At 32.4% G+C, this 72,089-nt stretch overlaps 2 protein-coding genes across 4 annotated transcripts in view; one reads left to right on the forward strand and one right to left on the reverse strand.

The window, feature by feature from the left end:
- Window positions 1–7,896: 7,896 nt before the first annotated feature.
- On the forward strand, window positions 7,897–29,922 carry LOC128181021 (homeobox protein Dlx6a-like). 3 transcript variants are annotated; one of them, XM_052849274.1, is made up of 6 exons: window positions 7,897–8,101; window positions 10,722–10,881; window positions 17,750–17,924; window positions 18,157–18,515; window positions 19,682–19,860; window positions 28,750–29,922. In XM_052849274.1, the coding sequence occupies exons 4-6, from the start codon at window positions 18,212–18,214 to the stop codon at window positions 29,224–29,226; spliced, it is 960 nt and encodes a 319-aa protein (XP_052705234.1). In that variant the 5' UTR covers window positions 7,897–8,101; window positions 10,722–10,881; window positions 17,750–17,924; window positions 18,157–18,211; the 3' UTR covers window positions 29,227–29,922. The 3 variants fall into 3 exon arrangements, with proteins under 3 accessions (XP_052705234.1, XP_052705243.1, XP_052705251.1); XM_052849283.1 differs by having other exon boundaries at window positions 17,750–17,912; XM_052849291.1 differs by lacking the exons at window positions 7,897–8,101; window positions 10,722–10,881; window positions 17,750–17,924 and adding an exon at window positions 27,619–27,729 and having other exon boundaries at window positions 17,931–18,515.
- Window positions 29,923–71,406: 41,484 nt separating this feature from the next.
- LOC128161139 (uncharacterized) overlaps window positions 71,407–72,089 on the reverse strand; it is a 6,292-nt gene continuing 5,609 nt past the window's right edge. Inside the window, exon 5 of the mRNA XM_052824376.1 lies at window positions 71,407–72,089. This exon is cut by the window's right edge and continues 1,505 nt beyond it. The gene's annotated coding sequence lies outside the window, so the exon portion shown is untranslated.

A 72,089-nucleotide genomic window follows, 5' to 3' on the forward strand; every position in this document is an offset into this window, starting at 1 on the left:
AATTATGTTCTACGGGTATTGTAGTACACGTTTACATTGAATTAGTTTTGGTTTAACGCGGTCTTCGTACTGAAAATTGGACAAATATTTCAGATAGTGTCTTTTCTATTACAATCATGTATATAGCCATATATATTGAAAATGCATCTGCTGAAAATGTTAGATGCGTGGCCTAGTGGTAACGCGGAGGTCTTTTTGATTTTGTGGTCGCTGAATCGAATCCCCTGAGTGGTAATTTTTTTTCACTTAAATTGAAACATGAACAGAATAGAGAGGTTAAGTTACATGTATCTATTCTTCTGGGGTTTTTTTTTTTTAATTATCTTGTTTAATTCAGACTGAGTATGAGCACACCCAATATACTGTATATAGATCTCTTCATTAACACTATACATGTATTCTATTTACACTTAGACCATTGCATTTTGCTTGAACTTATCACGGTTCAGAATATCAACTACTGTTATACACAGAGTTTCCCGAATTTATAACAAATCAGTTGTTACAGACACAATTATAAAATCAGTACAGTCAGTGTATCCACTGTCCAGGTTTCGAAAATCATATTGCAACAGCTAGGTACCTGAAGATATTTTTAGTAACAGGTACTTTTCGTTCAAACACAGGTGTATGCGAAATAATGGGAAAAGGCGCTATACCTCTTTTAAATAGTGGTGACTCAAAGGTGAATAAAATGCTACATAGTGGTGACTTAATTGTGACTGAAATATATCATAGTGGTGACTTAAAAGTGATTGAAATGTTACATAGTGATGAATTAATGGTGACTGAAATGTGACTAAAATATTGCATTGTGGGGACTGAGTGACAGCTCTGCTTTTCAGTCACCTAATTCAAGGACCTTTTAGTTATCATTAAACTATATTTGAATGGCAAATCTTAATCTTTTCTACGGGTAACCACGTTTATAAAAGAACTTCTTTTTTTCAAATCACTCATATAATTTACAATAAGTCTTCTTCACATGAATTGACACCCCAGATTAAAGATTGTTTTATATAATGCATTACTCTGGTTTGTATAAAGTTCTGGTTATTATTATCTCGTTGTCACCGTTATGGCCTAATTTTCATTTGTAAGTTTGTTACCATCGTAATTATATGTACTTTATAACAGAACCAGGTCAGCCCTTTTCATGAACTTCTTATCATTATGCCCGAGCAGGCGAGAATTTCTTTAAGAGGCTTGGTTTTATAATAACTACTGTAATATACATAGTCCAATACATTAAAAGATAAAGTGTCGAAACCAACGTTGTTAATTCTTAAATAATACACCACATATAGTTTTAAATTATTATATAAAAATGAATGTCGGTGAATTATTTTTTTACATTAATCACACAAAGAAAAATTAACATATTAGAGAAGTTGCAATTATACTGAAATAATCTATGAAATTGAAAAGATATATTCCAACACTGATTGTGATAAACGTTCTTTTTAAAGTAATTTTTTAAATATTTTTGTTATACTTTCATGTTAAATACTGAAATCTGATTGGTTAAGACGCAGTTAATAATATTTTCTATTACCCTCAGCATTAGCAACGCACTTAGCAACGGGTAACATTAAAAAATGTTACATGCGCGAAAAATATGCGCATACGGTTCGCTGTAGAATTCACGTTATTCCTATATAAAACGGTAAAATTTTCTTAAAAATTAAGACATTCAGTATAACAAAATAAATAGTGCCTGTTTGGGAGGATAACAGTTGAAATTAACACCCCTCGAAAACCATTGTCAACCTCCGCTTTGCGTCGGTTGACAATGGTTTTCTCGGGGTGTCAATTTCAACTGTTACCCTCCCAAACAGGCACTATTTATATAATAACACATTCAGGAAAAAAAATATCATTATTTAAGATTTTTAAAAAATATATTGGAAGGACAACCCCAAAATAAATGTAAATTATCATATGAAAAATAAAAAGTTAACATATCTTTGTAATAAAGGATGCAGTGGTGTAAAAGAACAAAAAAATTCTACTATGTTCAATAAAAGAGATTTATTGCACACCAGTACATAATCTAAGTAAATATTCCAGAATCATACTACACCAAGTGCATTACGAAATGTAATGTAACAACATTCTTTATTCAACCCATTTGGGGCGTGATTTCATACACTACATGAATTCATTTATAAATCGTTTAGTCAAGTCATAAAACCAGATTGCAGAAGGTACAATTAGAAAATAACAGCTTTTGAAACCCATTACCTCTTTCAAAAGGTGTGTGAAAGTGAACGGGTAAATTGTTAACGATCAAATTATAGCGGTATAGTCAGTAAAGATCTGCTAAACTATTGTACATAATTATCATCCATAATGATATAAAATGACCGATATTATGCCATAATTCCCAAACGCAAATCACCAGTTTAACCTTTGCAAATTATCACCACATTATGTGCTCGGCTAAACTAGCGGGAGATACTTTGATATGATTACTGTTTTCGTGTGTGTTATTATTTTTTTAAGCAAGGAAAATCGCTAGAGTTAATCTTTTCACTTTCCGTTGGCACATTGTCAAGAATTGGGGAGTCTATTTTGAAATATACGAAGGAGAAAGAAAACGAAAAGAGAGAGAGCGAGGGGAGAGAAAAAAAAACACCGAGGAGAAAGCTTTAAATGGTGTTCTTGTGGACAATGCACTGGCAGCTCTAACACGCGATCAGTCTGTTTGGTACCCTCTCTGTTTGGCTGTCCCTGGAGCCGATATTGACAAAGAAATGGAGACACAACTAAAGAACCACATTGTACCCCTGTCCAGGCGATGGGAGCTTGATAATCAGAAAACCAAGATAAGACGCGTGTATCAGCCTAATTATATCCTCAACAAGTTTTTAATAAAACAAATATTGCAGGAGATAAGATGGCTTCTTGGTAACTTGATCGGGTATTATTACTTAAGTGTAAGGGTAGACGTCAAGGTTTTCTGAACAATAAAGCTATTTTGCCACTCCGCAATTTTCCGATCAAGGAAGATCCATTGAAAGTCAGATGAGTGTTGGACACGTTAGGGTGATGGGGTCGAACTTCGAGCCAAGATCGCAAGAATTTCAAACTTGCATTTGATCTGCGTGCAACGCGTGTGTGATATACTATACTAAAAGTTTCACATGACAAATGGATTTGGCAAGCTTCTTTTCCAAAACCACAATGGTTCAATGAGAATTACGGGCAGCCCTTTCATTAGATCTTTCATCCGAGTTTTCATCACTGGAAAACTTGCTCCTACATGTACACAACAACATCTGCATTGCATAATTTAAAGGTATCAAGAGCTCAAATCTCTACTGTGTTTTATTATGAAGCTATACATTTCGGTATTCTTATCGAACAATCTGTTTGTCAAAGGAACCTATATGAGATATGCTCAACTTTCTTTGAATGTTCTCTTGTATTTTCTTCTTTCTATTCTACGTGCATGATGTGTTCTCCCTTTTTTTGTAAACAACATCTATTTTCAAGTGGAAGAAAGTGATATATTTTCTTATCGGGGTTTTTGGTCCCTAATGTGATGAAAAATGAAGTAGAAAGATAAGGCAAACCTGTAATTAACAACTTCTTTAAAAAAAGGTGTGGTTATTAACTTCGAGTTATCTACGGAATCGAAAACGGAAAGCTAGACCCCTAATGCCAAGGAACTGCAGGAACGAAAATATGAAAACTTTGACGCCGTTTGTACGAGGGTTTTTATCCCTTTACTGTAATTATGTCGCGGCGAAATTTTACAAATGGTGGTTCTGACAGATTAGTCAATGAAAACGCTGATTTTATCACCTTACAAAAAATGATCCATGAGACTGCGAAAATCATTTTAAAATTATAACGCTTTAACAATAGGTCATGTGAAAACTACACTGGTACTCAAAATGTCAATTCTTCGTTGGTTAAATGAGCTGCTATTCTTTGTCAAACAAGTAAATTAAATACAAAATTCTCTCTCTCTCTTAGCAGAATCTACTAAAATATATCTACCAATCAACGAATTTAAAGACACGGGTGACTAGGTATTAGTTTGTTAACCTAGTAATTACACCATTTAGAAGCATAAGTTCATCATTGATAAACTATTGTTACGTTTATCCAACATACTAATACATGTATATAAGCTGGAACTTTCAGACAAAATATTAAATGTAGTCTGCTCATTGGCTGTCTAAAACATTTGCGAGTCGCCTACTATCTTTGAAGTGCGTCAAAAGACGAATATTATTCACACGTTACGCAGCTACCGGAAGCAATCGTGAAAGGTGAGAAACCGTTGACGCATCAGCTGTATGCCAGTGGTATTAAAGCTCAATAAGTTTTGTCCATCTTGGTCATGCGCATAAATAATTTAAGCCATTTTGTTTGATTCTTCTCTCCCGTATTTTATATTATCATGACTAATTTTGACAATTCGAAAGTGCCTTTGGAATTTAAGGTGTCAGACATTTTACATTCATCAAATTAAGTATTTGATATCTAACAAAGACATCAACAAAAATATCTCCCTTTTGCACAATTGAAAAATATTATTATCATAAATTTTCACTCTGAATGTCTCTGACTGTACCTAGTATTTGTTGCAAATATTATCATCGAAAAAGAAAAAAAATTAATGGACTAGAAAAGCTTTGAATACATCTAAAGAAGGCCATATGAAAAGGTTATCCAGAAAAAAAAATGTTGCAGGGGGGATGACAATGTAATGATGCGTCGATAGCATTGAGAAGTAACATTACTGTACACAGACCGAAACACATTATGCACAACTGAACTTTCTTCTAAATAGCATTTTCGTCTCCTTCATCAAAACGTTTCATCGTCCAAATCGCAGATTACATTTATGATTATCGGTAAGAGAAGAATGCTCAATATTGTGTAGCAAACGGCATTGCCGTGGGCTATCCAGAGTTATGTCTCATTTCGCTACAGTCAATTGCTCAAAGAAACCTAAAAAGCTTGTAAACTGAAAAGCCAAAAAGTTTTTTCCCTATTAAATCTATATATCACAAACATCTTATTAAATTTGGTAAATTTCATTACTGAAGCCTTCTTGTGATAAAATCTCAAGTTTTAAATGTTCGTCGCCATTTTTTATAATTGCAAAGGCACTATTAAGCGATCTGTCTCGCTTATTCAAGTGTTACTACATATAGTGCAAACACGGTTCACTTATATTAACAGTCTTTGAAATAAGTTTCAGATTTATTATCTTTTTTAAAAAACTTTTTTCTTCATTCTGATATAACTCCATGCGATGTGGCGTCTCAGATTTTGCATGCAAAATGTCTGTAGTCTGTGCCCTAGTCTCCTCCATACGCCCACCCTTGTAACTTGACAATTTCGAGTGCCCCTTAGAAAAAACACCACAAGGTCGCACGACATTGTATGCAGATTTCCTAAGTGTGAACATTTCTCCCAGCGGTTTTGGGTAATCAGACCTAATTTTTGCCAAAGCCGTCGTTAAATCTATCGTTTGATGGGCACCGTATGGAAGCTGTGCAACAGGTGCCCTTTTAGCGCCGAGCTAGTACAAAATGCCCGCTTCCTTTACAAACGTTTATTGGAGAAGCCTTGAACGAACATTATTTTTCCAGATAGAGTCAATTTTAAAAAGCTACAAAACATCGCCAAGAAATGTGAAAATCCGTCTCGGATTTTTCAAAAACTTGTTTTCTATTTGTTTCTTAAATTTATGAAAGCTATTTTATAAGCTGTTTTATACTTTCATAAAATGAAATTTATTAAATAAAGTTGCAGGTTTTCCTTTAATATATGAGTGGGTTTTTGTGTGTAAAATACAGTTTACCCTAAGATTTTGTTTGAAGGTATCTCACTCCTCACGTTTTGACTTCATTGCGCAGATGATAATTATACCGGTATTTAAAATAAATATGATTTTATTTATTTAATCATCTCAGAAAGATTGATATTTCATAATTACACAACATTCATTTAAAAAATCCATTTGAATTCAAAAAACAAACAAGTTTTTTGGGGAACTATTTTTTCTTGCAGAAGATTTTTTAGACGAAACTGGCAGAAACAATCAATTCTTTGAATTTTCAATATACTTTTCTTTCATTATACTTTATTCATTATTCACATTTTTAAGATTTGATAGGTTTTTAACATACTATATAGGTTCTGTGTGAATGTACAAAATTAAATCTTGAGAAAGTGATAGACGCTTAGCAGAAAATCACGCAAATATACATGTATGTAAAATGTCTGAATTTTTTAAGCCTAATTTTTCGAGAATTTTTCCTTTGAAGCCCTACAGTATATCTAAACTTTGATATCACTAACCTCCATGTTTTATTATGTCAAAATGATACTGAATAACTCAGAGGGATGAATATTGACCTCATATAATCAAAACCACATTTCGTTTTATTAAAAGGATTTTATCGACGAAAACATGTTACTTACTCCAAAGCCGAGTGGATAAAGTGTCGGGCTTGTTATCCGTACATCCTGAGTTCGAATCCTGCAGGGGCTTTTGTTTTTAATCTCTGAATTGACTTTTTTGTATATTTATTTTTTATCCCCAAACTGCAAATTTTTTGATTATTTGATATATTTACAGTTAATTTATCATTATATCTTTTATCATCAAATAATTTACTGTTAATTTGAGTGACTTTTTCAGGTATGTTATTCCGTCTTAAGTATGTTTTTTATACATATTTCAATTACATACTTCTTAAGAAATTCTTGATACAACATTGAGGAGTGGAATAACCTTAAACTCAAATAGATGCGGATATTATGCATTCGCAGTTTTGCTTTGTCATTTTCATAACTGTAACTAACAACCCAAACATATGTGTTTTTGTTATTTCTTGGTCTTTGTTTATAAGTTTAAAGACTGTGTGTTACCAATTGATAAGAGCATTGAAACAAACACAAGTTTCACATAAACATATTTATCTCTGAAGAGCGACCTTTACAATCGAAATTTGCAAATCAGCTTCGAATAACATTTTCTGATAGACCATCAAAGTCATAATGATTCAATGAAAACGTTTGGCAGAAACATATTAACTCATATATGTTATTCTTTAAATAATGCACAACAACAGCTGTAGAGTCGAGTCCTATAAACATACAATTCTTGTTATAAAAACATCATTACAATCCTCCTACTTATCATGATGTATCATCATCCTCATCATCATCATGTATCATGATAGGATGGTTCACTACACCAGCAATGCCCCTACATGCTTAAACTGTATTTGATGTCGTAAGACCTGATTTCATTGTGCATTACATGAAACTGCTCCATCCCTTTGTATGGAAATCTACAAGTTGCCTTTCTAAGATTGTCATTTATTAAACTGAAGCTTCAATTAACGTCATTTATGTAACTTTCAAGCCTGTAGTTATTACTTCAAGGACCATGTAACGGTCTCTATTTCAAATTATAGACTATTCATGAATCTTACCACAAGAAATAAAAAAAGGGAAACCAACAAGATTATAATATATTAATTTAATTCGAGTTATAAGAGGCAGCGGGGTGTGTAAAAAGACTCGGTAATCAAATCATCAAATTAGCTGAGACTTGTACAATTGCTTTTGACAGTTTAAAAGTGAGAAGCACGGGCAGGGCAATAGCTTAACAATGATTTGCGACAAGGATAATTTGATTAGCCTTATACATTAGATAATAACGCCAAATTCTCAAATAGCTGTGTAAATACTGTAATTTTAAAGTTATCTCCTCTATTTATCTTAAGCACTCTTTCAGAGATCAAATTGGATGAAAATTACAAATTTCCCCGCGGAATAATCCTGTATAATGTATCGCTCAACAAAACCTGGGTGGGTATACTCATTATCAAACAGGAATTGCTCCGTACAGAGGAAAAGAAAATTTTTTTTCCAGAGCCTAGATAGAATCAAAGACGATTACTTGATGCTGTTGAAAAGACGGGGAAGTGTTTAAACCATGTTTTATGTTGGCTAAGGCGTACAACAAGATGACCGAGACTGTTCAGCTATGTTTGGTCTTGCAAGCTATTGAATGGGAATCGGTAGTTTTGGTGGGGTTTTTTCATGGAAAGGACGGAGAAGAGTAAGTGAGATGAAACTTTTTATGTATATAGAAATAATGTGTGTTTCCTGGTGTTTTTTTACGCTGATTGATAATTATATTTACGTATCTGGGCGTTATGCACATTGTATTTCAAGAACTGGTTGTTTTTTCTGTTCTGGATTGTTTTTCAACGGCATTAGAAATGGTTGCTGTCCTGATGTTAATTGTATACGTGCTTGAGGCTTGGAAGAAAATATGTATCATAAACAAACACGTTGAATCCGTGGGGGAAATGGAGGAGCACGGCACGTTACGTATAGGGGAGAGGAACCCCGGGCGACTTCCACTGTTATGGCGACACTTCCTGCTGTTCATATTCATTATTCGGAGTACATCGGCCTTTCATTTACACTGCATACGACATCGCGATTGTTCATTCGGCATGTTCTTGTAAAAGGGAAAAACAGTAACACTGCACGAGAGGACGATATATAACTTAGTTATCCTCGCTAGTTCCCACGACCCGACCCGGTCGAGTAAGTTTATTTACCCTTGTAACCGCTTACCCATCTCTTTTACCACACACCTTACAATTCATTTTAACATTACACTTTTTTGGAAAGTTTCAAATTCGTTTTATTTTTCTGTTTCTTTGTTATTTTCCCCCTTTTCTCTTGATACCGAGACCCCCCTTTCTTGAGTCGTAAATCACATCCTTTACTCAGCGGCTGAAGCAACACCCCCCCCCCCTTCTTTTAACCTGGGGATAAATAGCTAAAAGCTGGATAGACGGCATATAACCGTATTATATAACAACAAATTGTCATCGGATATTTCACAACTAGCAGTGAATAATGTTCGTGGAATTCACGTCCATCTGTGTGTTAAATCCGCTAGGTGGGATCGCTGGCAAGTTTAATGCACATTAAGAGACGATGAAAGGCTGAGAAGTAGTCAATAAAAATGATAATACACTTCAAATTGAGACATAAACGTATCGTTGATATATGCCCAAGTATGATAATGCGCATTTAATGATACGATATTCAAAATTCATTGTGCGTTTTTTATTACTGTCATCATTACACTGGAAACTTAGATCTTGTTGTGAATATTTCACTCCAACAAATACCGAGGGCTTCTTTTTTTTAAATGATAACTTCAAAAACTTCCCAAAGAAATAGCATACGGGGCTTGAAGCATTTTCTTTTTCTTTTCTTTTTTTTAAATTGTCGATGCAAGGAATTATATGAAAATGTTTGCTTGTTTTTATACGTAAATGAAATAGTTCTATTTTATATTCTACATTTATAAGTAAATTAGTGAGGAAAATATAGGCTTGATTATCAAGTGAGTGCGATTATCCTTATGTATACTAGTATATTAATCAAAAAAAGAAATAATTGCAATATTTGTATTAGTACATTAATATTCATGTCAAAAATGTACTAATGACATATATATTACAAGACATAAAGATTTTAAATTCTTTTAACAATTCATTTTAAGGAGGAGACCTCGTTTATAATCCAGAAATCGCATGTCAAGTCAAAGTTATTATATCAAACCAAATAACGACTTTTGACTTTAGAAGTGTCCGATATCCAATTGACCTTCTTGTGACATCTGATATCCCCTACAGGGGGCGCGCCGACCAATCAGCGCATAGCAAAATGGTTTCTGCGTGACAGACAGTTGTAAAAAACGTCTACTCCAAACTCCTCTTCATTGCCAGATTTGTAAGACTTTCCTCATAGGTCACACGTCCCATTATAGTATCTGCGTTCACAATTTCTATAACTTATCATAATCAATACTCAAAATCAGCTGAAGCGAAAAACTTCACTAATCTCCCCCACCGATTGATTTTTTTTATTTCCTTTTTCAAACAATAAGACATTTGGCAAAGAACCGTTCCTGATAGACCGTTGTGTGCTATTTCAATGTATGCTGTTCCCTCAAATAAACTTTGCCGGCTTTGCAGCAATTTTCTGATCCCAATGTCAGATAAAAAGTCATTTTGAAACAAAACTTTTCTGCAAAGTCACGCTTTGGTTTTAATTCCTTTTCAATCTTTGCGAATTTTGAAGAGTTTTAACTATAATGGTCTGACCTGGATCTGTTGTATTGTTCTGGTGCAGAAATAAAGATATATGGATATTTGGTTTTTTAATTTTATAAGAATGGTTTTGAATATCTCTGCCTTGATTTCATTTGGTGTTCATTCTCATATAAACAGATTTTTAAAGATCACTAATTTAACTTTTGTAGCTTTTTGTAGCTTTAAAATGTTTTTCTTATTATTTTCTGTCAGTGATAATCCTTGTATACATGTATATCTTTAAAAGAGACAAAAAATAATTTTTATTTTCTACCTTGAATATTACTATGGTGATTTTCAATCTTATATATTATCAGGAGTTTGGGCAGTTTTTCTAAAAAAGTATAAAACTCATTGCATTTTGCATTTTAGTTAAATGAAAAAATGTTGAAAATAATGTAGTCTGTTCGTCTAAACTATTTTCTATTATCATATTATTTTTTTTTGGAGGGGGGGGGGGCATTTTGTCTTCCATCAGTTTCTCATGGAAGCACAGTAACATACCGTTATTCTTTCATCTAAATCTCAAAAACTCTTTTTTACTTTGCCCTTTTGTAGTTCGGCAGGTTTTGTCCTTTCGGCGCCAAGGTTGTGCGAAGATCGTCTGCTTTGTTGGGAATTTCATATCGAGACGAGGTTCAACAATGGCTCCACTCCCTTGCATGTTGTTTTGACACCCAAGTGTGAAGGAGTTGGTTGTCGGACCCCGGGGCACAAGGTAGATCGGGGTCTCTGTCACTTTGATCCTTGACCTATCGATGTTTATCGCAACCAGTTAATTGTGTGAATTAATTAATGTTAATCATCATCTTATTTTGTTTACAAGCAAACTCGGGATGTTTGTATCATAGTTTGTCATACGTTGTCGCATGCCAAAACGAGGCGAAAGCTTGTATAGTGACAGCAATACGATTTTTTAATACATTGTATCAAAGGAGTTGTTTTTGTTATAACTTTTTAATGTACAAAATTTTATTTTCTAACGCATTTTTTTTTAATGTGTTGTACTTATTGATATCAAATTTCACAACTGCACGTTGATTTTATTAAGCTTTTTGTTATCGTATACATGTTTATAATAAATATCGTGCCTGTATTTAAAAAAAAGGTAACTGCGTAAAGCATAACCTTTGCTACAACCTTTCCAGAAAATTGAAACAGTCATTAATTAACACGTTTTTTGGCTTCTTGTTGAAAAACATCCTCATTTATGCCCACATTTTACCATTTTGTAGGCACATTCTTAATTCTCAAATGAGACATTCTTCAGAATGCCATCAACAACTATAATTACATTTAAATGTACCTTTTAAATGAAAAAGGTTATGAAAACTTTAAGTTTTGATTAAATGTTTTCCCCTTAACTTATTGTTATTATAATAAGAAAACGAACAGCGACAGCACGGGAAAAAAAAAGAAAAAGAAAATCTGTTTGATAACTTTTACATATTTAAAATTAATATTCACATATCATGTACATTCATTTTTCGTATCGATGAAAATTATATGTTGATAGTTTAGGGACGTTAGAATAAGCGATTTTTTTTTTCCAATAACGTAGCGCAATAGGTTAAATCGTTGGCTGCTCCACCGGATAAGGGTTCGAAACTCGCTGGGGCTTTTACAATATTTTTTATTTTTTAAAGAAATTAAACTTTGAAATATGCGTTTGGTCAATTATTGTACACTATTTGATAATTTTAAAAATGATGATTATATTTTAAGCATCATGTATTTTTTACCATGTATATACACACTCACAATATCTCATGGTGTAACATACTACGTTAAGCTGTAAATATCATAGATAGGATCGGAGTTTTTTTTTAACACGTGAAACTGTCATTACAACTATATTCATTTCTTTCTATGAATTATGATTCATAATTTGCTATCGTTTTTAAAGAAATGTTTCACAAATTTAAGGTGATTTCACAATCCTTGCATACAACTACCATTTCTATCATTGATTTGTATGAAAAGAATTAGATTACTATGAAGTTCATTGAATAATGCATGTATAAGCTAAATAAAATGCCCAAACTGTGATATGTCCAATAATTCCTAGACATACTTTTTTGTTATTAAACGGAATTTTAGTGTACAGACTATGTACTAGTGTAAACGTACACTGAGAGCATCTGTATCCGTCAAAGTTAGTTTCTTCTTTACTTCATTGTTTTTCTCACTTAGATATCAAAATTGAAAACAGTTACTGCCAATCATCGTAATGCCATGCATGATTCTCCAATAGCTTGGGCACATATTCATAACTTTTACAGAGACCCGAAAGAAAGACTATAAAATGATAATTTATGAATAATAGTTACAATGTCTTAAGTGCTCCAATATATGATTTCAAGTATTTCATTGATCTCTCTCCCACTTTCTTTCTTTCTTTCTTTAATTTCTTTTTTTCTTTCTTTCTTTCTTTCTTTCTTTCTTTCTTTCTTTCTTTCTTTCTTTCTTTCTTTCTTTGGAGGTAGTGGGTGGGTTGGGTGGTTATGTTCGGGAATGGGTATGATAAACACATGCCACAATATCAAATTTTATACTAAATTAGTTTTTTTGTTTTCCTGTGTCCTTGGCATGAAAAACAGCTGCCTACAAAACAGCACCTGTAATAAACAAAACAATAGCTTACAAATTTATACGATTAATTAGTAAAATTATTGGATCGATACAAACTAAAAAACAAATTCATTAACATTAACTTATAGTCCTGTTTCGTTGTTTTGGGTTTTTTTTATTTGGGGGGGGGGGTTATTTATTAATTGTTTTTGTTTTAGGCTTTCAACCTTATATACAAAATAAAACTGTCCTGTTTACTCAAAAGTACACTTTCAAAAAAAAAAATCAAACAAACTGAGCTAAAAAAAAAATATATTCTATTTTTCTAATTTAATGTCTAGAATGGTCATCTTGGGCAATTATGATGCTTGACTAAAATTTGAATCTCAGAAGTTAGGTTACAAGTGATATACTTAGCTTAGAATTCTTTCTTGATAAAAATAGGGGGCCAAGTCTTCAAGTTGTTTTTGTTTACAATGATGTACTGTTAATATTCAATTATATTTTACATATGATGACACATCGATATCATAAACAATATAAAATGTTTCATTTGCATTCATATTTAATTTTTTTTACAGTAAAATACACCATAGAAAAGTTTTGGCATCAACACACCTAGATATGTAAACAAAAACATGCCGAGAGCTTTGTTTACAAAACAAAGAGTTTTGATTTCTGCATCTCATAGGAACTCCACTGATGATATTTCAGATTTGATGACAAATAATTAAAAATGTCATATTTGTTAGTTCTAGACATCGAAGACGAAAAAATAATATTTGACAATGCTGAATTCAGATCGTATGTAAGCCCCAGATGACGTCATGCAATAATATGCATATATATATCAACGGATTTGTTTACAATGCGGAGCTCGAAGAAAGAATATTGTAAGACACTCTGTAAATGTTTAGATAAGATGATTGTAAGGCCTTTATGTGCATTCATTTTGTTTTTGTAAATGTGGTTTCATAAACGATCTCTTCATGGTCGATTCTACTACTGATAGTTACAACAAAATCAGAAAACAGACCAAGTTGATTTAATTTTATTGAATTGAAATGCAGTGTTTTCATTGGTGTATAACAAACAGCAAGCAGCCAATAGATACTCAAACTGAAGCACAGGTCCAAAATTATATAGAATTTTAAAAAAAAAAAAAAAAACGCAATGTGTAAAAGGAACGCACACACACACACCAAAATATTCAAATAAAATTATTCAAGTCGTATTCTTTTAATCTTAGTGCGGAAAGTGAATTGCAAATTAAACAATCAAATATAAAACATAGTTTGAACATTTTGACCTATTTACATCCTTGTTTGAACATAATGACCTATACACAACATGGTTCAAACATATTGAGCAATTTCCATCGTACAAATCAATTTTACTGAATAATGCATCCTCAAAGATTGAAATACAGAGTACTAGTAGACTCAGAAAATCAAGTAAAACAACCCAAAACATATTGACTTACAAATACATTAAGATTTACCATTAAATAAGAATTTACAATTACATTAGGACTTGCATAAGGATCTACAATAAAATTAGGATTTTCATAAGGATCTACAATTACATTAGGACTTACATAAGGATCTACAATTACATTAGGACTTACATAAGGATCTACAATTACATTAGGACTTACATAAGGATCTACAAGTACATTTGGACCTACATAAGGATCTACAATTACATTAGGACTTACATAAGGATCTACAAGTACATTTGGACCTACATAAGGATCTACAATTACATTTGGACTTACATAAGGATCTACAATTACATTAGGACTTACATAAGGATCTACAATTACATTAGGACTTACATAAGGATCTACAACTACATTAGAACTTAAAATGACGTAAGGACCTACAATATCATTAGGACTTACTATTACATTAGTCCTTACATTTACATGACGACTTGTAATTTCATTTGGACCCACAATTACATTAAGACTTTCAGGTAGGCTACATCAGGCCCCAAGATCATGAAGCAGTCTTAGACTTAAGTCAAATTTTATACACTGTCTTATTGTCTTGCGATTGAAAACATCGAAAAAATGAAATGCAATTGGAAAGTGTCTCTATATTATGTTGATAGTTACAAAGTTTAAGGGTAATTTTATGACATTTAATAATTTAATAAAAGATTGCAATTTAGACTTAAGTCTAAAAATGCTTCATGATCCTGCGTACAGGTCTTACAATTACATTACGTCTTATAATCGACTGATTTAATATTAAGGTGTATTTATAGTTTATTATTGACTGATTGATATTTAGGGGGATTTATAGTTTTTCTTTGAGCTCTGTAATAAAAATCAATTGGTTGATAAAATGCATGTCCCTTTGTCCCATGTATTTACTCCTGAGTATACATGTGATATATTATACGTTAAGAAAAAGAAAAAAATTAAACTCTTTCTAGGGGGCATGTGAAAGAAAATTTGATCGACAAATCCTGTTTACATAATCCTGTAAATATCTTTTACATTTAAAACAGCCACTATGTGACGTTACAATTTTAAAATGATATTGTACAATTACTTTAGAAAAAAAGCGATAATGAAATCTTTTTTTAAAAATACACTTTCTTTATGAGGCTGTGTGGTCAATATTTTTTTTACTTTGTTTCTTCTTTCCTTACTTTACTTACTTTATGACTAATTGACTGCCTGCCTGACTGACTTAATTAATTAATTAATTACCCATTCATTCACTTATTCACTTACTTACTTTCTTAAATTACATTTTTAATTACTTACTTACTTACTCATTCACTGATTCATTTACTTATTTACTTACTAAACAAATTTTACCAGTCACATTTGATCCTTCAAAACTTTTTTTGTTAAATTCCATCCTATTCCGAATAAGGGCTAGGCTGTCCAATTTAGATCACATGACGTACCTCAGGATCTTATTCATTCTTCTTTTTTTCCTGAGATACAAAAAATCAACAATATATCAATGCATGACATAAAAGAAATATCTTAATGATACTAAATCAATTGGGAAAAAAATTGCAGTCAGGTAAAATCTGCTTGCGTAAATTAGAATAATCTTGTGCTCTAAGTAACTTGAATTATTTTAGCAATTCAAAAAAATTGCAAGCAAAATGGTGGATATAAGCAGACACCCTCTCCTGCTCACCCCCTCTTTTTACCACCCCTATCATCTTTTTGCCATCTCCTTGTGTAACTCGTTTTGTTTTCGTTCTTTAAAATAAACTTCTAGATTTCCGCTGTTACTCTGCCCCTCCCCCCCCCTCCTCATTTCAGATTCGCTGCCTAAATTCAGAACTGACATATATTGCGAAATGATGATAACAATTAATCAATATTTACTTTAAGTCCTTTTTTTTTACAATTTAATCAATCTAAGGTTTGAAATCGGACAGCGGTTGCTAATTAGGTTTCATACATACATGAACCAATGTATTTAAGCCAACTGTCTTTTCTAAAGTACATCTACATGTATTTTCTATTGTTGCATAATATGTTCTATGTTTATAAGTTCAAACACATACATCTCTCTCTCTCTCTCTCTCTCTCTCTCTCTCTCTCTCTCTCTCTCTCTCTCTCTCTCTCTCTCAAGTTTTTCATACAATATGTACAAGCTTTTTTTTTCATTAGTCACATATCATCATTTATATTGATATATTTTAGGTGTTTGTTATAAATCTAATTTTTTTTTATCTGAACTATAGCGGTGTAATATTCACTAGTAATCAACATGCTTAAAGTATTTCACTCACGATATCTTTATTCTTCTTCAGAATATACATGTGGCTACCCGTTTTGTCGTGCAATTATTTGATAAGAACTTTTTTTCTCATTTCAATACAAACACAGAATAAAACCTTTTCCGTTTTTATTTAAACAAACGCCCAGAAAGAAAAGTTCTATGATAGGAAAACATGGGTCAAGATGCATACAACACCGTGTGATAATTCTTTTTATCTTTTTTTATTTAAAAAAAACCTAATTTCTAATGTGCATCGTTCGATGTTAATCTTATTACTTTTTTTTGTCTAATTGTTCAAGTTGACGGACCGCTCTACATGAGGAAGATACCATTGGGCGTTCGTCCTGTTTTCGTTTTCATATTCCGTCTAATATTGTTTTTTTTCTAAAACCACGAAAAAACATCTTTAATTTTATTTCTTTCAAAATAAACAGTACAAAATATGCACAAAAAGGCTTTTTAATGAAATGTTTGCGTTGAAAAATCAGAAGTCATTAGCACTGTTGTTTTGCTTTCCATTTCAAATGCAAGAGGTTTATCATGTGGAATTCGAGGAATATTTTCGAAGAATACTTCTGAACATGAATTTGTCATTTGGTGATTTTTTTTTCTTCAATCAAGCTATCTGCTATTCACTTCTCTGTTTTAAATCTATTTGCAGTAAGATGCATTCGACATTCACCTTTTGATTTATTGTTGATCTTTACACGAAACAGAGGTTTCCAAACCTTTCTACAGCAACGTAATACATAGAAAAGATTCAGTGATTCACACTCCCCCCACCCCAAAAAAAATGACGTAAAAATCTAAACTTAGATATAATAAAAGTATTAGGCATGCTATTCCAGAGAGAGAGAGAGAGAGAGAGAGAGAGAGAGAGAGAGAGAGAGAGAGAATTTGAACTGTCTAGCCAAGGAACAAGACAAAATGGAGAATGCATCGACAATAACAAGATAATCAATATATGTTTTGGGCTCGACTGTGGCTATATTTCTATCAAAATATCATCTTTAATGATTGCATAGTTACAAACTTACAATATATGTAAAAGTTGCATTCTTAGTTTCCGGAGTATTTGAAACCATTGTCAACGATTTAAGATATATTTATTTGGAATAAATCGAGACTTGATTTTCTTTCAGCCCTAATTTGTGGTGTTTGCTGGATTACTGGTTTTGTTTTGGTTTTTTTACTTCTATCCTATTTGCTTTGTGATAATAATTCATATTTTTCTCTTCTCATTTTCTCCTAAAGAGGAGTATTAAGCGGAGTATTGGACGGTGCTGATTGCCCACAGTGAATTGGAACTCAGTGAATTGGACCAATGGCGTGCCGTCTTGTGATTAGTGGGCGGGGCTTACGAACCGTGACAACTTCTCCACTGTATTGAGGACGTCTCTTGTGATTTAAGTACAGGGTACGGATGACGGTAATAGCATTTAATATTGAGATGAGTACGTGTACTTAGGGTGTACGATCAGTCGCCTCTTTGAATACTTATCCCTAAATTACCTTTAATAAGTTGAAAAGGAAATATTGCCTTATTATCAAACCAAGTGGGTCGTAATAGCGAATTGGGTCTACCCGACTAGATTCAATGCGCTGATATTGAGGTAACAGTTTAATCGGGACCTAATAGACCTTAATTTTTGCATCTGCAGAAATTGGACTTAATTTGGAGGAATTTCTGATTGTGTTTCTCAAGCAGGACGAGTTATGATTAATGTGGGAAATGTAGATGGCCATGGACTGGACCAGGAAATGTCCGGAAAATCGGCCTTCATGGAGCTCCAGCAGCAGGGAATGGGGATGGGACATCCCGCTTACCCTATCCGCTCCTCGTACCAGACTCACCACCACCCTAGCCAGCACGGGGACAGTGTGTTCTCCAACCCACAGACCAGACCGCCGCTGGGGTACCCGTTCCACATGAATCCGATGTCTCCATCATCCTACAACCCCCCTACAGGACACCCGTTCTCCATGCCTCCGTATCAGAGCCCTTCTCCCACCCGGGATGGTAAGTAGCCCATAGATATACTTATTTGTTTAGCTGTTAGTGTCAAACTTAAATATCACACATAACTACAAAAATGTAATTAAACTATGGATTTTCCTCCTGTGATAAATTAAACTCGACCAAAATTGGACTGTTAATTTACTTTTCTGACCGCATCTTTTATAAAATTAATTTTCATCAATGAAATCGTCTGATTTTCCCGTGAAATGTGAAGGAAGAATTAAGTATCCTATTAATTCTTAATTGTATTATGCGGACAAAAACAAGATGGTGTTAATTATATTGAATTCTTCCTTTTTCTTTTATTACTTCTCAATATTTTCTAAAATAATTTCCCATTTAGTAAAATCAATTTTTTCCCATAAAAAATTCGAAAAACTAGGTTACCTATATTCATAAGGTTTATGGACAAATTACAAGTCGGGTAATTTTTTTTTTCTTTTACTTTTCTTTTTTTTTTTAAATATCCAAAGTTGAAATAAGCGTTGAACGGTAATAACTCTTTGTTTTGTGCATTTTTTTGGTGATGTTCATTTTGAATGGCGGACACACTGAGAAGAAGCACTGCGGGAGACAAGACCCGTACAAAAAGAACTTGTCATCATGCGGTGTGGGTTTATAATGCCACATCAGTCTCTGTCAGCAAATCGACGCTTATTTCCTCTCAGGTTGTGAAAAAGTAAACAATTTACACAGACACCAAGAAAATCGCTCCAGTACACGATTCAAAAACATAACATTCTTTTTTTACCCAATAACAAAGAGACCTCGTGTCGTGATTTTTTTCTCTCTCCATTTTTTTTTATCCGAGACTGTTGGCAGTCGGCGTCGTCCCTATGACAGTCATGTCTGTGTTGAAATCTGCCTGCAACAAACGTCTGCAGGATCCGGCTTAAAAACAATATCACGATATCAATTCTTGCATTCAATCAGATCATTGTCACTTCAAACTCTTTTGCCCAGAGAAATCTATATCTGAGATTCTAGAGAAGCCTGACTATTTTTTGTTGCCTAAAACACATTTCCTATTGTGTTAATTTGCAATATGTTGAAAACGGGGCTTAAAAAGAGATCTGTCAGAGATGATGGTATAACGTTCATGGGTTTTTTTAAAGTAAAGAACACGGGGCCAACTTTCCATTCTTTTGTAATTTTTTTTTTTGCAGATAAATCTCAAATGGAAGAGCTTCGAATTAACGGAAAGGGCAAAAAGATGAGGAAACCTAGAACTATATACTCAAGCCTACAATTGCAGCAACTGAATAGGCGCTTCCAGCGGACACAATACTTGGCCCTTCCCGAGCGCGCGGAACTCGCCGCATCCCTTGGCCTCACGCAAACACAGGTATGTAAATACAGAAAATATCGTGCATCATTGAATATGTTAGATGAAAACTTTTGTAATTCAAAACAATTCGAATAGCTTTCGCCCCCCCCCCCCCCCCATGTCCTGCACGTGTATTGGCATCTTTGAAAAAACAACAGTGAGAACACCCCAAAAAAGTACATTATGATCAGATCAGTTATTTAAATGTTGTTTATAACATAACAAGAAAAAAACCTTTGATAATTTTGAAAGTTATGGAAGTAACCGAATTGAAATGAAACTTCTTCATTCATTGTTAAAATCAATTCAGAACTTGCAAGCGGCTATTAAATTTCTCGTTCAGACTCAAATAAATATTAAAGCGGAGTCCTATAAAACTTATTTCAAACGTTTTTATGTGTTATTATTTGGTGAAATGTTTGTTCTTATAGTATACTATATAGTCAATTATTTCTAGCTTAGAAATACGTTTTTAAGTAAGAGTTATATAATTTTAAATTTTATCAATTCTACAAGGTTTACTCAGTGACATTCGAGGGCTCTCTCCGCCCGAGGCAATAATGTTCCGTTAATTGTCTAGTAATTACTAGTCTTACCTACTCCATTCAATAGCATAAAGCTCTGTTCAAACAAATAAGACAACTGTTTTTAACAGATATTTTCTTATCAGATATTGTTTCTTTACCCTAACCCCGGGGGGATTTACAAATAGGCCACATACCTACCAATTATCTCTCTAATTTATTGTAAAGATCCCTATATCCTCAGGACCCGCTACGGAAATAAATTTACGGATAGGATCATTCAAAGTGCCTAATTTTACACCTTCCCGAGATCTGTGTCTCATTGCCAATATTGTTTCGTGTGAGAAAATAATGTGTAGAAATTTTGAAACTATAGTTTTCCATATTTTGACATTTTATGAACTTTAAAATGCAATAAGTTATGAGATTTTTTTCTGCGGTTGAATATAGTGTTAAATATTCTAAAGTAAATAAACAACACAATAAAAAAAAATAACGCAGTCAACTTTACGACACATTTTATTTCAAACTTCACAACTGTACAATTCTTTTTTAATTCATCATCTTTTTCTGCATTCTTAGATGAAAAATTAATTCATGTTTTTAAGAACGATAAACAATTTAGTTATTTTTATTTCATTTGTAATGAATATTAATTATAGGTAGTAATATCCCATGAATGTACTTTGTGTTTTCCGGATAAACTTCCGTCAATTTTTTAGCGGTGCACTATGCGATTAACAAACGCGTAAATCAATACACACCTAGTCCCGTCGCTTTGTTTATAGATCTATTTCGTGTGCTCTGTGCGTTTTGACCCGTTCTACTACAAGACACCGAATACTGTACCAGGTTTCACTTGGCAAACGCAGATCAAAATCTATAACCAGCTGATTTCATCCCCAAAACACGTGAACTAGAAGAATTCGCGTGTCACTGCCCAAATTTGGTTTTTAGTGCATCATGACGAGAGCGTCTGGTTATAGGTCGATAACAGATACAATGAAATTGAAAAAAGAAATACACAGGTATAAAAACAAATATCAACATAAATGTGCAACATTATTCTTAATATCCTAAAATACAATAGATTTTTTTTTTCAAATAAATACTAAAGATCGAGTAGAAAAATGTGTAAATTTTATTAAATTAAAGTTCATGTACAATCCTATTTATTTATTCATTTATTCTTTGAATGAATTGTTTAATAAATTTCATATATAAATATATTGATATAGGTAGGTCAGAATTTCTTTCTATTGTCTTGCTTTACAATAACTCCATCGATTTTATCATGCTTATTCAAAACTAATATGTTCAAATCACGTTCTACTTAACTTTTTGAAAAGCGACCGTTTTTTTTGCCTGTATTTTAACATTCTACAAAATCGATGTGAACAGATTCTCCGTTTATTTCTTGATTAACTAGTTACTGATACGCTATCTCCTTCAATAGGCCCTCAGAGATAGGATACCAAATCAATTTATCGCGAGAATGCCCGAATCAAACCATCACAGTGAGAAGGGAAATGTTTGAAATCAAGATAATTCTATAAAAATGGTTAAAATGAAATCAAGCTTATTCTTAAAATTAGTAAAACTGTTTTAGATACTTATTGTTTGAATGTAGATCGTTTTTTTTTCTTCAAAAATCATTTTATTTAATAAGCAAACACTGGGTGTTTTGGAAACTGCAATGATCTAGTCACGTTGGATAATTTACAATAATGGAAATACAATCTTCCTAAATCATTTATTCAATTTTTTTCTTCACTCTTTAATTATTAATTTGGCGTGAATTTGAATATAAGATTTCACATAGTAAATTGCAGATATGTAGATATGCATGTTTTATAATACTAGTATATACCAAGATAAAAAAAAAACCGATCAAAATTAAAATTTCCTACGCTGACCCCATCAAATTCAAATTATTCAAAATATCTTAATCCGCAACCGCTTCTGAAACGTTTGAGAAGCGGTAGCTCACTAAGAACATCCGATTCTAGAAAAATATTAACGCCGACTGACATACATATGTATATTCATTCATTTTTTTTCATCCATACAGGCCTCTGTTACATTTGACAAGGTTTTCAAGGAAAATTATTACGTACATGAAAAATAAATAAATGAAATCAATTTAAACAGGCTATTATATTTACTAATTTTGTCGAGCTGTAAATTTGGTTTCAGCGTACGACTTTACAAGGTATTAACCAACAATTCATAAATGCAGGATAATTAAAAAAGAAATTAAATAGAATTCACTTGAGAATGAATCTTATTGATTCATTTCAGAATAATTATGTATAGAATTCATGGGTTGTGGCAATGAAACGTATGATACACAAAAATCTATCTATCTTATCAGAGTGGGGATGAAGGTGAGGTGTCCCAATGAATCAAACAAATATAAAACAATGGGCATATGCTCACCGTGAACTAATTTTTTTAAATTATGATTTACTTGATACACTTTATCAAGGTGCTTTGTACATAAATCAGATTTCATTCTTTTTTCCAAACATAAATCAGATTTCTTTCTTTTTCCCAAGAAACTCTTGCATTATTTACAAGAAAAAAAATGAAGAATGCACCGGATAAATCATTTACATGTATTTATTTATCTTATCGCTATACCTGTAGATTGTTAGGTATATGCTGGAAGAGAAAAACATAGTATATTGGTGAATCATTTCGAACGGAATATCTTGTTTCTAAAATTCTAACCGAAGGACGGAGTTCTAACGATCAGAACTGGACTGGCTCATCAAATTCATGATGTATGTGCTGTTAAAACATCACCCCAAGTACTTAACAAGAAATTGCAAGGTGTTATAGCATTTTAAAATTCACAAATCTGCACTTTATATTCCAAACATTGTTGCAAGTAGCACCTGTGAGATGGGTTCCCAAACACATCAAACCGAACGCGCCGGCCCTACCTGAATTTTATGTGTGGATGGGGGGATCATATGTAACCGTACCCCTCTGTTATTTGCAATATAAAATTTCGCGCACACAATCCACGTACTGAAATTAGTTTTTATTATCCCCGTTGACTATGCGCCGAGAGAGGGATCTGTTTTAACATTTAAGATCGTTTTACACAAACTTCGTATTATATTCCTGTCTTCAACCAATGCTTGGTTGTGAAATGTTGATTTTTTTTTCTCACATGAATAATTAAACCCAACACTGTTTCTCTTCCCATAAAACTCTTTTTCCCCCCTGAAAAGAATGGGTAAAAGTAAACTTGAGCAGTGATTTGTGGAGGGGATAAGTTTACCGGTATCTTTGGCGAACACCCCCTCACCGCCGAACAACATTCTTTAGAACTTCATAGCTTGTACCAAAATATGATATTATCAGATGTTTCAATAAATATACAATTTCCATGTAGTATTTTAATTGCTTTCACACGTGTCTGAAATAGCTTACCTCCTCGTTTTCCTGTTTTCCATTTTATTGTTTCTTGGTCTTAAGAGAGAAAACACCTTGACAAAGCCTTGGATTAAGAGTTGTTGCAAAAAAAAATATGAATGTAGATAGTATAAAGAGCGAATAGGGAATATTCGAATTTCTGACAGCAGTTATATTTCATTTTGAAAGTTGAAATTTAAAATCATTAAAATGTTGTGTTATTAATGTTTTATATGTATAAGTAATGAGGGGACAAATTAAATTTGAACTTAGAGAAAATATATGATATGAAATAATTCTTAAAGTTTTAATGGTAGTCTCGAAAATCTCAAGATTTCCCTCACTTTTTCCCGCGAAGATTGTGTGTGAATTGGATCGAAACTTATTGCTGTCTAAATTGGAGTTTTCATCAATTGATCACGCATGCGTTAACTCATTAGAGAGTCGTATTTACAAAGCATTAAATGCATGCGTCTGTAATCAAAAAGTCTCAATCCGTACTTACACTAACACTGGTTTCCTTTTAAACTGTTGCACATGAAGCGCAACAGAACAAAACGAGAGTAAATACACACCTAGTATCACTTCAAAATTTAGCCATAAATTGATTCCCTAAAACGTTTAAGTTGCGCCTCGCTCCATACTAAGGCATCAGATCGCTTTACAAAAATTCAATTTTTAAAAGTAAACCTAAGTTTTTGATGGGAAGTCTGTATCAGGCGCCAACATGTCGAATAACAAACCCTCGCCGTCTTTTTTTCAAAGTGAACATAGGGTCTTTTTCTCAATGTCGTCGTAGCACCCCATCGCCGGGGGAGTGTGGAAAGACTTTTCACAAGTCTTCTACACTGGGTTCCCCTTTTGTGTGACCAACACCGTTCACCAGGCTCCCGGCTGTTCGCGGGTAGAAGCAAAAACACTCTTTTTGGCACACATTGCGAACAAAAAAAAAAATAAAACGAATTAAACAATCGGTTCAAAAATAGTCTAAAGGTGAAATATCAAAAATGTGAATATGCATAAATTTAAGGGGTTTTTTTCTTTAAAATAAATTTCTGCCATGTCATGCAAATATACATTATCAATAAGTTGCTTTGAAATTTAAAAAAAGGAGAGACGAAATGGCGAAGGTGTCATATACTCTACGGACATATGTTCAGCGACAGATGTTTAGGGGGGAAACGTCCCGGACTCCCTATCCCAGACTTGGGGCCCCTTTCACCAAGACAGGGGCGGGACCGGTGTCACTATGATTTGAAGCGGCTCGTTTCCGCTCCCCTCCCACCCGACTATTCGGACATTATTGATGAATGGACCCTCGCTGTGAGCAATCTGAAATAGCGGAGACGAGAGTTAGCGCTAATATCAATAAGTTTATATTTTCCCCATTTAAATGGAAAAACTTCGACAGCCATTTCTTTTCTAAAAGCTTTGGGTCCTTTCTAATGATGAACACAACACTTCATATAAAGTCAGTTTTCTCTTAATATATTTTTTTTCACGGTCTTTTAATCTTGCTAGTGACTGGTGGAGAGAGGGAGAGAGAGAGAGAGAGAGAGAGAAAAGAAAATGTCTTTCTTTCGTTTTATTCAAATTCACTCTGACCGTATAAGGCTGAGTTTTGAATTTCTTTAACTGGGCTTGCAAAGCTGAATCAGACTTTGATCCGTGTATTGCATGATAACAAAATAAACTCAGCGGTTTGATGTCTTATTTACACCACTAGATCTAATTCTCTTGTGTTAAAGAATTAAGGAGGGTGATTAGATCTAAATATTCCATTATCGACAAAAATTACACATATCGGTTTCTTCTTACAGCCAAAAGCAAACAAGTAACTCGGGGGATTTTCATACCTAGCGAATCAAATTGGCCAAATTTTTTTTCATAGAATTCCCGTGAAACTAGCCATTAATGACAGGGATGATTAACATAATAATCAAATACTCACATAATAAAGATCCCCCCCATTTAATGATATCATCATATTAAAGCGCAATTATTGTGGAGACCTCTTCTATAATATAAATTGACAATGAAAAGAAGGCAAAGAAAAAAAAACATTTTTCGAACAATAATTTTCCCGATTATTTTCTAATGTTAAAAAGGTATGCCCCAACAACTTTATTGCAATTCGTTGGTTTTATAACTGAATGACCTAACAAGATCTCAGCGTAGTTCAATTACTAGATCCATTGACAATTTTAAGGGGGCTTTTTTCCTCATCACAGTATGGTTCCAGATTTAGAAGTGAAAAATTAGTCAAACATAACACTATTATCAATTCACCCGACTCTACGATCGACGAAATAATTGATTTTCTGAATTATTGAAGAGGTCCTACGAATAACTTTTGTGTCTATTCATAAATTGTTTATATACTAAACACTCGGAAAGATGTGTTTGATAAGGCAAAAAAAGTAAAAAGAAATTATTTATAATACTCAATTATGAAAAATCGTAATTATTATACGTTGTTAATACATCCGTAAAAACTGTCATAATATTTTTATATTTTCCTATCATAATTATTAGTTTATGTTCTTCAGGTGCGTTCTTAAACTATTATTTAAAATTACAATAAATAAACAGTGTATTTTAGTCAATTAGAATCTATAAAACAAATGCTGTGGTATAGTCTATTTTAACGGAGTCACCTAATTATCATTGAAAGAATTTATTATGATAAAGGGAAAAAAATCATTTAACTTCATATTTTAAAAAAAATAAACATATTTATAAATTCTTTGAATTTTGAAAACAAAACTGTTTTTTAAATTTATTTACAAGTATAAAGAACAAGAATGACAATCTTAAGATTTGTACGCTAGATGTCAAAAAACGAAACTGAAATAAATACATCAGTAATATCACTATAGGTGTCTGTCAATTGTGCCTAGAGTGACACTGATATAAAACCAGCGCTTGACGACTGCTGTTGTTTAGAGGACAACGTGAAAGAGAGAAAGAGTTAGAAAGAGAGAGAGAGAGAATGAGAAAGAAAAGAAAAGGAAAAGAAAGAAAAAAACAGTCGGTGTGTGATCGTCGATTCATGTGACTGCCTTTCGCGATAAGATCTAAAACCTTAGACATGTTTCACCTACCCATACCACAGAATAGAGGCAAATAAATTGGAAATGCCAATTCGAATATTTGATGTTTGCAAGTCAAACCCATTTTTATTGCAATGTGCGATAAAATCAAACGAATACAATTGAGTATACCCGGATTCTTCAAATGAGTTGAAGAAATTGAAATTTCTAGTAGAAAAAAAAGTCTTGTTCAAATTCCCCGACATCTTATTTTTGATTATTTTCTTTGGGGTCTCGTTTTAACTTGAAATATAACTTGACGCCCTCCTATATAATTGTTATTCGTTTTTTATCTGAACTCGAAAATAAAAGTGTCACATAATGATATCTAAACCCATAAAACTCGAAAACTCGAAAAACTTTAGACGGACAAACCATGTTTGACAAAAGTTTTGGGTTGTGTTTAAAACAGGAGAAAAGACGACCAGCAAGTCGAAATATGCAAAAAATCTATTTCGCGTTTCCCCTCTGACTTCTAACAAAAAGATCTTGTTTTATTTTCTGCACCGAGTTTTTTCCTGTTTTTTTCCGATGTTGATATTGCAAAACAAAAAGTTGTCCCGGCAAATAACGGTAACATTTGCTCATAATGGAATGACGCATCAACTCTCGAAGAAAATTTAATAAAATGGTCTACTTATGAAAACTTGTTCAATCGAAATCTACTCTGTGTAAATAGCCTTTTCAGTCCTGCTAAAGTGGGGAACAAAATGTACATCTGCTTTATTGAGTAGCCCTTACCCGAACCTTATGAAAGCTTTGTTCACCCTCGGCGCTGCCCCGCCCCCTTTTTCTTCTCCCTGGCGGAACAAGGGCGCTTGAATGGGGACCCACCTCTAGAATCGGTGAGTCCTGCGTCTTTTCTCAGGCCTTAAACCCGTCAGTATTCAAAAAGACATACACTACTCTCTTGTATGTTAATATTTCATAATAAAGCCATGAAAAGCAAAGGATATAATTAAAAATCCGAATTTTTATTTTGCATTCTTTTGATGATTTTCAAAAATGAATTTATATTTGTGAGTTTCTTAAAGAGTAGTCCACCTACCGTAAATTAATGATTCAATTTTTTGTCATCTATTTAACAGTTACCATTTCTGGGTGATTTGCAATTAATCAAATTCTTACTGAAAAATGCCCCGCAAGAAACCAAGTCTTTGCTGCATTGTGCGACGAACAAACAGCAAATATACTCACGATCAAATGAATTTATTATGTAACTAAATAGGTTAATTTGTATGATCATGTTATACCAAATTGAATTTTTCATAGAGCTTGCAGCTTAGAGTTCAGCTCGCTGTATAACCGACGACAATGCAAGATTTTGTGATACGCGGTTTGATGAAACGTAAAACAATTTTAGGGGTGGGTTTCCATTGTAGTTGTTTAGTGAGAAAAACAAGCACCTCTAAAAGCCTCAAATTCCAGTCGGTACTCTAAGAGGCTGGCATCCCCGTAGGGTGATTAAGTGCATCTTCTCTACTTGTGAAATGGCGCGTGCTCAGTTAGACACATTCACTAGTTAACCCCACACCCTGATCAAAAGAGATTTGATATTGATTAAGTCTACCAGATAAGATCCGATCTATTAACAAAGTTTCTCCCTGTTTTAAGTTTGTTTCGCGAGCAGGAGGCCTCGGAAATTAGGAGTTGTCAATCGACATTTTTGATTGGTTGACAAAAATCTGACACGTTCCGCGGTCTATGGTCAAAACAATGCAGCCAAAGTGTTAAATTACCACCTTTCAAAAGTCAGGTCTTAATCATATCCGGGTGTTTGTGCGAAAAACAAAACAATCGCAAGTAAAAAAAAAAAAGAAGGGATTTCCATGTTGTTTCAAGGTTATGCTTTTATTATGTTTTAGGTTAAAATCTGGTTCCAAAATCGACGCTCAAAGGCTAAGAAGATGATAAAGCAGGGCGCAAATCCTATGCAGGCAAGCGGACAACAAACACCCACACCGGTGACGTCACCAACTCAAGGCCAGCAACCCATGCAACCGCAGTCTCCATCTCAGCAACACTCCCCTCCGACGCCTTCCGCTCACAGTCACAACGCGCATGGGCATCATCCTCCCAATGGACTCAAAATGGAGACCCCTGATCAGAATCCACACAATTCTGTGATGATTTCCCCTGCATCCTCCGTGAGCCCCGAACACGAGCCCCAGTGGAACGATCACCCAGCAAACAACTATACCTCATCACAGTCCTACATGCCAATGTCCAGCATGCCGCCGATGACGTCAGTAATGACTTCCGGTATGCCTCCAATGTCTCATTACCATTCTGCCTGGTATTCTACTCAACCTATGATGAATCAACAGTCTTGTCTCACGTGAATATGGTAGTATTAGAGCGTAAAAACTGTCAGTCTAGCCTCGGCACATTCCGATAGTGCTCGGGAATTCTCGGGGAGACTTGTCTGCTTGTGATAGTCCCTGAATGTGTTGTAAACATTATATTATTGCGGTCAAATGTTTGTGGGCTCTCCCACTGAGCGCAGAAGGTTTGCAACATTTGAATTCCGCGCCGTGTGACTAAACATACGGTCACCTGACAGTGCTTGCCATGTCATGTGACACGGCGGAACAGGTGCGTTCTCATTAATTTATATGAAGTCTATAAATTTGTATATACAAAGCCAGTGGGAAAAAAAAGAGAAAATGAAAAAGAAAAAAGAGATCAGTACTGACACGAATTTTTATATCGGGCGGTTTTTATGTTGAAACCCGTATTCCTTTTGCTCATGTACCTTGTATTTAATGCTCCTTGCATTTCGTTTTTCTATGGCGTAATTTATAATTTTGTTGTTCAATTCGTCCTATATTCTTTTAGCGTTATATGGTCCCTTTGTATAAATTTTCCTTTGTTTTTAGCGAAAATTTTTACTTATTTTTTTCTTCTTAGACATCCATTGTCACATTTCATCAATTACATTGATATGTTGACTGTATAAAAATTTTATCTAATGTAATTTGCATGTATACGTACGGTGAAACCGTGACTAAATTAATAAAATAATTTTAAATCAGAAATATATTTCTTAATTGTTTTCAAGGGAACTATACAACAGCTGAACGAGGGATACCCCCCCCCCCCCCAAAAAAAAAAAATAAATAAATTGCAGTTACTTTCATTAGTCGTTCAACTTGGAAAATGTTGTAGACTCTCTATTTTCTTTCATGCACTGTATTGTCAATATCTCGAGAATCGAATGACAAATGTGTTATATTTTAAAGAGAATTAAAATTCTTAGAATTTAAACTATATACTGTACATTTATAAGAACTGCACGCGGCTTTTTAATTTGACAAGTCAACAATAGTTTATGAGCATGCTGAATATTATTAAGTACATGTATATAGACAATTATCAACACGCCCACATCATCTTCAAACTGTTAAAACTTATTGCTTGACATTTGAATTTCATTTATAAATCTAGAAACAAGGAAAATATATTTGACAAATTAAAAGCTCAGTTACCGAACAACCTTTTAAGTGTTAATATCATTGGTTTACACTTAACGACTAAGTTTACGAAAACTATAACAGTATCCTTTGATTGTCATTTCATTTACATCTTTTCTTTCGACATTAAAATTCATTTGACAATTTTTTTTCCTTCAAAATGTTGAACTAAAAAAAACAAGAGACGTAAGCGAAGTCATTTTTTTCTCTCTAATGATTTCGATTTCACAAATACTAATCCATTATATATGCATGTAAACAAAAAATAAAACTGCAAACCCCATTCAAAAAGAGTTTAATTCTCGGTATGAAGAATGATGTAGAAAAAAAGCCACTCAAATACTCCATTACTTTTCACTTTTTTCCCCAATAATAATCATATTCAATCTTCAATCATGAAAAAAAAGTTCGTTAATTTTTGTAAAGATTATATACATATAAAATAAAATACACACAAACATCCTTCAAATCTCTCGAAGTAAAATTTGAAAACAAAACAAAATACCTTCTGACAACCTGAACAAATATTCGTTGCAGAAAGTGAATTGATTTCTTATTCACAGTACAATACAATCTCGGGACTCGGTCAATACGATTTCTTAACCAAATTTGAATACTTTCCGGTCTTTAATTATAGCTTGTTGAACAAAGGGCCAGAAGCCGAACGCAGGCTGCCTACATTGCTACTGGAATCGATACGAAATTGTTACCTTTGGTTCTTCTGTACGGCGTTTTCAACCTTTCTTAATAAGGCAGTCCAAGAACAATGGCAGTGTCTGAAAACGAAAAGCAGAGTCTTTTGAATCTCTGGGTTTAGCTCGGTATCATATGTTGCCTCATATGTTGGGATTTTTGCGAGTGTATCAAATTTAATGTGCCCTAGCTTTTAGCAATGTCATTTTTTCTTTGTCTGAATCTGGATGGCTAATATCCTACAAATGCTTTCCAAAGAAAGTATTGTTGAGATGAAGAAAAAAATACTCGCGTTGAATTTTGTGATTCTGATTTCTCCAGCTTCACTCATTTCTGCAAATACTTTAAAAATAAAAATAAAAATTTAAAAACATTCAAAGAAAAAAAAAAGCTTTGTTACAATGAAAAAAGAAACAACTATTCAGGTTAAATTAGTTTATTAACGATTTCACTAGCTGTATAACAGAACTATTAAAAAAAATTGTAATAGAAGGTTCAACTCTAAAAATATACCAAATTACCCAAAATGAATTATTTATTATTCATTTAAGTAAGTAAATAAATGATCTCATTTCGAACGAGCAATAATTACATACGAACAGAATTGACTAAAACGGTAACGATTGCATAACTCGTATGATGGAATCTTCATTAGCTCTACTAGTGTATTATCCATTCATTAGCAATTATAACCAGTGTCCATTAACTTATACCCGCGGTGACACGTGAAATTGTTGTGGATCACGGTGAACATGGAACAAAATTGCTTTACACTTGGATTCAAAGATTTGTAACAAAAGATCCACTTTTTTTCCCTCCATGATAATAGAGTTCGTTTAAAATATTAAAAACAAGAAACCAATTTATAAAGCGTGAAATTGAGTTTCTCCTCATTTTTTACCAACAGCGGGTTCTTTTAGATCCCATTCGCACTTGTCACTTATCTTTTTTTATTTCTATTTAGAAAATATCACTTTATTGAAATGAAATGACAAGAGTCGATTGAATTGATAACAGCCTGGAAATACATCATTTTTAGCTTTAAATGGAATAAAAGAGGAAATCCTAATGATAAACAGATTTTTTAAAAGTCGCATTATAACTTCAAAACAAAGCCCTTCATTTTTTAACAGGTATCTAATAAATCAGAGTTTAAATAATATAGATCCATCCCCCTTGAGAAGCCCTGGATTATTATCCCACAATTAAGCCAAAACGCGTTGGGTTCATGATTTAGCGATTTTTTTTCTCTCCTTCATATTTATGAGCTGTATCCGTCCTTAAAGAAGAAGACTCACGCCCCATCTAGGACAACAAATGGCAAGAGATTTGGGAGTTTGAACCTGACACCCGACCGAACTACAGGGGCCGAACGCTACATCTCCTCGCTCCGTGGATTATTCAGCCAAATGATAGAAATATGGCTTTCTCCATAATAACGCCAGGTAAATATTTGCTTTATAACGCTGCAGCCGCCGAACTGGGACCAGCCAAGAGAAGAGGGTTCGTCCCCGAGATTGCCAAGTCTGTATCGGTTAACTGGGTTTTCTCATTTAGACTGCTCATTGAAGCGAGGGAAGAAAATAAAGATTTGAAGTATTTGTTGGCCTAGTCTAATGGCTTTCCTTTATGACTTTTTGATCTATGTTCAAATGAATATAAGAACAAAGTAAACAAACTTCACATAAACTAAGCGCTCTGAAGCATGGGAGTTTTTCCGTAGCTTGGTGATTTTGGAGATGCTACATGATAACCTATTGTTGGAAATGTCAGAGAAATAGATCTTGTTTGAAAGAATTCGTTGAAAATCGCGGAGCGTAGATTTTTACATTTTAATCTCTTTTCATAGTGAAAGTAGCGAAGTTTATACAAGAATTGCATATCCTCATGGAATGCTCGTATGGGCGTAGAGAAACGTAAAGATCTGTTGCCAGGTTCCTGTCGTATTTCGCACTATAACATGCTAAGACACTTTTCCTGGTGCGTGCAACAATGGACTCATGACGAGTCATACAATCTCTTCACTCCAGTCGCCCGGGGCTAACACCGAACTGAGATGTCCCCACAATGTGACACAGCGCCATTCCCCAGCACCGTCCAAAGAAAGGTACATGGAATGAAGTCATCGCGCAGACAACTCGACACCTAACGGTCGTCTGCTGGCTCCGGACAGTCGCGCGGGGTCCGAGGAGCTGGACCGCCATAGTCCAGAAGCAGACGATAGGGTGTGTGGTCGGTATTGTTTTTCGCGGGTTTATTGGTTTTGTGTTCGATCTGTCACTCCGTCTCGTTGTAAAAGGGAGGAGAATGGATCGACTACAGGGCGAAAAGATATATCACGTTTGAAAATCACAACACAGATCGCCTGCCACATGCCTTTTTTATTGTTTTTAAGAAAATCTCAATGCCCTTTTACTTAAAAACACAATGCTTAGATTAGTCATACATTTAACGGGGGAGGTGTAAAGAACGTAGGAATGTTTTTAGGCTTTTTTATGTCTTGAATTAAAAAAACAAACAATGCAAGGAATGATTACTTTACGATACAAAACCACAAAATTGTGTATTGTGCAGCATTTCAATGTTTGAAATATAATTTTCATAAATAATATTTCCTCCTTAAATCTCAGAAATCTGTTCAGATGACATAAAAGAATTTTCAAAAAATCGCTCTGCAATTTCCGTTGGGATCGAGAGCCAAAGTTGTAAGTTTGACAGACGACAGATTCCCTACGGCGCATGAACTTTGGAAGCTGTAAGACTTTGCGCCACACGAGGTAGTGTTGCATAACGATTTCAGCGTTTCCCACAAACCTCACACAGACCGATGGAGAAGTTTGCAACAACCAAAAACCCTCTGGCTACTAATGTACCCGCTTTCATGTCTTTTAATTCAATTTTTTGTTTCAATTTCCGTAATGTTTTGATCACGATTAAACACCGACTGCTGTTTCCCCGGGATATATTTCAGATTTCTCTATGCTGTAAAATATAAAAATGAACAACAACAAAAATCAATAACAACCTTCTCATCACTACATATAAGACACTAAAAATATATATTTTACAGATGCAAAAAAGAAAAAAATGCGGTAAAAATGTCTTTGAACACACAATCTTAGCTTTTTCAAACAAAAAAAAAAACTCTGTCGCACTCGGTAACACTTGAAGAACACATTGTAATTGATCAAAGAGAATTCCTTCCACAAAGCGGGTATTAAAGGGACTGTATGCTATCAATGTATGAGAACTACTTGCATCTCATTAAACAAGTGTATTCGCAGTTCATTTTGAATGCATTTGTTTTTATCTGTGTTCAAAAACCGAGATTTTTTTCCTTCTTAAATCTCATCTCAAGTATAGCTAAATTTAAATTGGATCTTCACAATAATGGAATAAAAAATTTTTTAAGGATTTGATTATCTGTTGAATCATAACTTGTTAACTAGCAAGATTCCGAAAAAGGAAAAACTCTGCCAAAATATAGGACCCTATGCATGACAATTTTGTTTTTTCAAAATGACGTTGCTATCTTGATTCCAAGTCCCAAGTGATTTTTTTGCATGCCAAAAACCATCAAAAGCATTATATCTTGAAATGAATTTTGAAATAAAACTCTATGACTCTTTTTTACGAATAAAAAAAACTTATGAGAATTTTTCTCCAGTTGTTCCGGGTAAGAAGATATAAACGATTCAAACACTGAAGAAAAAACCCTGGAACTAACGAATTTACTGGCTATTTCATGAATGCGGTTCCTGGGTTGGTCAAAGAAAGCATTTTATTCATGTTCATCACAACAACAACCAATCGACTTCTGATTAACAATCACAAGGTAAAGATTTCTCGAAATTCAAATTTTCATTAGGATAACACTTTAAAATGAGAAAAAAAAAATCATTTCAGGTGGGCAGCGGTATATTTCGCGATTTCCTGTGCAACCCGCGCCATTTAATCATAGTTACAAAACCGGAAATGAAAACGTGCATAAAATCAAGGAAAAGAGACGGAAAACTAACCATCCGTGTTCCGTTATTTGACTGAGTCACGTGGCCCATCTCTGTCTTAAAAGCTACAAGATAACTTGTAAGAATGCAGACAACAAGTGATATATGGTGTCAATCTTTGTCAACGCCCCTTTGAGACTTCAAAGTATCCGTATAAGTGTTTCATGTTATCCCATTTGATACCCTGCGCGCGGGGGTTCGCTGGGGTGAATAGTGGCTCCCTTGTGTACATTTAACATGCAAATTGCATGACCCATAATCGTTTTAAAATGTACACTAAAATCTTAATGACTTTTGGGAAAAGAGGTATGAAGAAAAAGACTGAAGAAGAAACACACAAAAATAAGCAAAAACAACGAAAGACAAATGTGCTCACAGATCAGAATTGTGAAAATTATACAGCTTTAAATTAACAAAAATGAATATAAGATGAAACATCGTTGAAAAAAAAACTTTGCAATTTGACACAAACTATTGTTTCTAGACGTCTGCATAGTGCGAGTTTGGCGAGCGAGGGCTCTTGCTTGACACGTGCGGTTTCGATTGCACGGTCTTTTGTTAGGGTTACCACGAAGTCATGAACTTTGTTTAAAACTGTCTGACGAGTAAGTGTCTTAGTTAATAAAGAGTTATTTATCTCCAACATTCATCGCAAAACAGCGTGTAATGGGGGAGAGCGTGTAACAAAAAAAGACTTAGTCTTGTTTTATCACAGAAGCGGGTCCCTTACAAGCGGTTTGTTATCATGTAACAATTCTTCAAGTTTATCTTGCTTTTTCGTTTTTACACCTTTGTTTAATGATATCAGGAAACGCACGAGGGCACTTGCATACATTGAAAAAATTAAATTGATTCGCATTGTGGAATCGGTTTGAATGGAAACGCGATGGGTAGATAATAAACAAAGATGTGTCGCAGAAATGAAAACCAATGCTCGAACTACGTTTGATCAGAAATATCACAGTTCCCTCTAGGTTTACAAAAATAAAAATGAAAAGATGAAAAGCGGGCTTGTACATTTTTAATATCTGATATTTCTCCCTATTTTGTAATAGATGACTAATGCTTTGACGTAAAATGATATCAAAAAAGATTTTTATTGACAAATTGATTTTCCAAGAAAGCGGTGCAATCAATATTAAAGATATCCAATTCTACTCACTTCTTGCGTTTAATTTTAATATTTCTGTATTTGTCCAAAGTAGATGACTACACATTTTCACTTCTTAAAAAGTTGATATTGTCGTAGCATTTTAAGTATTTATGCAATAATCTATAACGAAAATACATAAACATTAATATTTATTAATCCAAGAATACTTACTGGCTAATGTGCGAAGTCATAATTTATAATGCTTCTGTTCTGTTCATTTATGCTGTTAGGTGATTAAGTTTTACTTCATTATATATAGATATATATATGACATATACTAATACAATTCTTCTAAAATACAATTCATATACATGTTTTTAAAAATGAATTATTTCATTCAGTATTGTTTTCAAGGGAATCAAGTAAAGCCAAGGTTGCAAGGTTTCCAACCTGCATGCTTCTATTAGTCATACCATATAAATGTAATAAACATGATTTGTTTGAAAACAAAGTTTATGAACAAGATACTGCGTTATCTAATTGAACTTCATCCTCCACACTTTTAAAGAAAATTTTATCATAAACTGTCTGCATGTTGTATTCCAAACATATAGAAAAAAACAACAACAAAAAACAGAGTGAACATTTAAGGGCCTTCGAAGTAATGATATTTACTTGAAAAAGGCTAGAGATTACTTTGAAAAAAAAAAAATCAGGTCCAATTCAATTCAATTTATTCAATCCTAAATATGAAAAATTTCCATAAGCAGAGAAAATCATGACGAAGCATCGTCCAACCTCGGCCAACATGTACGATCCTCTCCCATCTCGAGACAGCTTCATTGTATAGCTGTGTCATGTTGTAAATTTTGAATATACTGGATGGGTGTAAATACAAAAATTACAACATGACAATGTAAATTTTGTATTTACACCCACCCAGTAAATTCAAAATTTACAACATGACAGCTGTCTACCAGAACATGGCTTCAGATGATGAAGGCAATGGTAATGATGATGTTTTTTATTTGATTTTTTATTTCTAATTGTATTTATTCGTTGTCTTGCTAGATTATTGATAATCCATGTATCTTTTCAAACATAGTGACTATTTCCTAAATACTTAACAATTACAAATTCAATTTAAAAATTATCCGTGGAATTGGATTTGCAACTTCTATTTGAATCCATTTCGTCTGCTCTCATCACATTCATAAATTGGGTGCAGTATCACGAAGGTTTTACATATTTGTCAACAAATTTTGAAAGAAACGTGTGTAAAACAAATCAACGATAAATGCAATTTGATGCTTTTAATTCTTTTTCCCAAGGACGAAATTTGACTCAGCGTACTGTGTCTAAATCTTTTTATTCAAAATGTTTTTTTTTATAATTAGATTGGGGCTTCGTCGATGAATTATTATGTAAAACATTGAAACGCCAGTCGCGAATATTTTTGCATCTTAGAAAAAAATCGTAACTTTCCAGATAACATGACCCTAGGAGCATCGATTCCTTAAGGCGAAATTCGCGTTTTGTCTTTTTGTACGAAATAAAGAGAAATAATTACAGGCTTTCTGTTCCATTTCAGTATCAATTCGATCGGCGGAATTTTGAGCTGTAGAGACTGAAAGCTCCACTCATATATCATAATTATTGACACAGAAGAATAAATACAGGAAACTGCATACAGTGGAAAATAGCACATAACAACGTCATTTGACATCGGAATAGCGCCAATTTTTGGTTATTATTAGGCCATATTTCTTCTGTTTTAACCAAGATTTCCCTTCAAATGCATGTAAGATCTATAGTACACCTCCAAAGATTTCATGAATAAAACTTTACATAAAATTGTTCTTTGCCGGTAATCGATAATGGCTAATTTGATCGAGTCCTTCGATTCTGATTATTAAATAGGGTACTTATTTTTTGATTTTGCACATAATTATTTGAAATTACAGAGTTACTCGGTAATGATAATAATACAGGGTTGCAATCCATTGGAAATTACTATCTAGAACTGCAAAATGTCACATATAAAGCTCACAAGATGTAGTTTCCTCGTCTTTATAATAACTGTATTTCTGGAAAAAGGTGATTTAAGCTAACGTTTTAGGTATATAAGAGCAATAAATTTTCTTGGAATTAGTTGGATTCCCAGGAGAGGACTTGGAGAATACAATGGAGTTAATTCAGAGACCAGAGAAGGATTAATCTCGATTTGTTGTGTTCTATTTGCTCATATGGGATAACGCCGATGTGTTATTGGAATATCTATATTGATGGAATCAAATTTACCTTTGGGATTACTTGTGTGATATTAAGTTAAGGTAAATTGAATGCTTTCGGTATCTGCTGGGCCAATTTTGTTTTGTTTATTAACTGTTTTCTTGAAAACCTGTCCTGGTGGGGAAAAATATAACATTAAACTTATTTTCTTCTCGGTTCCTTTATGGAGCACATAATCTAATTCTGAAGTACAATATTTATAGTGATATGTTGATTAATAATACGTCTACATTGAAATAAGGGAAAGTAGTTATTGATATCAGGGTTAATACATGTCAGCATTTGTATAAAGACTCCTCCCCAAATCTGCCGTATGCTTTGTTCCTCCATACTGCATCCAAGCTCCCGTCCAAGAATTTGTTGTCAAATGTTTAAAATGCTTTAAAATGGTAACAGTATATATGTACACAAACATTATGTACTTTACTTTATATATAACAATAAAATTAAGAGGGCTCTATAGTAGTGGGTTTTTTTAAAGGCTATATTTACCTCCTTATAGAGAAAACTCTGTATAAAGATATAGGGAATTGCTCAAATTTTAAAGCCAAAATTTTTAGATTTTTTCTCTACTTATTGTAAATATTTGGCCAAAAATATCAGTTGCCAAAGTTGAGGCTGATCTGATTGTTGATTCGTTGACCATCCAGCCCCCGTAATATTTGGTAACTTCTTTGCTTTTATCTGTGAAGTTTGATATGATGAAACCTTCGATTTTTTATCATTTAGACCATAAATTTATTTACAAGAAACGAATTGTACAATTTATTGTTAAAACGAAACTAAAAACTGCATTGGTTTACCTAGGGTTTTCAACAGGCGGCCAGTTATACTATTATTATTTTTTATTTAGTCGTGTGATTCACCAAAAATATATATACATGTATAACAATATTTGTAGACAAATTAAAGGTGATAATAGCAATGAACTGTTTATTTTGTCCAATAAAACAACTTTTATTTAATATATTACGTTCATTCGTATAACTTTTATTATAAAGAGAAAAAAAAAGTTTGGCTGAGTACTGTTAGAAACTTCATGTCTACAGATTTAACGTGGCAAAACTATTTTAAAGTATCAAACAAAACTTTTCAACACTGGTAAATGAAAATAGTGTTTATGTCTATATAATATGTTTTACAAGGAGGTAATTAAATCTTTTATAAAAAAATTCAAAAAAATTTGAAAACTTTTTTGTCATAAATCCACAATACGGATGCATCAATAAATTTAATCCTTTAAGATGCGAAAATTTGTTCCTTTCAAAGCATTATTAGCTGCAATTTTCATGCAGATTTTTTTTCTTACGAATATAATGGTTTTTAATTTCTGTTAGCCTTACTTTTTCAAATCTTGTTTATCATAAAAGTTTGTTCCATGCAGGCTTAGCATACTACATGTAGCAGGTTTTTACAGCAAAATAAACTTCTAAAAAATACAGCTCATATTGCTTCAAATATTCCCATTGTCAATACATTGTACGCATATTTGAAAAGAGTTATTCAAAATACATGTAAAAAATATCATAATTCTATTTTTCAATATTGTTATTGCTCAGGCAATCACATATGGCAATCATATAAACTGTATTTATTGTCATTCGCAAACTTTAACTTACCATTGTTACCATCATATACAATGTAAATTTTATACAAAGCACATTTTAAGAATATTTACAAAATATGTGACACAGCATAAAAAAAATACTACGTTTATTAAACGAATGTACATAAAGAAGTAATATTATTAATTACACTTCTAATACATGTATATTCATCCGCTGTTTCCTATTGGGATGAACAATGTTAACATAAAGATTTTCAAAATAATTATATACAAATATCTATTATTTTATGTATATTTCGATTTTTCCACATTTTAAACAATCAATTAAATATATAGTTTAGCGTATTGAACATTGAAGTGTGTACATGTTTCAACCCTTCAAACCTGCAAATCCTCGAGTAGTATTGTAAATATGGAGGATTATACCGTTTCATTCCAAATATAAAATACATCTTTTCATATGAAAGATACTTGTAGAATAGCTTTATATTCACCATTACGAAAAGTACTGATTTCGTTTTCAATAAGCTTAATTTTCTCTATAAAACGATTACAGGAAATGTTATAAGTAAAACTTTTTACATCAACCAATAAACAGTATAATTTGTACAATTAAATACCTTAAATCATACTTTAAGTACATCTTTAAGCTCCATTCTACTTACAATATTTGTCTTAACTCCAGCTTTTCTCCGGAAAAATGAAAAAGAAGTTGTTTAAATTCTTCTTGTTAATTTTCTTTTAAATCTGTTTTGTGCATATATTAATCAATATTAATTTATCATAGGTAAAATAGAATTTGTCACTTCGGAAAAAGTGTCCTAAAAATTGTTTTCCTTCTAGAAACTTGGAAAACGAACCAACGATGCTAATAAGTGCATAATACAATAAGAAATAAAACTAATGTTTTGTCGTGCTTTCTACAAAACGTTTTCTAGCCAAACATGAACTCATTACGTTTTTAAGAAATAAATCATCTAAAAATTATTTACATTTACTACACATGAGCATTGAAAAAAAGAGTGTTTACAATATTTCAGACTGTATATGTTGAATCTACTAATAATTATTTAGACGAAATTCACTTAATTTTTTTTTTTATTTAATTTCTTTAAAATACTTAAAATGATTGTATTACTATTATTACATTCTTTTACTTATATTTCAAAAAAGCATAGTGTGAAATTTTGAAGAATTATAGACATCATAAAATGTATGGACACTTTTAATAATCCTATTTAAGAAAATAAAGTGGTTTAAACGATGAAAACTAATAGATAAAGATTCTTTACATTTTATTTCGTGTACATTTTGACACGGTTAACCTATTTGGTGAGTATTTTAAAACGATTAAGAATGAGAAAAGAAAATATTTGGATCTCCCATATCTTCCTCCCAAAATAAAGTTATAAATAGAGACAGTTAGAACGGTCTGATTTATGTAAGAACAAAATCTCACCAATTCAATAAATAAAATATGTAATGATAAAAATATGAGAAACATACACTTTCTTTAAATGTGTTTTTATTGTAATGTTTTACAACATAGATCTTAAGAAATTACAGAAAAGGTCAGTAAAATAACGACATGTGATTTTCCTTTGTTTTTGAAGACAAACAATCATCTTATAAGAGAAAATTTTGCAGATAATTGTATAGACTTACTTACATTCCAATTTTGTATAATCAATTTTTATCATTATTATTCAAATTAATACAATCTTTATTAAATGTCTTTGAATTCAATAACTTTGGTTTAACTATATCACATTGTATACATTTTTTACAATCAAATATAGCTTTAAAAAATTGAATGCATTCACACATTGTTATTCAATCTTAATTTTCATAATTTTCAAAACAAAAATGAATAACGAAGAACAGTATTTCAGTATTTTATAAGTTACATAATAGTAGTAAACAAATTTATGGATTTAATTAGTTGCCTACTTTTATATCACGTAAAATGTGTTATTTACATTTACATAGAATATTAGATCAATCTAAAGCAAATTTGAAAATATTTTTTTTATTTTGATTTCAGCATCTTTCTTTGACAGGGAAAACTAAAGACATTTTTATTAATAAACCGTTTTGCATACATGAAGCATATACATATACATAATTGCTTTATAGTTTTTATTTGATATTGCTTATTATTTTATATTTTCGAATAGGTAACTGTTATATCAGTAAATAAATTTTATTCTGGAAACAGAGATATTTTTATAGATTTGAAATTTAAAAATATAAGAATGGAAGGAAGTGCAGATTCTGAAACTCATAGGAAGCACTCTGTGTCAACGTGTAAACTTATCATAAAAATAAGATTAAACATACAAAGTGACTTTTATTTTCAAGTAGAGCTGACATTTGCAGCATCCCGTTTAATGACTTAATGTTCACAATGATCATAAATTTCACATAGTTAAGTAGAAATTTAAAAACAATTACGAACTCACAAATTGAAGTTTGCAATTTATTTGTGCAATTATACGATGGTTATAACAAGTTTTAGGAAATGTCAGAGATACTGTGCTCGGTTGTTCCCAGGGAATATTTGTCGAAGATTCGTTTAAGATAAAAATCAGTGGTGATATTTGTATCAAACAATTAGGGAATAATCTCCTCGTTCACTTTTTTTTGTAATAACAGTAGAAGACTAGTATTTTTGCTCATCAACCTTGCTTTCTTGGATCAAAAGCACATATGGTCGCAGCCTGTCAATTCATGGTTGATCAAGCTAATCGCAATTGCACTCGAATTCCCAAAAGTGATGAAGAGTGAAAATAAATTCCTCAATTAGCTGTCTATTGTTATCAATGGAGAGAGAGAGAGAGAGAGAGAGAGAGAGAGACAGAGAGAGAGAGAGTTGTTATAATTCCTCAATTAGCAGTCTACTGTTATCAATAGAGAGAGAGAGAGAGAGAGATTGTTAGAATTACTATATACGGAACACAGTATAAATTTTTCAAATTGTAATATCAATGATGAAGAAGGGTCTTTTTTAATATGCTTTTTTCTGTTTACAGCCAATTTCACTATTACGTATAAACTGTTAACTCTGAATTTTAACAATTCGATACAACCACGTGAGATATTTTTCAGTTAGTGGTAATTATGTTTTTCTTAAGATGTGAGAAGCATTCTTAAAACAACTTTGACCTTTTTATTCATCCAAAGACATTTAAAGAATAATAAACATTTTCCTTTAATCGTTAGATAAAGTCTACATGTATTATCTTATTATAATTTGCCCTTGACATTTTCTTTTTTATTTACATGGTAGGCAGTTATATAACAGTCATTTCCATATTTAACAAGACTACTTACAGAAGTATACAAGCATTTCATCCTTAAAACACATACATGCAATGAAACATTGTAAAAAGTTAAAAACCTAAATTGTGTTTTCTTTCGATATAAAACAACTAATGTTTCTAAAAAAAAAATTAGTGACAGTTTTTTTTTTATCTTTCATGTATATCCTTATCTGATTTTAAAAGAAATGTTCAATGATGAACGCCATATGGAGAAACTGTCAATGCTACTGTATTGGCATCAGCATATTTCGATCACCTGGGTCCGTTGCAATCTGACAAGTGTATTATTTCTTAAACGTGTTGGTTTTAGATGTTTACACATTAAATTTGTCAATTGTACATGTCGCCAGTTTTTGAAGGCTTGAGGACGATATATAGCCACTATGTGTACATATTTTTCTTCTTACACTACAACGTAACATCTATAAACATACAAATAGTATTAACAAGTTTATACAATATATGTAGTTCTTACCAGTAAATGCATTTGTTTAATATTTACGTATTTAAAAGTTCTTTTTATACTAGACATACGTAAAGTTCTAAAAAGTACATACAATAAATAGTTCTTACAAGTATACTTATAAATGTTTAACATTTCGGGATATAACACTGTGTAGAATCGATTTGCCAGACAAAAGTTATTATGGTATTTTAGAACCCGTCTAAGGTGCAGTTTCCAGAGAATCAAAATAGATCGTATGATAGACCATTGTTTAAAGAGTACATGACCATTTTTGTATCTTATGTATCTCATTTGTCAGGTTAGATATTTCCTTTCTATAAAAAAATTAATGAGGGAATTTTTTTTTAAAATTATCACCGAAGGAAAAAAAACTAAAGGTTAATATCTTACCTGTCACATATAAGACACACTAAAAACAAGAAAGATCATATAAACTTTTAAAGGAATGGTCTTTCAATTGACATAAATGGAATTTTATGAAACTTTGACTTAAGCAGATGTAAAAATCATACCTTGACATTGGCCCAATTATTCGACAGAATGTTGTAGATTCCATTTTTCAATTGCATAACAAAGCTAGTGACCTTACCGCTTACTGAGCAGGTTTGTTTTAAGTAATGAAATGTCCATTTTTCCATTTCAAACGAAAAATATACATACAAATTATTTTAACAAAATTGGTATTGCATATTATCTTAACACTCTTTTAAGGAGAGTCAGTTGATATCTATTGAAAAAAAAATTGTGAATATTTTTGTGTTGCACTGTTGCTCATTTTACTTAATCTTGATAAGATTTTAAAGTTGACTTTTTAATGTCATAAAATATACTTCTGTTTCACAACAAAGGACTTGAACAGTTTAGTAAATCATTTTTTAATCTATATATCAAATCATGAAAATGTACATTTTGGTTGAGACTGTTGTTTTATTTACCTCTATATATGTATCTTATTAAGCATATAATAAATACTAGTAAGTATTTTATGCTGTACAAGCACAACTCATTGTCTTGACTTTTACTTATACAAGAAAAGGTTACATTTGCTTCCCTACCTTTATTTAATTTGTTCAATAAAAAATGTTTACATGAGAATACATTTTTTTTTTCACAAATTCAAATTTGATATTTTGTAAATGAATGTGTTTTAATGGTTTGTTTACCTCAGTTCAACCTTTAATTTTCTGAAATCCCAAATAATCACATTACATATTATTGTTATTTGTAATTGGTCTGTATTTGACTTATATTCTTTCATTTATAAGTTAAAAGAGCTGCTACAAAAAATGATAGAAAGAGAAAAAATAGGAATAAATGACTGTATAAAACCCACTTTAGAACTGCAAGCGCTATGGTTATAAATAATTCTGAAAATATGAAATTGATGACGATCGGTTGATTTACTGTGCAATTGTCGTGTTTTCTATGGCCACACTCTCTCCCCGACGTCCAGACAGGGATAACACGAATATAAAGTCACAAAAATTGCATCATGTCAAAATGAATTACGTGTTCTAATGATAATTGTATCGACGGTCCATTCATTTCTCGGTCCTAGTTTTGTCGTTAGTGAATTTAGTTTTAAATATGTCATAAGCGGCCACGTGTATTCCCTCAAAAATCCCTTCTTTTATTTCTCTGTGTGATCTAAGCGACCCTTGTCCTAGTGACTGTCATGAATAATGTTATCTTAATATAACGACCACTGACGCAGTCGTCTTTCTGGATGCGATCCTTGATGGGAGGGTATCAATTACAGGGCCCTAATGAACTGCTATTTTCCACCTAACTTGTTATTATAGAGTGAATATTGGACAAAATTAATGAAAAATATTAAAAGAAATGATTGTTTGCGTGAGTCTAGCGGAAAAGAGCATCTTTCTTGTGGACTGATATTGGTTTCGTGTTTAAGCTAATAAATGACATTTCATTATTGGCTTTGGCTGAAAGAATCGTCTTTTTTGGGAGGATTTATGCAAGTCTGTCCTTAACAAAGCGGAACACATAGAGTATTTACTGCGTATTCATAGATTTTTATATGTATTTCAGCATAATAGATCTAAATATGAATTGCACTTAACATAATCCATTTTAGAATCGTTATCTAATTAACTAGACAGCATCAGCAGCATCATTAGAGTTGTGCTCACCTGGCGATCAAGTTCTATCTAAAAACCTTCAGAACAAAGTAAGATGCATTGAACCATTAAAAGTACATGACGTAATTACATGATGTAATACACGTGTTATTTAAACAATGTAAGGGGGAAATTGATTCAATAAACGGTGATATTTAACTGAATTTTAAAAAAAAGAGAGAGAAAGAAGACCACCCACACATGCATGTATGTATGTATATGTGTACGAATTTAACTGTCTACGCACGTTTTGTCAATTTTTTCACATTTGTCTTACGAATCGGTAACAATTAATGAAGATAAGGTTGCAACAAATTATGATTAATATCCGAAATTGTTTACTGCAACATATGTAGGTACACAACAGGCATGATTACTTGCATGAAAATTGATAATTAAATTTTGCCGCATATATGATGAAGATACTAAAAAGTTCCTTATTTCAATAAAATCTTGTTTAAGTGTGGTACTTTTCATCCCTGCATGTATTTGTGGCCATTAGCTGACAAAAAGTCGTAGGTTGACAAGATATATATCTTGCAATTTTATACGAGCAGCCTAGAGAAATCAAAGTCTGATTTGAAATGTTGCATTTGGTATTGTCTGTATATCTCTGCATAAGTGACATTCCTGGACATTAATACGAACATACGAGGCAAATTAGTTAGACCAAAAACAGTTATAAGTATACCATTCCTAAAAGCATTCTAGCGCTTGATTTTGTCAACAGATTTCAAATACTGTGGAATCATTTAAATTAGTGGGCGCCAATTTTCGTGGATTGTTGGTTTTTTGCTGCATCATGGGGATGTAATTTCGTGGAAACGTCGGTTCTCAGTTTCAGTAAAAAAAAAGAAACTCTTTCAAAATATGTTTTCGTGGAGGATTTAAATTTGTGGGAGATGGATATCCACGAATACCACGAAAATTTCATTTATATTTAAACAAAGTTGTTTATTGGTTTGATGACTAAGAAATTAGAACACTTTGTATAAAAACAAAAATGCAATATAATCATCAAACAGAAAAATCTACAACATAGTATCATTCATAACTACATGTGATTAAAAATTGAAGAACGAATAGGACCTTTATTAAACAGTTTGTAAATTTGAAGAAAATTGTTTACTAAAATGCGCAGAAACATGCGCAATGAAAACTTAAGTCAGCCCCCTTAAATGAAAAACACGCTACGTAATGAGTTACAAATGTCAATGTTATAATATATAGACATTGCTCAAAATGTTCTCAACGAACAGTCTGGATTCAAATTCTTCTTTTTTTTTTAAATCACTGATTGATAATTCTTACAATTAGCCAAAGTTTGAACAAGTTTTATCAAAGATTCTCTCCAAGTTTAATCAATGACATTATATATGTGATAGCTTTGGTTGTTCAAAGTTGCATTTTATGTATATCCAATAAGAAAAAAAAAAACAAACATGGTTTGCTCATACCTGGTATTTATTTGATTGCAAAAAGCATATGCCAAGTGTAAACATATAAGACTATTTCATAGAAAATAATCTAATATAAATCTAAAAAATAACAAATCGTTTTTAATCCTTTTAAAGATATATTAGATCTATAATGTCAAATACATGTAATGAACCATACAAAAAAGCTACGGCTCTTCGTGGGCCTATTTACCATTTTTGTCGGCAGTACAAGAATACAGCATTGTTTGTTTCCAAAATATTACCTTTACCTGCTTGCCGCAGAACTTGTTCTTGTGTCAAATCACTGTTTCATTGTTTTAAACTTCCTATATATATTTATATTATCATGTTTGTAAAAGTTGCTAATAATTGATTGATATTTTTGGACTATTTTGTTATCTTCATTTGAACATTTTTTCGTATGTTATATATATTTATCGATAATAATATATTTTTTATATTATATATGCAACATTTTGTATCAAATGAATTCACTATGGTTTTTCCCTTGGCAAATATTCTCCGGTAGTTGAATGAAAAAAAAAACAGAAAGAAAGAGGGAGAGAGAGAGAGAGGAGGGAGGGAATGATATGTGATTATAGTTAAATGACTCTAAATGGCAATTAACTGGCAAACATTTCCTCCAGCGGACAGAGCGCTCATTTTTTGTTAATTTAGATGCCGCGATTGCAACAGTAATTGTACAAGATGAAAATATTTAGCATGATTAAGTTCATTTCTAAAACGAATTAAATATGTTGAAATAATATCATGAATCGTAAAACCACATGCAAAAACGTTGTGAAGTATCATAATTATATATAGTATTTTAAAAGACTTCAAAAATTTTATAATTGGGTTTTATCCATTTCCATATATATATAATCAGAAAAGAAAAAGAAAATGAACAGTTCCAAAGTTTCTATTCACTAGCACTTTATGGATTTTCTGAAAATCCAGAAAGCGGTAGTGAATAGAAACTTTGGAACTGTTCATTTTCTTTTTCTTTTTTGATTATTTATACTGTGTGATATCACCTTTCACTCTTTTTGGATTATATATATATATATATATATATATATATATATATATATATATATATATATATATATATATATATATATATATATATATATATATTCAGTATTGAATTATTCATATAATTAAAAAAATCTTTTACCATATACTGTACTGTAATCGATTATAAGTTCAATAATCTAAAATATACCTACATCATTATGAATATAATTGTCCCTCAATATGACAACTGTTATTTTTAATAAGTGTAAATTAAAAGCAGTTCTAAGACTCCTTATTGCACGAAGTTGGTGCTTTTACTACACAATGATGTATATGACTATAAGTTGTTATTTTAATGAGAGATTTTAAGGATAAAATAGTTGCTTTTTGATTTGAACATATTTTATTGTATACATATATATAAAATACATATACAAATGGTTTGGACACAAGTTCTGACAACTTACTAGGTCTTTACCATTGAATAGAAAAATTATACAAATAGTTGCTAAGACGTTTCAACCTAATGCACTTCTTATAACAAACCCATGTTGTTTGTCATTTGCCTCTAAACGTGAACAATTCATTTACACTTTTAATTTGTATTTGAAAATCGTGTATAGTTCATTAGCAAGTTTTAATGTCAAAATCCTTGCAAGATTTAATCACTGCATGATCTAATCTTGGATGTCATGAACTGTTAGATCATAATAAATTTTTGTCATTTACTTCTTTTTTTTCAACCCTTGACACTGTTTCCACTAAAATCGAAATAATTTTTAATTTAAATTTAATTTAAAACATATTTTATTGAGTAATCAAATGGACTGGCTAACAGAGAAAGCTCATGTAGACCCTCTCCAAGATAAAAAGTAATATTTTGTTGTTTACTTATTTTTTTTTTATTGTGAATTTCATTTATCTTAGAATAAAATCATGATATTATGTGGGTTGTTTTTTTTTTAATTTCTCTTTCCCATTTCAGGTCTCTGTTGCAGATGACAATATTCATTGCCCGTTGTTTGCGAGAACATTTTATATGAATACCTTATCAAACCTAAACGGGATCCTCTCTTCTCTCTATTCTCCGATGGAAAGGAAAAGAATTGCGTGTAACTGATCCTTTAAAGCATTGGGAAGGCGTGAGAATGGCCGAAAGTCAACTTCTGTTCCAAGATGGAAACAAAAAGGGCTTGAAATCCGACAGTTTTTAGTGGTGTAATAAACATCTTGAGATTTCTGGCTTCTGACAGCAGTTGACTATGTATATCCCCCTAACCTGTAATTTGTATGAAGGCTGTATGAGAACTAGAGAGAAAACTTTTTTTTCAATATTGTTTTCGATCAAAGGGAGGCCCACATAAAGGAGTTTTTCAAAGTCTCTTTCCTTGGTTTCTTCATTTATTCTAAAAGTCACCAATATACCTAAAATAGTTTCTAAAAATTTCTTTTTCTTTGTTTTTTTTAGTTTTGTCATAATAATTCTCTTATTAATTTCACTCAATGAGCTAATATTATTTTAATGTTTAAAAAAACAACAACATTAACAGTAATAAAATTTGTTTATCTTTTTACTGCGATCTTTTATTAGAATTCTCAATACATATAACCTGATTGCCCATCTTATGTCACGTTCAAAGATAAGGGTCTTATTTAACTTTGACAAAACCAGATCTGCTGAATGTCAAAGGAGAACTCAATCATATCAATTAAGTTGTCTGTAAGATAGATAGAGACTAGCATAGCATGTTAGTGCTAAGTCATTTCCCGTGCCCCTTTGAAAGCAATCATCAGAAATCAATTATTTGGACATCTGAAATCGTATTTGTTCTTTTTAAAATTCATTTGTGAAACGCAAGAAGGGTATTTTCATATTGGATTACTTTCAAATGATTTGACTTTTGTCGATCAACAATGAGAAATCATAATTTTCAATACATTTTTTGAGGAACTTTTTTTTTTGGAGATCCGGTGATTTTTTTTGGTAGCTGTAATTACCGCGAGTGAATGATGTTTATAAAGAATATGAAACAGATTGAATACAATTAGAAGTAGATAATGCAATGAATAAATAAAAAGATCGAGCTGATAAGAAACTGTACAAGACGACACTGGAGAAATGGGATACGTTAGAAAGATGATCACCCTTGCAATTACAGCCCTAACCTTTGCCCCCGATGATTCCATTGCATTCCTTTGACTTTGGTAATTATCGGTTCATTGTTAATTTAAAGTTTACAAATGCAATTTCAATTCAAAATTTCAATGGTCCGTAGGAGTATGCTGAGAAAGTTTGATACACTTTACACAATACGCTTTCTTGACGTTCGATGGGATTTTTTTTCTCCCCTAAATCATATACATCACGACATTCCATAACGAAAAGACGATGTCATCATGACCTAAAGATAAGACAGTATATTGAACAGTATTAGCAAAATTAAAAAACATGATCTGTTCTTCGATCAGGAAAACCATTTTCGAAGACAGGCATTATATAAAAGTACTTTGGTCAGCTTTTTTCACAAAATTAAAGCAACATCCAACTTTTAATTCGCTAGATTTTTCCTCAAGTATATATTTTGACGATTGCTTTTCTTAACCTTTTTATTACAAGGGCAAAAGTAGCCGTCCAAAAAAATTAAGAAAAAGAGGAGTTTAATAATTCTCTTAATTTTCCAAAATAGCTTTCTAATACTTGTTTCGGAAACACAGAGAATCTATCATTTTTCTTTGCAGTCAATTTTAAAATGGATTTTGTAGCCGGAGGCGTTTTTCCTCCCTCCATCTCTGTCCACGAGCGCCGAGTTTTCGGGATAAATCAAGGGGTGGGTCTAGATTTACATTTCTCTTGAACAATTTATTTCACATTCAAAGATTTCAATTACGCCAATTAATGAAATAATCACAAAATCAATTAAAGGCGGAAACAGGCCTCGCGCCAATTTTCCGAGAACGTTTTAGTCTGACGTCGGCGCAGCGTGCCGTGACTTCCGGCGTTTGGGGCGAAATGGTAGGAAGACACGAAGCTCTGCATAACAACCACATAAAAAAGCCAATGTTTTCTTTTTGATATTCCATCAATCTCCCGACTGGATCAATATGATTACAGTAGGTTTAGATTTACGACATGCTAGAGTTTCATGACAAAGCTATTTAAAAGAAATTAATAAGGAAAAAAAAAACTTCGCATGGCTTGCATGTGCAGTGTAGTTATATCATTCTAAGATTTTTGTTACAGAGAGATGGTTACAAAGTAAGGAACACGGAAGCTTTTTTCTGTTTATTTCTGTTTATTCTAACATTTTAGGTCGATCCGATGTATTTTCGGATTAGAATTCAAATTGAAATCTTAGGATTTTGGAATATTTTTTTAATATATGCCACAAAATCAATTTTTTTTCTCTATCAGTTTATCATCACACTGTCTTTTATATTAGTTCTTAATCGTCATCGTTTCAAGATTATAATTGGGTAAAAATTAAATTTTATAGCATCCCTTGCTTATTGCAATTTTGTTAACACTAAGATTTGGTCAAGACTTTTTCATTGTAGGTTATACATGCACATGTATGCACGCCATTCCTTGACCGTTGGATAATTCATCACACATTGTTAGATACAAAGTTTATATTGCTGATCGTCTCTCGCTTTAAAAGTTGTTTTGTAACGCACTTCAATAAATAAAACGTCGCGTTCAAGACAAATACCGGTAAAAACATTGTGTAATTGAATCACTCAGCAAATTACATTTCATATATGGAAAATATTTACTAGATCATAAAGGAAAGAGCATCAAAACAAAGCTGAACCCGACATTTTAGTCATCAAAAAGTAGGGTTATTTGTTTCAATATCATGAAACATAATAGAAAAATAATACAGAAAACGAAAAATATTTTTTTAATTCTCGCATTTAACATGTGTTATTCACCTATCTTCTGATTTAAAAAGAAATATCCTTGTTCTGAATGTTATGAAATTTTATGACTGACATACATGTACCACCTTCTCAGGGTTTATTCCCACTTAGCCAAAACTCAGAATATCTTATTCCCACCTGGCCAAAATTAGGATTTTCACAACTGAGTGGTCACCTGTATATAGTCTGTTTTGACTTACATTTACGCGTATTACACATTATATTAATGAAATTAATTTGTATATGTATTTATCAAATAATTTGCATTACTTTTCCCTATGTCCGGTTTTTATGTTTAAGTAGAGCTGAAATTAAAGCAATTATTTTTTTTTAGATTGTACTTATATCGTTAGGACGAAATAAAAAATTAGAAAATGATTTTGAAAAAAAAAAGAGAAACCCTTTATTTACTTTACAAAACATTTTTTGGGCCCACACTAAAACACACTGGACCGCTGCTGGATATTTGACATAAATTAACCGCGGCTAAGATAATCAAGGGTCTTTCGTTAATTCAGTGGTCAATTTATTATTTGGTATTGCGTCAGAAGAGTTATTTGCAATATAGTTCCTAAGAAAATATAATAACCGGTATTAGAGATAAATTATTGATTCCAGTTACTTGGTTAGAAATGTATTTAAGTCATTTATAAAATTAACATGCCCGATGCTGTAGTCTTAGTAGGGATGTATTTTTATTTCTTATATATATATGAAAAAGATTGTAAAAAGTGACCAAATAATGAAATTTTTTTAAATGTTTACCACGTGGTTTGGTCCAAGGTTAATATTTTTTTTTTTAAAAAGCATTTTCCCGCCAAAAATTGGCATATTGTAGTAAATATATGGGCTTATAAAATCTAATTTTTTATGAAATAACACTTTCATGAACATGGAAATTTCTAGCATTTTTTTAAAATGTACTTTGCCTTGTAGAATCTAATATAATTGTTTGTAATTCCTCTACGTTCATTTTGAACTTTCCATGTTTTAATATACTGCAATTATCGACATTCTGACATTTATGTTACGCTGTAAATTTTGAATTGACCGGGTGGCAGTAAATACAAAATTTACAACTGTCTTGTTGTTCAGATTGTATTTACTGCCACCCAATCAATTCAACATTTACAATATGACATTTATATTCTCTATTTGTTTAAGGAGATGCATCTCGTCTTAAATCAGGGACGTATATATACGTAATATACGTCCCTGCTTAAATATATAACATGTTAACCGTATTTAGTCTTGCATTCACTTACACGGATTAAAAAATTATTTTAAAGATTTGAAGTATTCACAAAACGAACAAAATAATCGGACTATATATTCCATATAACCAGCGAAATTAAATCATTGTTTTCAATCATTTATACAGTGAATGAAACGATGTTTATTTAGTGTAATTTCCTTTTTTAAATTGTTGTCATGTATGGTACAAGGAGGGGTGTAAAACTTATTTGATATGTACACGTATATTATCACATGATTTGCATGAGACAACCACTGGGGTATTGCAGATTTTCGTACATCAAAAATTTGTTCTAGTCATTTTTAACGATATATAGGACATGGTGTGTCAGTTTTATTTTCAGCCAATATCAAAGCATTTCCTTTAAACAATGCTTAACCTCAATTACCTTTCTAACAACATTTAATTTGATTGCAAGTATTAAAATAAAATATATTATAGATATGTCGGAACTAAATCTTTGGTAAGTTTCTTTAATATGGGTAATATTATGAAACGGCTCTTGTATGCACCCGACGTTTCGCAATAGAATGCGTCTAAGGCATGCGGTATTAAGAAAGGTAAAACACAATTGTACCGAATGACCCCTTTTGGCAAAAAAGGAATATCGATAGAAAAGGGGAAACAAATGGCGGGATCGAGTTACTAAATATTTATTAAGACTTTGGCTGGGGAGACGGAGCCGACAGGATGACTACCCTCTTTGTGGACGGGAGGGTGGTTCTGGTTTCGGGAGTCACCCTAGAACAATGGGTGAGGGGCTTGATAGATCGGCCGATAGAGTACGGAGAAGTGAGACCCCTAGCTCGTGGTCTCACTAATAACCGCAATTAACCAACGCAATTTTCTCACTCGCGTACACATTCTGTCACATTTTTACTATCAAAGGAATTCAAACTTTCCCTGAGAACAGATCAACCGTAAGCGGTTAGCGATGGTGTACTGCATCAGGTGAGGTTCGGATGTACCTCTAGAATGTACCTTTACTTCAGACACTCTTCGTTTCTATAAAGAGCAACTCTATAAAAGAGACTCTTAATACCTTGACAAAAAAAAAACCCCAACAACATGGAAAATGTTCTTCTTATCTGTGTCCAAACATATATATTTAAGAAATTTTTTAATCTATATTTTAAATGTTTTAAAAATCAATTCACAAATTATTAAGTATCAAATAATGATTTGAAATTGAAACAACTTTCTATTCTCTATAACTTCCAGTTTTCCCCATCTGCATGTTCGCGAATCGACAGTAAAATTACTGATAAGTTGGGTTCTTTTTAAAATAAAAAATAGAAAACAATAAATGTTTGTTTATCATCACAACTTGACCGATAAATGCATTTGTGAAAAAAAGGAAATATCCATTCGACAAAAGCTCACTACTTAAAATACTGTAATACATGTGTATAAATTTACTATAAACTGAACAAACTCCACTTATTGCTCATTCTACCGCACCCCATAAACATTGGATCTGAAATTGTGAGGACCTTTGGGTAGAATGGATTAATATTTCGAACATTAAGTGTCGAGTTACATTTGACATTTATAATTCTGAATTGGTCATTAGCCGAGTGTCATCCGCTCGTTAACTCGGCCATCCAGAGTTGTTCATTTGTACTAAAGCGTGCAGGGTCGAGGGCAGATGTTTCGGTCCCGGAACATTGTGGTTCGCAGCGGCCCCTTCTCCGGTTCAGTGATTACACTCCCCCGCCCCTGGCAGACTCCGTCGTTGTGTTCTGGGCGTAGTATATAATTAGGACCCAGGAACTGACTCTGTTCTCTCATTCCGGTCGGTACAGATTGTTATCTTCTGACCATTGCTTAAAAGACAGGTAAATGCGTGCGTGTCTTTGGCCATTGCTGATACGAATACCAAAAGTGGAATCTGCATCCATTGCAGATCTACGATTAAATAGCATGTGCATTAATACATGTATCTTTAAATGTTGTTTCAAAACTACTTGTCGTCCAAGAGTCACCCTGATAGATATAATATTTTATCATCAATGAATATATTTGATGTCTTACTCAGCATATTGCAAATAAATGATGTATTTTTATAAAGTGGTCCTAAATAGAAGCCTAGTTTATTCAAATTATTTGATGCAAAGGGAAACAGTGCACTCTACGGCAAAAGACACTTTATTTTACGACAACGTCTTTTTCTCGTTATATCAGTAAATAGTCTTTTTACTGCATGTTTTAATTGGCCGTCGTAATTATGTATCTCCCGTAGTGTCTTATTCTTTTCCTCCGCGGACCGTCATGGGTTCCTGTTTTTACATTGATGTTCTGATAACCGGCTCAGCATGTTCGCAATATCTCTGATGAAAATCCCCAGAATTGTCCCCAGTTATCAATCTTCTGTAATTGTTGTAAAATAAAATCTCTGGCAATTTAGTTCGTCTAATTAAGTTCACGTTTTCTATTGCTCCATTGCACTGTTGAACGGCGGACTGGCATCGACATTGTAAATTCAAGCACCTATCACTTGTATCTTAATAACAGATAAAGTGGCTCTTGAGTGCTACATGTTGAAACCAAAATGACCGTGCGCATAAGATTTGTTGAATGTTCGCTACCCGTATATTAATCGCTATACCAACCAACATCCCGCGCGTCGGATTGAGATACAAGGGTTATCATTTAATTAGATGGGTTCCAAACGGCGGTCGGAAAAATCGGAACTCACCCGCATGACATGTCGCGGAAAATGTCAGTCTTGCCAATCTGATGCTTCATATTACCATCCACGTGGCCTCAATTTAGAGTTATTTATCATTCCAACCGCTAACTATACAAGCTACTTACACAAAAAGCTTTTTACCGTTGATTTTGCACAATGGCCATTATTTCCGAAGGATCAAGTCGGTGTAACTTGATGACAAACCAATGCAAATGAACAGTAGCATATGATGTTTGTAGAGAGATCTCATTTCAAGTATGGGTCGTTAAGATCATAATTAATATCTCTTAGAATTATGCCCCATATAGTTCACCTTTTTTAAAGGACTTTCTTTAATTAATCATTTCTAAAATCTTCAAATGAATTATTTTTTAATAATTACACAATTCTGCTAATTCACCAAACTTATGATATTTTTTTTTATTTCAAGAAAAATCATGTATACAAGCAACAAAAGAAAGATTGAAAACTGGTTATAATGATAAATGATATCCAAATCTATTAATATTTGTTTGTTTTTTTTTTTTTTATTTAGATTTTTGAGATAACTTATGTTTCAAGAGATGTGTATGTCCGTGGCCATTTTAAGTGTTTTTTTTTTTTATAAAATGAAGTAAGGAAAACGGGCTCAGTATAAATATATGGGAAACAATGAAAAAATTTTCTTTACTTAAATAATGGTTTATAGCTAAACAATTTTTTATTATTATTTAAGATAGATCTGATATGTAATCTGTTAAGCACCCAGTCTCTAAAACGATAAGACGGGTAAGTTTGTGTTTATGGTAATATGTTGGTAGTCTTTCTCCATTCTTACAATAAAAGCGGTCAATTTCACATAACTCTCAAATCTTGAATTGTCAAATGTAAAAAAAAAGGAGAATTAAAAGCAGAACATTCTATGCAAGAATTTTTTGAAGGCTGGAGAGAGTAAAGCAACTATCATTTGTGATTTTTAGTTTTAAAAAAAACCAGTAACTAATTGAAACTGCACTACCTTTGCAGTATTATATTTGTGTGGGTTGAAACGCACCTGTTAAGATAATTCTTATTTACTAAAAATTTATTATTGAAAAATTAACATTTATAGTGTTTTTATTAATTACAAAACATTATGATCACCGGTTGGTAGATGACTTACCGGTGACTGTTGCTGCAGATGTTCTTTGTATAAGATTTTTCTAACAAATAATTATGATGCATCGAATTGGTTTATTGAGTAGTCATGTCTGATAATTGCACTTTATTATACTGCAAAAACTCAAATGATGCAGGTTTCGCGATGTTTTTGTTTAAAGTCTTATATTGTCTTCTTTTTAAATTTTATCCAACGAGTCCGTATTTTATTTACTGGTATAGTGTTTATTTGTACATGTACGTGTTAATATTTTGTTTCAAAGTTGTATTTAAATGCGAGATTTTTTTTGTTTTGTTATTTAAGTTAAATTTAATTTAAGTTTGCTTTCGTATATTATCACTACCACAGTCAATTGTCATCTTAACAGCTTTACATTTCTGCATGATAATCCCTCAGAAAGTTTTTAATATTTATTAAAATTCCTGTGTGCAACCAAAGGCATTCGGTTAGGGGATAAATTCTTATGGACTGTTGCAGGATAAGTGTAAAGCATTCAAAACAGCGTCGATAAAATAAAAGTCAGCTGACAAAAAGTGCAGCCAGTACTCACTATAAGGGGACTGTGGTTTACGTGAATATCAATATAATATAATTAAGCAGTAATTTAGCTGCGATTAAGAATATGTTTGCAGGCAGCACGCGTCTAATTACACAGGTTAACAACAAACATGAAACAGATAAATGCCAGAGAAGTTGTGATAATCGTTTAAAATTCAATTTTTGTAAAGCTTTGGCCCGAGATCATCGGGTAGAAACCGCTAAGGTACAAAACAAAGCAACAATTAAGGTGTCAGAAATGATGTAGTGGCAGCCCAAAGAGTTGTACTGGCTTCTAATCTCTCTTGGAGCTACAACTTACACTATAAAACAATAGCATTTTATCTTTACTGTGATCACGAACTGCGAAAATACGGCTGCGTTCGCTTGGCTGAAAACCGGAAGTGAAGTGGATGGCGATCGATGCAGTACCGTAATTAAGGAATAGTTTAATCACAAATGTCAAACTGATTACAACACAGATATTATAAATGATCTTTCTTCTTCGATATCATACTCAATTTAAAAACAATGAAATTTCCGAAAACTTGTAACAAGAGAAAGACCGAACAGAGAGAACGACGTCGGACAGAAAAGAACTAGCGGAGGTTTTGATCACGTGACGCATGCCTGTCTTCTGCGACGTGACAGTGGAAATAAATTGCAAAAGAATAGCGTCCCATTTCCGATAAACCAACCGTCAAAGTCATTTGTTTCGGTCTAAGTATTTTCTGTGTCTTGTTTTTTCTCTCGATTAAATTTCACATTAGCAATATTTTAATGGTTTCCGTACAATATTATCGTTTCTTTGAGATTATAAATGCTGTAGAACTTAAGATTTCTATCAAACTGACGAATCGCACACACACACAAAATATTTCAGTCTTTCAAAACAAGTTTTGATAACATTCACTCAAACAACCTGCAACAAAGGAAAGACTTTTGTCGTTGTAAATAATATTAATTGACCCTAAAAGAAAATTTAATTAGCAATTTATATTGATTAATGAAGTATAGAACATTGTCACTCCTTATAATAAGGGAGGATGTTAAAAATGCAATCATATTCAAGGACAACAACAAACTGTGACAACTATCATAATGTTTGATAAACTGGTAGAATATATATATATATATATATATATATATATATATATATATATATATATATATATATATATATATATATATATATATATATATATATATATATAGCATGGCATTACAGAAAAGGGACATTGTCCTATTCAGTGCGTCATGTAATTTGCTTTCTGCAGGTACTTTACAAAGAAGGAACAGCCATTTTTTCTTATATGAGAGAATATGCTAGATCTTTTTGGAAGTCTAACGTCAGTCCGCATGGAGTCCGGTCCATGTTCCCAATGTAGTTTATAACCATGACATAAAGCACACACAGCAAACTTAGAAAACATGAATTTAGGCGCCGCTTAACAATGATAACATATCTGTAATTGGTATTTAAATAGATGTTGGCACTGAATGAATATTATGCGTTTGAAGACCGAATTTTCTTTTTAAGTTTAAAGAGGAGCAGATATTAATACGCCGAAAAAATATGAATATATTTTATAACTATATATAGAAGACCGTAATTCGGTTTTGTCATTAGCTGTATAATTACCATAATATTTTTAAGAAGCAGGTTAGGAAATAAACATCAGTAAACGTAAATTCAATTGATTAAGATAATGTTTCGATGGTAATAAAAGCAGGATGGGATGTCCACTTTGTTTTTTACAAATCATAACTATTTATACGCAAAGCAAGGAAAACTGCTCTAAAAGAACTCATGTTTTTAAAGTGTCAGGACCAAACTTTGAGTAGATAAAAAATTGTGTAGATCGTATACTTGAAAAAATACTTTTTGATAGATTGAAAAAACTTATTTTTTTATAGGAGGAGAAAATGCACATCCATTAATTGACCCTAATCCCATGTTAATTTTCTCTAAAAATCGACATCTCCTGCTGGGGAACTATTCAGACGTTAGAATAGTTCACGATTATCACTTAATTAGATATATAACGGTCCTTGTCTTACATGTAATTTTAGAACAATGTCTGTAAATTAATACTTCGTGGACTTTTTCGGTTTTTCCTGATCTGTCGAATCAACTCAACATTGGAAGAAACGAACGGCAAGAACTAACTATGGATTGGCTGTTCCATCTAGGTCACTTTCTAATCAAAGATTCGGTATATTAAGAAATTTATTCAACTTGCATGAATTCTTCTACGATATTTTCAATATGTAAAATGTAAAATGGCAAATATGCTAGGGATGTTGTAATCATTACGGACAAATCTGGCGCGGGTTAGGTATATTCAACAGAAAACAATTTATTAATAGTTTGAAATCAAGCGTTCCTTTGAAAACAAACAATTTGTTAAGAGGCTAGATGGTCGTATCCACTTTTAAGACTATTTTGATCTCCTTGGTAAGAAGAGTTCTGTATGCATTTTTGGTACATTATACTTAAATCTGAACGCTAAAATACATGTATATGGACCTTTTGAAAGAATTTTGACCTTAAAAGTCGTGGCTGTATATTCTTTATTTCGCTAATTAATTAAGAATCTCATGCTGAGAGAATATCATATCCAGACACCCAATCATGTCAACTTGTCTGAGTTTTTCAACAAGTCAGATCTAAATAAGTCATAACAATCTTAGCGTCATACAATTTAGCTGAGGTTATATGTTCAATTTGATATGTGTATTCATGTAGATAGAACCATTTTAACAAGGCCTTGGACTTTCAGTAGGGCGTAACTATCTATTCCTTGCGTCAAAACAAGTTAAATAGGTTTCAAGCGAAATATGCACCGATTGCGTTGTCCTATAGCTAAAAAGCCAGACAAGTCTTGTTGATTTCAGAGAGCTGTGGCTGACAATGAAATAGACAGGCCTACGTCATATTGCTGTTTGACACAACTACCCAAAGTCCAAGCTCTTATTAAAATGGTTCTATATATAGTCTTTATCCGATCCTCAAACAGTTCAAAGTCTCGTTATTACCTTAAAGATGTTACTCGTTCTTCATGCGTTACTAGTGTAAATGATTTGAAACTTAGAGAAAATTAACAAGGTCTCCTACAAAGTTATACAATACTGTATAGAATGTTTTAATAGAAAATACATGACTGCGTTCAAAAGGTGTAGATTTGTGTAAAATTAAGGGGGTTGTCAAACTTCACTTTTTTTCAAACATGGTTGCTGGTAATACTGCAGAGCTAAAGTAAAATAATCGTTACCTAAGTGAAATCTAAATATCAATACACCATTACACATTTTCCAACACAAAGTCAAAATTTTTAGATATGAACCAAAAATTCTGAATATGCACGAGTTATCGAACGTGGCCCATTGGGATCATTTTGCAAAAGTCCTTTATTTCATTGGTAATTGCAAATTTTCATTAAAGCCAATTTGTATCCAAAAATAGATAAGAAACATCCAAACGGCTATCAGGCATAAAAAAAATTAATTTACTTGGTTGAAATCAAACTATTTAAAACTGGCTTATGCGGGAAGGCAAAAAAATAAAAATTAGGAGTTGTTAGTAGAGTAATGAGGAATGTCTTTAGATGAAGAATGCTCCAATAGTTCGTTAGCGCCATTGAATCAGGATAATTCTGTTCGGGATACAGGGCGGAAAAGGCTTTGTATAACAATGTTGTCTTATAATGTCCCCATATGGTCGGGATTTTCTGAATTATTTTGCCTAAATCCAGTTTTCCGTTTATAAATTAACTAAAATAGCGGCCCATTCTGCATCCTTAACAATCTTTTTTATAAGCGTTTGCAATCATATCAATGCAGTTTTTGACGTTTGAGAGATGTGACAGAAAAGTGAACTTTTGTGAGAGAGAGAGAGAGAGAGAGAGAGAGAGAGAGAGAGAGAGAGAGAGAGAAAGAGAGATTCATACAAGTCATACAGAAAAAAAAACATTATCCAAATTTTTTTCTTTTCTTTTTTTCTTTTTTTTTCCTTTTTTTTCCAGTGAGGACATTTTCACCAGAAATTTCAAGAAAAATAGGACCTTGATCCACAGGGTCATCGTATCCGCTCTACACTCTATGAAATATATATAAATAACACATGTGTCGTATCCGCTCTACACTCTATGAAATATATATAAATAACACATGTGTCGTATCCGCTCTACACTCTATGAAATATATATAAATAATACATGTATTATTTATATATATGTCATAGAGTGTAGAGCGGATACGATGCCCCTGTGCTTGACCTTTGAAATCACACAGAGTATAAATTTAGCAAATCAAAGAAAACCAAATATTAAAAGCATGAACTGCCCACACATACATTGAAATTTTAATGTCATACAAATTACAGAAATACTTACAGCCCAATAGAAACCACAAACTGATAGTTTTGATTAAAACTTGACCTTCACTGGATTGTACGAAAGCCCATTGAGTTCGTATTCATATCTTAAAACATATGTATGTAACTTTCTCTTTTGCGAATAAACGCGACGGTTACGCGATTTACGCATATATAACTTTAGCAAATAAACGCTTACCTTTTTCAGAATAACTTAAATGCGAAATTGTCGCGAATTAATGCGTTACTTTCACAAATCAACGCTAAACTTTTGTCACTCGGCGCGTAACATCGCAAATTAACAGAGTTTAATATTTCTATTCTCTTTTACTTATATTAGCTGTAAATAAATACAATTCACACAGTCGCTGAACCAACTTTTTTTTCTTACCATGTCAAGGTTACAATGACAATATTGTAGAGATAGATAGTTCAATTTTTTTTGGCCATGTATTACCCACACAAATGATATTTACAACTTTAAAATATCATATAACTTATCATTGTAATAAAGCATTCGATATTAGAATTATTTTAAATGAACAAATTTTCTAAATCTATGAATGAGTGATACAGATCAGTCCTTGATAATAAAAAAAAGGAGAAAAAAATCAGGGATATTGAACAATTTAATGAAATCACTTTTACAGCTAATTATGACAAAAGAAGCGAATATGTTTCATTTATTCTTCCTGACAAAGTTTTTTTTTCGCTTTTACTATATGAGTTATTTAAATTTATCGTGCATGTTTCGCGATAATTTGCAAGAATTACGCGTCAAGTTTATGCGTCTAAAACGATATTATTACGTGTCAACTACCAAGCAGTACGCGTCAATTCGCAAGATGTATGCGTAAATTTGAGAAACTTTCGCGTTTATTTGCGATATTTTGCATTTATTTGCCGAAAGTTTTGTAAATTTAAGCATTTGGTTGCGAATGGCTTGCATTTTATCTCAAAAGAAGGAAACCTATCAGTTATTCTTTGCTTTGATAAGTAGAGAAATTTCTTTTAAACTTTTTGATACATTGTTTTAAAGGGGCATGGTCACGATTTTGGTTAAGATTTATTTTCTGTATTTATTGTTTAATATAATGTTTGCATGAGTAATGCATTTCTAATGATCAACTAAAATTTTAGTGTCAGTCGTAGAGTTCTAAGCAAGATGCAGAGCTTACAATTCTTTGTCAATTCTTTGTTCAAGGCTATGAAATACTAATACTGTAGTTATAAATGATACGTGAATCGTGATTGAAAAGTTTGATAAAATGGATTAAGTATAATGTCATGTTTTTCTTATTCCGGAAGAAAGACAAAATTACTTATGCAATTTTTAATACATTTATATATAAATTGTTCACGCATATATTAAAATGTGTATAATAAATGTTTTTGAAATAATAACAACCACAATGGAATTAAAAACTAATAATTTGATTAAAATTTGGCATTTATTTAAGCAACATATTTTAAAGGGACATGGTCAGGATGTTGGTCAATTTTTTTTTATTGTCTACAATACTTTAGTTATGCATATCTTTTGATCAACCAAAATTTGAATGCCAGTCGTAAAGTTATAAGCAAAATAAGAACTCACAATTCTTTGTTATGTAAACAAGGATCGTGCCATGTTTTTGTTAACATTGGTTAAATAAATATACCGGTAAAAGTTACCTGTAAACGTTCTTTCCAAACTGATTTTTATATCTGCTGATTCGTTTTAAACATAATTGAACAGTTCCTAGCGTTTTTCACATTCATGTTTAGTTTTAACATTATTTTTTTATATATTCAAAATGTATACAAAACATGACCTGAGCTTTGTTTACAGAACAAATAATTGTGAGCTCTGTATCTCGCTGACTGCAACTCAACGACTGACTCTCAAATTTTCGTTGACTATTAGAAATGCCTTGCTGAAGTACTAGTGTTAAAACATATTTAAAAAATCCATTATGATACTGTTATTTGGTTGGCTCTCTCCACCACCACTTTACTCCCAATCGCAACTTCTCGGGCCTTTCCGGAAGAGCTCGGATTAGAATTATATTTAAAATGGAGTTGCTTCCTAATATAAGTATCAGCTAGACAGTCTTTCATGTCTTTTCTGAGGAATAACTTGGGGTGTATCATTGACTTCAATGAAGTCCATCTCACTTCTCAACAGATCGTAAAATGTGTTGTATAAATATCTAATTTTATGAAAAGGGGGAGGGGGTGTCATGGACGCCTATGTAATACAGTCGAGTTGTTTTTCCGAGCACTGCCGGAAAAGTCCGACAAGTTGCGATTGCCACCACTCCCTACCCCCTCCCCCAATCATGATTTTAAAATGTTAAATTTGCTCTTAGTAGGTCGGGTACAACTCATATGCGCATGACATTTGGCATTTTTTATTCATGCAGTCGTAGTTGCGAAGTTATGAATTGCTTTTGAATATTTTTTTTTTCAAAATTGACGTTCTTCATAACTTTTTTGACGTTAAAAAATTGTAATTCATGACATAATTTCAAGTTTTGAACGCATTCCCATGCACTCTATCTGACTCACTAACAGAGGTGTGGCTTATGAAACAAATCTCTCCATCATATTTTCAGTCTTTATTTTTTAAAAAAATCTTGCCATAGGAAGAGGCCCAACCCTTGATTAGAATAATTGAGCTTGAACCCCTTTACCCAATGATAGTTTGTGCCATGTTTGGCTGCATTTGGCTTCTAAAGATGTTTGTAGAAGATGTCAAAATTGTAAAAAAAAAAAAAAAAAAAAAAAAAAAAAAAAAAAAAAAAGTATCCACAAACGGCGCTGGACAAAAAGTGATCAAAAAAGCTTATGTGAGCTAAAATCAGAAAATATCAATAAGAGTAGATTACACCACTGGGATTTATTCTAATTAAATTCCAGTGATTTATAAGAGTCGTTGATTATTTCTTAAGGAATGAGAGTATTAAACCCCCGGATGTTTACATCAGAGAGAAGTTATAGTACCAAACCCCCGGGTGTTTACATCAGAGAAAAGTTATAACGTTGTAATAAGGAATGAATGGGTAGGCGTTACGCGATTGGCTGAATTCAGGTATGTGACAATTCTCATTTTGTAGTAAAAATATTAGTTTTTAAAATAAATGATGGAATGAGGGAATATTTTAAAGAACTAGGAAAAATTGTAGGGGTGAGGGTTGATTTTTTATCGGTAGAGTGAAATTTACTGCCGATCACTGTAAGTTGTAAACAACTGCAAATTTGACCTATAAACGCCACGGGGCCCTATATTTTTTTTTCATTACCTGAAAAGTCTTGAATTGAAGTTTTAAATGATACCAAAGATTTGACTGAAACTATTATAGTAAAGTACTGAGAGGTCATAACGTTTGTATGGAGTTCTATGGGAAAATAATTGGCAGGCGTTTCCCTATAAGAGGGCAGGATGTATGGTCGTGGCCATTTTTATGCTATAGACCCCTTCACGATAACTGCGGTACTGCTATCTTGCAGGGCAAAATGATATACTTTGCCGAAATTTCAGTAGGTAGATAATTAAATGACGTAAATGAAACAATTGACGTTACGTCATATTTCATTAAACTCTATCATTTTGCCCTGCAATAGAGCAGTACCGCAGTTACCGTGAAGGGGTTAATTTTTACCTCCTGTAGATGAAGAGTTATGAATAAAGATTTAAGAAATTGTTGAAATTTAATTCTAAAATGTTCAGAATTTTTCTTTATTTCATGATAGTTTATAGCTAAAAACATCATATTTCAAGGTTGTTGGCAAATCTTATGGTTTATTTATTGACCAACCATCCATTAACATATATATAAAGAAAAATATGTTTTGATTTGAAAAAGTCATAACAATACAATGTTTTTAATTTTCAAAACAAGCGACGGAGTTCTTTCGATCCTTTTAAAGTCAACAAAACATTAAAATTCTATTTTTTGTTATAAACAGACTGGGCGATGTAATGAGTTAGCTTCGGCGGAATTTAAGAACACAATAGTCTTGCAACACAAGAAAACATTGTTGTACGAAAGCCTATTAGTATCATTTATGCAAATGAAATATAAAATAAATAGCGTAACGTTGGTTTACATTAGGATAACTCCGATAAGTGAATCAAAATAATTTAAAAAAAATTTAAAATATATAAATTAAATCTGATAAAAATTCACATAACTATTCATATCAATTAAAAATGTTTCAATGAAATAAGACGGTAGGGCATCTTTATCGATTTTCTGGCCGACTCATTTGCTCGTTTATTCTCAATAAAAAAAAATTACCTACGAAAATGAGACCAATGGGCCTCTGTACCCCACGGGTTGGGACGTTTAAAGTGTGTTTATTTGATGTTGCTTGTCAAATGTTGGGGTAGGTTTTCCCCATCCCTTTCAACAATAATTCTACGTGTCTGTTATATATGTAATCTAGAAACATACATATAATATATTTATGTTTCAAAAATAACCCTTTGTTCATCTATGCAGTGTTTAATTAACTTGTTATAAAATGCTAATTATAAAAAATGAACACAAAATTTTCTTTTACATACAGAATTCATATACATGTTATCTTTTTTTAAATAACACACTTTCCAAAAAATTTCAAATAACAAAAAAAATATCCATGAGTTTAATTTCTTTAGCGATTGCAATTATATTCAAGATTTGGTGCGATCGCTCAAAATATACATGTATAATGTAGGTCAAGAAAGATAACTCTTAATTAAATAATTCCAGTGCGGTCAGTGTTTAATACCAATTTATTTCGACGTTTGATAAAATATTAGATATGACTTCTATATGTAGGTAAAACGTGACCTTTTTTTATATTCAATTAATAATTTTTTTTAGCCATTGAGTGTTTCCTCTTGTGTCAGAGTAAGTGGTTTCGATATATGTTCGGGGAAGGGGTGTTACAAAAAAGTAAACTTATTAATTATCAATAAACTTTATCCCTCTAACTGAAATTATAGTTTAGAGAGAAATTGAGTTTTGAACAATGTTTAATGGAAATTACGTCATACATAGTGTATGAAAGCAGAAGGAGGTAAACCGACGGTCATTACAAACGAATAAAGAATAGCAGAAGGAAGAAAACTAACTCTCTCATGATCTAATGATCTAGAAAGTGATTGGGAGTCCGCCCCCCCCCCCCCCCCCGGAAATTCAAATTTCTTAAATATACATATTAAAATCACCAAAGGTATGCCCCGAACAACGTAATCTCTAATAAATCAATGTTTTTGAAAGGTTTTGTAAAACATCACTTGTTCCCAGTTTGATAATGAGATACGACTCAATGCTCACCAAGTATAAGAAAACATATGAATTCTACTATCAAAAATTGATAACTTCATACACATAATTTTCCACAAGAAAGTGTACTGGTAGTTAAAAAGATATATATTGTATCCTATGAACTTAAATTAACATCTCTTTCCCATTCTCATATACTCTATATTAGAAATCTACAAAATAAATGAGTTAGAACTGTTAATTTTTTTTTACACTGTACCTTTTAAAATGTGACACGAGATAGGATATCGGTCGTAAGGAAATTAATAAGTGAATCCCTGTTGACAGTCATATACATGTATCACACGGAAACACTGTTGTACAGATCTTTCAAAAAAGCTGGTCAAAAGAAGACAAAAATCTGGATGATTGTTTCTTCATTATATATTCTTCTAAAATCTTTATTGTCCTATGAACGAAGAATGTTTCACACACTTCCTAAAATTTTACGAGAACAGGCAACAAAAAATTTATTTTACAACTTCAAGAATTACAGAATCTCAAACGATACACTGTATAAACATTTTATCTGTTACAAGTATTCTATGAATTCCTGTTGAGCAAATAACAATAAATCGGAAAGCAACCAAAAAAAAAATTCACCTTTAAAAAAATACCCATTGCTCTACCTTAAAAGGTATGTATCAATTATGAGAGATATGTATAAATTAAAACCAATTCTAAAATTGTACAAGGATAAATGAAGAGAAAGAATAGGAGAATGAATATCAAACATTCTTTTTTAAATGTATAGGGGCATGATCAAAATTTGAGCTGAAAATTTTCAAAATTTTAATTTTTCATTTTTGGCTTCCTTTCGTGTATTTTTAATAGTAAACCAAAATTTGAGTGTCCATCTGACTCAGTCATCAATTTAAGAGCATGATACAGTGCTTACAAATCTTTTAATGTAAACAAAGCTTAAGCCAAGTTTTTGTTTACAGATTAAGCGCTGAATAGAAAACACCAGGTTTATAACAAAATTGAACATAACAAACACTTAAGCCTGTTCATAACAAACAGTAAATGCTTGAAATAGAGACTTTTATGAGTATACTGGACCAATGTTAGCAAACACATGGCACAAGCCTTGTTTACATAACAAAGAATTGTGAGCCAGAGGTCTGCATCTTGACGCTAATATTTTTGGCTGAACTTTAGAAATACCATGGTGAAGCATTGTAAAGATTAAACAAGAGGCCCATGGGCCACATCGCTCACCTGAGGAACAATAGGTATGATAAAATCAGCTTAATGGAGTCATAATACAAACTATCTGGACAATGTACAATAATACATGTAGATCCTGTATAAATAAAATCCATTTTCCCCTGGATATTCTTATGTTTATATTCATTAGTCCCTTTTCTAACAAGATGATTTTATAGTCATATCATATGTTGAGTATTGCAGTTCTCAAAATGATCCTTAACAATAGTTTATATATTAGATATAAACGTACATCAAACTATGAACCTTCTCGGGAGGCCAAAGAATTGTCCTGGGGCCAAAGTCTTAACAATTATAAAGAAACATCTGGCTGATTAGTTTCTGAGAAGATTTTTAAAGATTTACCCTAGATATTCCTTTGTTAAATTTTACTCTATTTAATCATATGTTAAACTTCGACCCCCCATTGTGGCCCCATTCTACCCCCAGGGGTTATTATTTTCACAACTTTGAATCAACACTACCTGAGGATGCTTCCAAAGAAGTTTCAGCATTGCCGGCTGATTAGTTTCTGAGAAGAAGATTTTTAAAGATTTACTCTATATATTCCTATGTTTAACTTCGATCCCCCATTGTGGCCCCACCCTTCCCCCGGGGGTCATGATTTTCACAACTTTGAATTTACACTACATGAGGATGCATCCACAAAAGTGTCAGCTTTCCTGGCTGATTAGTTTCTGAGAAGAAGATTTTTAAAAATTTACTCTATATATTCCTATTTTAAACTTCGATCCCCCATTGTGGCCCCACCCTACCCCCGGGGGCCATGATTTTCACAACTATGAATCTACACTACCTGAGGATGCTTTCACACAAGTTTCAGCTTTCCTGGCTGATTAGTTTCTGAGAAGAAGATTTTTAAAGATTAACTCTATATATTCCTATGTTAAACTTCGATCCCCCATTGTGGCCTCACCGTACCCCGGGGGTCATGATTTTCACAACTTTGAATCTACACTACCTGAGGATCCTTCCACACAAGTGTCAGTTTTCCTGGCCGATTAGTTTCTGAGAAGAAGATTTTTAAAGATTTATTCTATATATTCCTATGTAAAACTTCGATCCTTCATTGTGGCCCAACCCTACCTCCGGGGATCATGATTTTCACAAATTTGTATCTACATTACCTGATGATGCTTTCACACAAGTTTCAGCTTTCCTGGCTGATTAGTTTCTGAGGAGAAGATTTTTAAAGATTTACTCTATATATTCATTTGTTAAACTTCGACCCCCCATTGTGGCCCCACCCTCAGGTGAGCTTAAAAGGTTAAGTTTACAATTCAATAAGTTGTTAAAGTTGGTTTCTGGAAGAACAGACTTTGAAAATTTCCTTAATAAATATTGACAAATATTTTACTTTTTTAAGCTTTAGTTTTTAAGATCTGTGTACAAACATAGAATTGTGAGCAAATCGCTGTATCTTGCTTATAATTCGAAGCTTAACACTCAAATATGGTTAGTAAAAAGAAATTGTAAACAATTAAACACAAGAAACATGCACTACATGTATAACAAATAAAGAACACAATTTATTTTTTCGAAATGAATCATATATATACATGTATATACCTACATATTTCCGTCAGCGATATCAAACTCTATTTAAACTAAATAAACTCGAAAAAATGCCGAGCATCTCAACAAAACCTATTGCATTAATCTACATGTACCATTACGCAAAAGATAATGCCGAATTACCGATAGAATGAATTGTATTTCAGTACCCCTACATCCGATTTTGCTTAATTTGCGCAGGTAAACAGTTAACTGTTTGATTTACCGAAGTCTCTGTTTGATTTGATACGTAAAAATCCGTAAAAATACAGACGATAGTTTCCAGGTTACAAAGCATAATGAGAACGAAACGAAAATCAGAACAAGCTAACACCAACGTCATGTGTGAAAACTGTCAACGCATTGAAATATTTAGCCTCAATTTACTTCACAAAATCGGCACCAATATATTTTGTATGTTTCAAAATTTCCCTTCACACGCGAACTGTTGCACAACAAGCAAAATCATCATAGACAGATCGACCCTTTTTCGTATAATGTCATGGCTGCTTTAAACAAAGAACCTCGTTTTAGAAGTATGGAATCATTTTACCGGATGCCGAACCCGAAGCTATTAAACTGATTGAAACACGCATTTCCTTTATTATTATTTTCGTAATAACTCAGATTTGAAACAAAATTACCACTTAATTTATGCAATTTATATTTTCCTTCCCATAAGGATAATTTATGCTAAACTATGTTGAATTTGCCTCGGTAGTTCTTGAGAAGAAGATTTTTAAAAATGCACCCCCCTTTTTCTACAGTTTCAAGGTTTTCTCCGCTTTGAATACAGATCAAACTTTTATTTCTGCAATTTATATTCGCCCTCCCATAAGGATGCTTTGTGCCAAATTTGGTTGAAATTGGATAAGCGGTTTTAGAGAAGAAGTTCAAAATGTAAAAAGTTTACAGACGGACAGACAGACAGACGGACAGACGGACAGACGGACGACGGACAAAATGTGATCAGAATAGCTCACTTGAGCTTTCAGCTCAGGTGAGCTAAAAAGGGACAATTTGAAAATTTATACTTCAAATCAAGATCATGCCCCCTTTTAAAACAAATATTCATAACTGGTTGAAGACACATCACAAAGTGTTCTGGCAGTGAGGCAGTGATAAGTACTGAATTTTGAACACTTCTAGAACTTTTGCTACACAAAAATGATTGTTACATTGACTTGTTTTCATACATGATTACATGTTTTGCAAAGTTGTTAATGACTACCATGGACAACAGAAGCGAGTACAAAAATATCCATACAATGCACACAACCATGCTGCTGAATACTGTTAAAAATAATGCATGCAATATACACCAATGTAAGTACATGTAAATGTAAAATATTTCACCCTGCAGTATGTTGGGCCCAAAAACATTATTGTTTTGCTTCTCAGGCTAAAAATTTCACAAAATAAAACAACATGTGGGTATTTAATTTACATTGTACATGTAAGATTTGCATTGGAGGAATAGCTCAATTTTCATATCCTATTAAAAATTCAAAATTGAGTTATTCCCCTTTTGAATAAGGAAATAAAATCAACTTTTTTTCGACAGCATTTGAAATTGACCCAATAGGGCAGTGCCTGAGAAGCAATACATTCCTTGTTATTGGTCTAAGTAATTGATTAATAATGCTATAAAATAAATTACTACACATTAAATAATTTGAATCCCCTCATAGCATA

Source organism: Crassostrea angulata, chromosome 1 (assembly GCF_025612915.1).
Source record: "Crassostrea angulata isolate pt1a10 chromosome 1, ASM2561291v2, whole genome shotgun sequence".
NCBI lineage: Eukaryota > Metazoa > Mollusca > Bivalvia > Ostreida > Ostreidae > Magallana > Magallana angulata.

What these genes read in the sequence shown, in the direction of transcription:
- LOC128181021 (XM_052849291.1), top strand. Translation starts at nt 18,212, where the DNA reads ATGATTAATGTGGGAAATGTAGATGGCCATGGACTGGACCAGGAAATG. An exon ending in CCCTTCTCCCACCCGGGATG is followed by an intron (nt 18,516 to 19,681) that starts GTAAGTAGCCCA and finishes TTTTTTTTGCAG; the next exon opens with ATAAATCTCAAATGGAAGAG. An exon ending in GGGACCCACCTCTAGAATCG is followed by an intron (nt 27,730 to 28,749) that starts GTGAGTCCTGCG and finishes ATTATGTTTTAG; the next exon opens with GTTAAAATCTGGTTCCAAAA.